The 71,879-nt window shown below is 43.3% G+C and overlaps 3 protein-coding genes across 7 annotated transcripts in view; 1 reads left to right on the top strand and 2 right to left on the bottom strand.

Annotated features, from left to right (window-relative positions):
- Nucleotides 1–4,223, top strand: part of nsrp1 (nuclear speckle splicing regulatory protein 1) — a 16,405-nt gene extending 12,182 nt beyond the window's left edge. The window contains exons 1-8 of one of the 4 annotated variants that reach the window (XM_071364836.1): nt 467–704; nt 946–1,033; nt 1,467–1,554; nt 1,882–1,938; nt 2,039–2,167; nt 2,431–2,638; nt 2,761–2,863; nt 2,958–4,223. In XM_071364836.1, the coding sequence (XP_071220937.1) occupies nt 1,014–1,033; nt 1,467–1,554; nt 1,882–1,938; nt 2,039–2,167; nt 2,431–2,638; nt 2,761–2,863; nt 2,958–3,858 (1,506 nt within the window). In that variant the 5' untranslated portion in view covers nt 467–704; nt 946–1,013 and the 3' untranslated portion in view covers nt 3,859–4,223. Of the gene's footprint in view, nt 1–466; nt 705–778; nt 1,034–1,466; nt 1,555–1,881; nt 1,939–2,038; nt 2,168–2,430; nt 2,639–2,760; nt 2,864–2,957 lie in introns of those variants that run through there. The other 3 variants (XM_071364835.1, XM_071364834.1, XM_071364837.1) reach the window with 3 other exon arrangements.
- A 7,420-nt stretch (nt 4,224–11,643) lies between these two features.
- On the bottom strand, nt 11,644–22,084 carry LOC139552792 (uncharacterized). The gene is made up of 4 exons (XM_071364833.1): nt 21,886–22,084; nt 18,511–18,606; nt 18,234–18,338; nt 11,644–15,998 (listed from the first exon to the last, which is right to left on the bottom strand). The coding sequence occupies exons 3-4, from the start codon at nt 18,325–18,327 to the stop codon at nt 12,223–12,225; spliced, it is 3,870 nt and encodes a 1,289-aa protein (XP_071220934.1). The 5' UTR covers nt 18,328–18,338; nt 18,511–18,606; nt 21,886–22,084; the 3' UTR covers nt 11,644–12,222.
- A 22,313-nt stretch (nt 22,085–44,397) lies between these two features.
- LOC139552791 (uncharacterized) lies at nt 44,398–57,479 on the bottom strand. Of its 2 annotated transcripts, XM_071364832.1 has the most exons (4): nt 56,886–57,135; nt 54,139–54,234; nt 53,861–53,965; nt 44,398–51,093 (listed from the first exon to the last, which is right to left on the bottom strand). In XM_071364832.1, exons 3-4 carry the CDS (start codon nt 53,952–53,954, stop codon nt 47,318–47,320), a joined length of 3,870 nt encoding a protein of 1,289 aa, XP_071220933.1. In that variant the 5' UTR covers nt 53,955–53,965; nt 54,139–54,234; nt 56,886–57,135; the 3' UTR covers nt 44,398–47,317. The 2 variants fall into 2 exon arrangements, 1 of the variants encoding a protein (XP_071220933.1); XR_011670532.1 differs by lacking the exons at nt 44,398–51,093; nt 53,861–53,965; nt 54,139–54,234 and adding an exon at nt 54,708–55,904 and having other exon boundaries at nt 56,886–57,479.
- Nucleotides 57,480–71,879: the final 14,400 nt, after the last annotated feature.

The following is a 71,879-nucleotide window of genomic DNA, read 5'->3' as shown; positions in this document are numbered from 1 at the left end:
ATTTTGCGAAGAAAGAAAAAAAGTGTATGTGTGACGTCATTACGTCCAGCTGTTTTCATCGACACAAGATAGTTCAATGGAAACCCACCCTGGCCGACATTGTCGCATCTATGTTCTATGCGAACTTTCTAAATGTCGACAAAAAACAATCACTGGACAAGTTAATGGAAACAGCTAGTGACCTCCATACAAAAACGAATCGCTTGTGAGCGAAGGAAACGAAACAACGCCACCTGCTGGGGAAGACAGCTTTTAGGCCAAGTTGAACGTCTCGCTTCGTCTCTTCTCTGATTTGGCAGTGGAAGTGAAATAGCTTTATCGTCAAAATTCATGAAAAAAACATTGCTTTAAGGTTAGGCATACGGTTATCAGTGTGGTTAAGGTTAGGTTAAAAATCAGATTTTAATAAGAGAAATAGGCGGGGGTTATGACTTTGCTTGTGGTAACTAGTGACGACCGAAGTGGTGGTGTACTGTGTCCAAGCAACCATCTTTGTTGATTCACTCTAGACCTGCTAGGTACATTTACAGACAGGCCTTTGCTGATAAACTATTAATAGAGATTGTTTTACTCGGTCCAATAAACGGAGCCTACTAAAACGTAGACCCTGAAATGTCCATCTGAACGACTCTTCTCCACATCCGGCCATGACTGGGAGTCCCATACATAGGGCGCCCCAGCGTTGTCCGGGTTTGGCCGTCATTGTAAATAAGAATTTGTTCTTAACTTACTTGACTAGTTAAATAAAAAAATACAATTATCCAATTCGCTGCAACGTTGAGCGTCTGATCTTAATCTGATTATTGGTATTTGGCACTTTCGCTATATACAGCGACGAGGACAAGGCTCCAGATGAATTGAGAAAATATAACCCTATTATATTTATGTATATAAACCTGTCTATATTGCACATGTTTTTTTGTAACCATCAAATTATTTTTGAAGGCTTAATACTTTATATTCGCTTGCCAACGAATCTGCCGCAGCGGTTCAGAGATATTTCAAGGAGTAAGATGGCGGCACCTAGTAAACAGTAAGTAGAAATTGACACTACAAAAATGTTATTCTATCGCAACTAGCTAGGTATTTATAATACAAACATGTTCATTTCGTCGTTGTTTCTTATGGTCGCCGTGTGCAATGACTGGACACACTACAAGCAGCAATGTGTGCACGACCATGCAATCCACTACCAACAACAGTGTTAGCTACTTGCTAACGTTAGCTATCAAGTTAACAAACGGGAGCAGCCAGTCGACTGGTCCCGCATTGCCACCTTCATGCAATCAATGAAGTTTGTAGTTTAGAGAAGAGAACACAAACCTGATTTGGCCTAGATTTTAGATCACGGAAATTCTGTTCATTTTCGCAACGAAGAGCTTGTAACTAGCCAACGTTAGTTAGTTTCCCACTTTATTTCTTTCAAATGTTGGTGCTTGCTGTCCATTCATGTCACCTGTTCCCAGGTACGGCCTGATCATACCCCAGAAGAGAGCGTCTAAGACAGCCACCTTGCCCAGACCCTCAGTATTTGGGGATGACTCTGATGAAGAGGTAGGAAAAGGGTCTGAATGTCCATCTATATCTCTTATTGTATCCTATTGAGATATGCTGATAGTTAGTCTCATCCTTCCAAATCTAGTTTTGTTTACTTGTGAGAAGCCTGGGTTTTCCAAGGCAAATTGGTAGTAAACTCTTTTGCAAGGAAGCCTAAGAAGATTACATTGTGTGTGGGTCACAGATCATTTAGAGAAGTCTAAAGTTTCTCCACTCCTTTGCTCATGCCCTTTGTTGCAGCCAGTGAGATGAGTGGTGAGTTGCAAGCTTTGCCAAATGATTGAAGCTCTATCAGAAGTGATGTTGTGTGATCCTGTCTTCCAGACCTCGGTTGGGGAGAGTTTGCAGAAGGAGGCTCTGAAGAAGAGGATGATGAAACAGGTGAGTGAATGAGAAACCTCCGGTGGTAACAACAAATTCTCCAGAAGTTGCTTCTTGTTTTTTGTGACCGAGACCCATCTTTCTCTCGTGTGTGTGGCAGACACGTCTGGAGATGCAGAAGGCTCTAGAGCAGGACAGCAGTGTGTATGACTACGATGGTGTCTATGATGACATGCAGAAACAGAGGCTGGAGAGCAGCAAGAAAATGCTGGGAGGAACCGACAGGAAGGTACAGCAGATCCAGAACAACCCCCAGCCTCCTCCCACCTTTTCAAATCTTCTCTAATTTGCTATTCTTTCCATTTCAATCCCCCCTTTCCTTCACCTTTTCACTTGCTACCCCCGCCCCCCTCTTTTCCTCTCCTCACAATTTCACTGTGTTTTTCTCCATTTTGCCTTTCTTTTGTCACTTATGTCCACCCACTCTACTCATCCTTCCTCTCCTCTCTGCTCATACTGCTCTCTCTCCTTTATCTCTCTCTCTCTCCATAGCCAAAATACATCAACCAGCTGCTGCAAGCAGTGGAGGAGAGGAAGAAGGAGCAGGAACGGAGAGATGAGAGGAAGATCCAGAAGGAGAGAGAGGCGGAGGGAGAGCAGTTTGCAGACAAGGAGGCTTATGTCACCTCAGCCTACAGACAGAAACTCAAGGAGAGACAGGAGGAGCTGGAAAAAGAAAAGCGAGAGGCAGCGATGGAGGGTGAGAGACACTGCTGTGTGCGCATGTGTGTTTATGAACATAGATGTGTGTGGGAGAAACTGTCTTATGAATCCAGTAGTTTATAGAATAAACAAAGCCATGCTGTGTGTTTGTGTGTCTAGCTGCTCTGGATGTGAAGAAGCAGAAAGACCTGAGTGGTTTCTACAGACACCTGCTGAACCAGACCGTAGGAGAGGAGGCCATACCAGACCGCTCTGTACCGAGGTCAGAGTTCAAACACAGCTAAAATATCTCCCTTTATTACCAGTATGTGTACATGAATATTAGATTGAACTCTCCTCTCTCTCTCTCAATGCAGGGATCAGAGTTCAAAGGAAGTCAAGACAGAAGCGCCATCCCCACCGCCTTCACCTCCCTCACAAGACCACGTCCCCAGTTCCCATAGCGACAGCGAGGAGGGGCAGGATCAGAAGGCAGGGTTCAGTAAGCCGGCCCCTGGTGCCAAACGCCACTACAGACAGAGGTCCCCTTCCTCTGGGAGTGGAGAAGAGGAGCGAGAGAAGGATAGAGAGAGAGAAAAGAAGAGACACAAAGAGAGAGACAGAGACCAAGGAAGGGATAGAGAGAGGGTCAGAGAGAGAGACAGGGAGGACAGGCATGGTGGACGGAGAGATGAGAAGGATGGAAGAAAGGAGAGGGATAGAGACAGGGAGGAGGACAGGAGCAGGGGGAGGCGGGATAAAGAGAGAGAGGAGAGACACGGGAAGAGAGAAAGGAGCCCGAAAGACAGAGAGAAGGAGAACGGGGAGAAAGAGAAACAGAGGGATCTAGACAAAGACAAGGGGAGAGAAAGGGACAAGGGCAGGGAGAAAGAGAGGAGTAGGGATGGAGAAAAGGAAAAGACTATGAAAACCGACGGAAAGGATGAAAAGGAGGGAGAGGGGTCAGAGAAGGGGAAGGAGGGGTCAGAGAAGGGGAAGGAAGGGTCAGAGAAGGGGAAGGAGGGGTCAGAGAAGGGGAAGGAGGGGTCAGAGAAGGGGAAGGAAGGGTCAGAGAAGGGGAAGGAGGGGTCAGAGAAGGGGAAGGAGGGGTCAGAGGAGGGGTCAGAGGAGGGGAAGGAGGGAGAAGAGGAGAGTCAAGTGAGTAAGTTTGTCAAACGCAGCAGTGAGCAGACCGTGACCTCAGCCAGAGACAGATACCTGGCCAGACAGATGGCACGCTCAGCCACCAAGACGTACATAGAGAAGGAGGAGGACTGAACACACATAAACGGTGACAGCTGTGACTGTGGATGAACTGAGACACGTCAACAGATGTGTGAGTGTGAACTTCTTTCTCTAATACACTGCACTTGACGGACCCACCAAATAAGAGTGTGGTCTCATGGTTCTGTCTGGGGAGAAAGATGGAATGGTAGAGAGTGATTTAAATGAGTGAATGCAGGACTTGAGTTAAGTGAGAGGGTGAATAAGTGATGAAAAATGTAGTGTGTGTGAGGTGCCCCACACCAGGGAACTATGTGTTTTTGTTGAATATTTCTGTTCTATTCCAGTTTTTTTTTTTTTTTCCTGATGGACAGAACCGTACTTCCTGTTTATGTTGTGTTAATAAATGTCTGAACATATGGCTGGTGTATTGGCAGTCATTGGCGCTCATATATTCACTATTTATCTGTCATACCTTAAGTTAATATGGGCTATTCCTGGGGCAGCTGTAATGACCGTTTAACATAGTTTACTGTACCCAATTGCTTTACATACTCATTCATAATTTAATATACTCCCAGTCACTATCTTTATATACCATTATCTATAGATAGAAATGTTTCTGCGATTGAATGGGACTGATGTAGTCTCAGTCCAACAGAGCAGAACAAGTATATAGTTGTTGACATGTTTGGGAGCATCGATAATAACATGTTTTCACAACAAAACATAATTCAACTGTTGCCAGCCCCTCTCTCTGCACGCTGGAGAAAGGAGAGCGAGGATGAGCTGGAAACTCAGTGGTGACTATTCTGTAGCTAAAGGTAATATGGCAGCCTATTAATTATGAAAATATAAAGAAATGCCATATTAGATTATTCAAAATCAAACACAAATTCACTGTAATTGTAGGCCAACTGTAAGCTGCCCTGCACAATCAATGAACCAACAGCCCCGCCTAGACCTGCCTATATGCTCTCTCCCAGACTCATGAATATAATACTAATATTAATAATATGCATGTCAATCTCTCCTGGCTGAAAGTGGAGAGATTGACTTCCTCACTACTTGTATTTATGAGTGGTATTGACATGCTGAGTGCATCGAGCTGTCTGTCTAAGCTACTGGCACACAGCTCGGACACCCATGCATACCCCACAAGACATGCCACCAGAGGTCTCTTCACAGTCCCCAAGTCCAGAACAGACTATGGGAGGCGCACAGTACTACATAGCACCATGACTACATGGAACTCTATTCCACATCAAGTAACTGATGGAAGAAGTAAAATTAGATTTAAAAAAACACCTTATGGAACAGCGGGGACTGTGAAGCAACACAAACAGTGGCACACACACACACAATAACATAAACACTATACATACACACTGATTTAGTACTGTAGATATGTGGTGTGGGGGGGGGGGAGTAGGGGCATGAGGGCACACAGTGTGTTGTGAAATCTGTGAATGTAATGTTTTTAAAATTGTATAAAGTGCCTTAATTTTGCTGGACCCTAGTAAAAGTAGCTTTGGCAGCATCCATAATATATACAAATGAATAGAACGTTTGGAGCGTACAATAAGGTGACCAGTCCATCCATTATAATAATGATACAGGCCACACTCAAAGAGATTACTAGAATTAGTTTAATTTTGGAGTATGGGCTAGACCAATTATGTACCAAAGATATGTGTTTAATATGCGGTAGGGTATGTATTGTATAACGGCCTAATTTTAATTATAACTTTTTTGGGCTCATACAGTGGGGAGAACAAGTATTTGATACACTGCCGATTTTGCAGGTTTTCCTACTTACAAAGCATGTAGAGGTCTGTAATTTTTATCATAGGTACACTTCAACTGTGAGAGACGGAATCTAAAACAAAAATCCAGAAAATCACATTGTATGATTTTTAAATAATTAATTTGCATTTTATTGCATGACATAAGTATTTGATCACCTACCAACCAGTAAGAATTCCGGCTCTCACAGACCTGTTAGTTTTTCTTTAAGAAGCCCTCCTGTTCTCCACTCATTACCTGTATTAACTGCACCTGTTTGAACTCGTTACCTGTATAAAAGACACCTGTCCACACACTCAATCAAACAGATTCCAACCTCTCCACAATGGCCAAGACCAGAGAGCTGTGTAAGGACATCAGGGATAAAATTGTAGACCTGCACAAGGCTGGGATGGGCTACAGGACAATAGGCAAGCAGCTTGGTGAGAAGGAAACATCTGTTGGCGCAATTATTAGAAAATGGAAGAAGTTCAAGATGACGGTCAATCACCCTCGGTCTGGGGCTCCATGCAAGATTTCACCTCGTGGGGCATCAATGATCATGAGGAAGGTGAGGGATCAGCCCAGAACTACACGGCAGGACCTGGTCAATGACCTGAAGAGAGCTGGGACCACAGTCTCAAAGAAAACCATTAGTAACACACTACGCCGTCATGGATTAAAATCCTGCAGCGCACGCAAGGTCCCCCTGCTTAAGCCAGTGCATGTCCAGGCCTGTCTGAAGTTTGCCAATGACCATCTGGATGATCCAGAGGAGGAATGGGAGAAGGTAATGTGGTCTGATGAGACAAAAATAGAGCTTTTTGGTCTAACTCCACTCGCCGTGTTTGGAGGAAGAAGAAGTATGAGTACAACCCCAAGAACACCATCCCAACCGTGAAGCATGGAGGTGGAAACATCATTCTTTGGGGATGCTTTTCTGCAAAGGGGACAGGACGACTGCACCGTATTGAGGGGAGGATGGATGGGGCCATGTATCGCGAGATCTTGGCCAACAACCTCCTTCCCTCAGTAAGAGCATTGAAGATGGGTCGTGGCTGGGTCTTCCAGCATGACAACGACACGAAGCACACAGCCATGGCAACTAAGGAGTGGCTCCGTAAGAAGCATCTCAAGGTCCTGGAGTGGCCTAGCCAGTCTCCAGACCTGAACCCAATAGAAAATCTTTGGAGGGAGCTGAAAGTCCGTATTGCCCAGCGACAGCCCCGAAACCTGAAGGATCTGGAGAAGATCTGTAGGGAGGAGTGGGCCAAAATCCCTGCTGCAGTGTGTGCAAACCTAGTCAAGAACTACAGGAAACGTATGATCTCTGTAATTGCAAACAAAGGTTTCTGTACCAAATATTAAGTTCTGCTTTTCTGATGTATCAAATACTTATGTCATGCAATAAAATGCAAATTAATTACTTAAAAATCATACAATGTGATTTTCTGGATTTTTGTTTTAGATTCCGTCTCTCATAGTTGAAGTGTACCTATGATAAAAATTACAGACCTCTACATGCTTTGTAAGTAGGAAAACCTGCAAAATCGGCAGTGTATCAAATACTTGTTCTCCCCACTGTATATAGGCCTATATGTATGCATAAGCTCTACTAGGCATATGGGTGTTTTGAATCACCACCTTAGAAAGCGCTGTCCATTTCATTGTTGAAACAACATCCACAATGACCATGTTTTCCACTCAATTTCAACCTGTTGAACTTTATTCTAGACCATGGGACAAAATAGACAGGGTAACTTTATTTTTCCCACAAGTGAACTTCTGCACTGGAATGAAAGGTTTTTCAACAGCTTTTCCCTGACCAGCTCGTTCCAAATGTGTAGAGTCCCATCCTAGTGTAACGGATGCGAAATGGCTAGCTAGTTAGCGGTGGTCCGCGCTAATAGCGTTTCAATCGGTTACGTCACTCGCTTTGAGACCTTGAAGTAGTGGTTCCCCTTGCTCTGCAAGGGCCGCGGCATTTGTCGAGCGATGGGTAACGATGCTTCGTCGGTGACTGTTGTTGATGTGTGCAGAGGGTCCCTGGTTCGCGCCCGTGTCGGGGCGAGGGGACGGACTAAAGTTAAACTGTTACACTAAGACTTTGGAACTACAGTTGAACCCCCCGACTCCAATTTAATCCCTGTTCATTATCCTTCTTAACAGTGCTATAAACATTTCTTTTTTTTTTCCTACATCATTTTGATAATGTATACATTTAGCATTTTAGACATCTAGCAGACATTATTATTCAGAGTGAATATGGTAGGTAAAACAACCACATATCACAATCATTGCAAGTCAAATGTTTCTGCAAAATCAATGCTAGAAAGAGAGAGTAGTATGAAGGATGTATTCCAAACAGCACCCTATTCCCTATGTAGTGCACTAGTTTTGACCAGTGCCCATAAGGCTTTGGTCAAAGTAATGCACTATATAGGGAATAGGGTGCCATTTGAGGCGGAGGGCGAGAGTCTTGAAGCTTTCCAGAGTGATGTTCTTATGGGTGCCGTGTCATTCATAATAATGTGTCTGAGAGTGGGATAGTATAAGAGAGAGAAGGAGACTATTCACTATTTGCACATCGTTACAACACTATATATACATAATATGACATTTGAAATGTCTTTATTCTTTTGTAACTTCTTTGAGTGTAATGTTAATGTTTGTTTATTTCTTTAAAATTCACTTGAAATATGTTTTGCCCCCCAAAAAATATAACTATATAATCTTGTTCACCTACCTTGAATCTGGTTCCACAATCCTAGACTAAGAAGCTCTGGGTAACTGAAGAAGCCGTTGACCAGTTGATGTTGGACTGGGGATAATCATTTTAAGGACGTCTCCTTAACAAGCTCTGTGACCCCTTTCTAATTGAGACTTGGCCACCTACTCTGTAAGGGTTCAAATTCATGTGATTTCCTACTTAAACTTTTCAAATAAAGCCTGAACTCCAACATATTCAATCATTTACATTTATTTATTAAAGCTCATAGTAAATTGTATGTGTGTGTGTGTCTTCCAGAACATCTTCTATGGTACTGATGTCTCCGCTACTGACACCCTTCAATGAGCTGTGCAGTGTAGTCCGTGTTGCATGTACCTGATCTTCTCTGTCTTCTGATCTCTCTCTCTGTCTGTTTCTCCCACACCCTCTCTGTTCTTATTCCCATCTCTCTCTGTGTCTCTCTGTTTCTCTCCCTCTCTCTCTCTCTCTCTCTCTCTCTGTATGTCTGTCTCTTGCCTAGTAAATAAAGGTAATTTATTTTTTTAAATATAGACTTTTAGGATAATTATGAACGTGGTTTAATTTGAAAATTACAAATTTTACTTGTGCATGCTCAGGTAATTTTTTTACATGGAATCGGCCAAAATGACAATGACAGATTGTAGTGCTAGGTTCTGTACAAACGTAGTATAAACTCAAACGGACGACTAGAAAAACCTCACACCCAGTTTATTCCCCTACTAAGTCATACAGCTGCAAAGACATTTTGCACATGATCAAACAGGCATTTATACGTCAAGATGAGATTAGTGGTGTAACTTTTTCACAACTGCTATCATCTGCCTGACACTGCCTAGATGTTGCTCTGTTGTCTTCGCAGTCAAACCGTCTGCTAGCAGTTCCTCTTTATCTGGTCACTTCTCCATGATGTTTATCAGTGACTTCGTGTTCACTTTACTCAACAGACCTGGGTCATCTACTGTATTCCCCTTTTCTCTCACAGTAACTTTCACTCACATCTAGTTCCTCTTTAACCTTCCTTGACCCCTAACATGTACACTACCGGTCAAAAGTTGTAGAACACCTACTCATTCAAGGGTTTTTCTTTATTTTTTACTATTTTCTACATTGTAGAATAATAGTAAAGACATCAAAACTATGAAATAACACATTTGGAATCATGTAGTAACCAAAAAAAGTGTTAAACAAATCAAAACATATTTTATATTTGAGATTCTTCAAAGTAGCCACCCTTTGCCTTGATGACAGCTTTGCACACTCTTGGCATTCTCTTTTAACCAGCTTCATGAGGTAGCAAAGCACCCCCACACCATAATACCTCCTCCTCCATGCTTTACGGTGGGAAATACACATGCAGAGATCATCCGTTCACCCACATCGCGTCTCACAAAGACGCGGCAGTTGGAACCAAAAATATAAAATTTGGACTCCAGACCAAAGGACAAATTTCCAATAATGTCCATTGCTTGTTTTCTTGGCCCAAGCAAGTCTCTTCTTCTTACTGGTGTCTTTTAGTAGTGGTTTCTTTGCAGCATTTTGACCATCAAGGCCTGATTCACACAGTCTCCTCTGAACAGTTGATGTTCAGATGTGACTGTTGCTTGAACTCTGTGAAGCATTTGTTTGAGCTGCAATTTCTGAGGCTGGTAACACTAATGAACGTCTCCTCTGCAGCAGAGGTAACTCTGGGTCTTCCATTCCTGTGGTCCTCATGAGAACCAGTTTCATCATAGCGCTTGATGGTTTTTGCGACTGCACTTGAAAAAACTTTGATCTTGACATTTTCTGGATAGACTGACCATCATGTCTTAAAGTAATGATGGACTGTTGTTTCTCTTTGCTTATTTGAGCTGTTATTGCCATAGTATGGACTTGGTATTTTGCCAAATAGGGCTATCTTCTGTATACCCTCCTACCTTGTCACAACACAACTGATTGGCTCAAACGCATTAGTGTAACAGTATAACTTTAAACCGTCCCCTCGCCCCGACACGGGCGCGAACCAGGGACCCTCTGCACACATCAACAACTGACACCCACGAAGCGTCGTTACCCATCGCTCCACAAAAGCCGCGGCCCTTGCAGAACCCTACTTAAGTCTCAGAGCAAGTGACGTAACTGATTGAAATGCTAGTAGCGCGTACCCGCTAACTAGCTAGCCATTTCACATCCGTTACACTCACCCCCCTTTCAACCTCCTCCTTTTCCGCAGCAACCAGTGATCCGGGTCAACAGCATCAATGTAACAGTATAACTTTAAACCGTCCCCTCGCCCCGACGCGAACCAGGGACCCTCTGCACACATCAACAACGGTCACCCACGAAGCATCGTTACCCATCGCTCCACAAAAGCCGCGGCCCTTGCAGAACCCTACTTAAGTCTCAGAGCAAGTGACGTAACCGATTGAAATACTATTAGCGCGTACCGGCTAACTAGCTAGCCATTTCACATCCGTTACATTAGGAAGGAACGAAATTCCACAAATTAACTTTTAAGAAGGCACATCTGCCTATTGAAATGCAAGCTGTTTATTAAAAGAGAATTCCAAAAGTGTGCAAAGCTGTGATCAAGGTAAAGGGTGGCTATTTGAAGAATCTCAAATATAAAATATGTTTTGATTTGTTTAACACATTTTTGGTTACTACATGATTCCATATGTGTTATTTCATAGTTATATCTTCACTATTATTCTACAATGTAGAAAATAGTAAAAATTTAAATTAAAACTTGAATGAGTAGGTGTTCTAAAACTTGACCGGTAGTGTATATTCCTTCTACATGTAAAGTGATCAATCATTTCTAGTATGGTAACATAAATACGTACATTTGAAGCTAGAATCCAACATAATTGCTTTATTTTATGCAATTATTGAGGATGTCGCATGCCCAAAAACAACACTGTCATGCTGAGAATAAAGAGAATGAATAGTATCTTATGAATTTCATACCTTAAATGTCAAGAATGGTGCCACTTACACAGACCAGTGTTTCTCAACCTCTTGTCCCTGAACCTGTGCTGGTCCCTTGGATGTTGCTGGCTGGTCCCTGAGCTATTTAACTGACTCCAATTTAGTCCGTTCTAAGTGCTAGCTTTAATGTAAGCTGTTCCCCCAAGGAGGAAAAACTAAAGCTTGCCGGTCCTTGACACAAAGTGACCATAGTTTGCCGGTCCCTGGAATAAAGAAACAGTGCCCTAGACACACACCTTTGTAATTCCCCCCTACCAAACATGCTATTTCCAATGTGATGACTAACATATTACTTACAATTTGTGCCCAATAGAAAATGAATAGTGAACTTCTTGAATTACAAAGGACTTTAATAAAATAAAAAAATTAGGATAAACAATCAACATGAAAGTAGGCAAACGTTAAACAGTTCTTGATAGATGGATACTTTATTACATCCCGAGGGGAAAGTAGGTCTCTATATTTATATGAATCAATGTCTGCTTTATTTCTACATGAATTTCTCTTACGATAATCAGTCATTATCAGAGGCAAGATCAGCTGCTTCATTTAGATTCACTAATGTAGAACATGTGATAGACTAGCTGTCCAGGGGGTGTTTGTACATCAAGCTGCCTCACGCTACAGAAACAGGAGGCAGGAACCTGTTCTGTGGGCCCTTCTGGCTCGCACAAGTCTACTCACTTAATGTTGAAAATGTGTCAACTGAGAGTTTACGTGATTCTCGTTTTAATACAAAGCATTGCAATCAGCTCCAGTAAGCGGACAATTGACTGGGTCTAGAGATATATCTGATTTAATACTACAAATTGAACTGAGTTATGACCCATTCACTTGATTAGTGCACGCCACCGACCGTGCCACTTGGTCGGAAGCAGGGTGAGATCATGGACCTTGACTTTGAGTTAGGCCTACTTCTTCCCTGGCCAATCTCTGACTACTTTCTGTATTTGGTTGACTCTTTTAGTGATCTTCTGCAGTCTGTCTTGTTTCTCCTTAAGCTTGCGTCGCTCATCGGGGAGTAGTTCCTCTCCTCTTGCCATCTTCTCCAGAAGCTCAGACTCGTATTTCATTTTCTTCAACCCTACGATGCGATCTTCGAAGCCTGGCTTGCATTCGTCCTCTTCGGTGCGAATGAGTATCTCGATGTACTCCACAGTGGAGAGAGAGCTTGGCTTCAGTGCAATCTCATTTAGTCTCTTAAGACAATTGGAGGACAGCTTGATCAAGTACTTCAGCTTGTCCTCGATGACAACATACTCATCTTCAATCTTCTCCAGCATCTGCTTGTTGTTCATAAACTTGCCCTGTGCCTTCATGAAGTTGTCCTTCAACTCTTTAATGGTCTTTTTCTCTTTCTTAGTTTCATATGTCCATAAGGCTTTTTCCTTGTCGTGGTTAAGGTAAGAGCAGTTTCCTGGACACATGACACAGTTACCATTATCATCCATCACGGCACATTCTTTGGTGTCATCCTCGTTAGGCAGAAAGCAGTTGGTGTGGCATGTGAACTGGCATATGATGCAGTTTGTAGCAAAACAACTTGATTTGGTTCTCGTAGCAACTAGAACCTCTACCTCTGTCTCAAAGTCTTGGTTCTGTTTCAAGTTCATGTCATCGTTCTCCAGGCACTTTTTGACTGTTTTGATCTCATTCAGCTTTGACAGACCTGCTGTGATCTGAGGGGCCAGTCGTGTCATGACCTGCTCCAAACGCTCACGTTCTTCCAGCACTTTCTTGGTCATCGTTAGATCTTTGCTCTCAATGCTTTCCAAGTCTTTGAAGAAAGCTTTCATCTGTTTAAAAGTTAACTTCCAGACAATTTTCTTTAGCTCTTCATCATTATCATCCTCTGAACCATCTCCTTCAGAGCTGTTGTCTTCTTCTACTTTCTGAGAGAGCAGAGCTGAATTGTTGAATTTGAAATGGGTTGGGAGTCCCTTATTGTTTTTCCTACAGGGAAGGTCTGCAGCTTGGATGGCCTCCAGCACAGGTATGTCCTTCCCATCAGCAAATGTCACGAGCATCAGGATGTTATCAGCAACGTCTTTTCCAAAAATGGACAGGATGGAGTCAAATATGTATTTCTGATTAGCACTGAGACGGACGAGGGATGCCTGCACTACAAAGCAGACTGCATCAATGTGATCAATCCCTAAAGGGTTACACAATAAGTCCTTCACTTGCTCTGTGATCAGTTTATCATGTGCAATTCCTCGAGTGTCTCCGAACCCTGGTGTGTCAATAATGGTCAGCGAATAAGAAATCTGAAAGCCTGGCTGGTTGTAGACCTCATATGATGTTACGATTGACGTCTGGCTCTCAGCCTGTGACCTGTTGGTCACCTCATGGATGAGCTTAAAGCGGTAGCGATCTTCCCACTTTACCCCGAGAATGTAGTTGATCATGACATTTACCAGAGTGGTTTTTCCTGAACCTGTGCACCCCAGAAGCAGTATTACCTTGTTATTCCCTTTCTCAACTTTCCCTCCAAATGTGTACTGTTCAAAACTTTCCTTTACACCCAACTTCTGTTCCAGATTCAGCCTATAGATTGACGGGTTGCCTTTCTTAACCTTCACTGATTTCTTCAGAAATTCCTCACTTTTTGTTGCTGTCGATTGGCTCCTCTTCGGTTGGGCGTCAGAAGCCCTGATGGTAGTCAGCACTGCCTCCGGACCGGGTAGACTCTTCCCTGCTTCACCACAGTTAGCAGAGACTCTGACACTGTATGCAGTTTCAGGCTTTAGACCTTCCAGTGTGCACTCTCTGGTGGTGGTTTTGATGGTGTGCCACATCTTATTGTCAACAGCCTTCGCACACTCTCTGTAGTCAACCTCATAGCCTATGACTTCTACATCGTCTCCCACCATGGTAGGAATGTCCCAGTTCACTCTGATACTTTCAGATTCCAGGTTTTTCTCTGTGGGTGGTCCAGGGGGGCTACATGGGCGGGTCCTGGAGTATTCTGTCCAGTCACTGGAGAGGCTCACACCAGGTCTACACACCGCCCTACAGCTGAAGCGGTAGTCTTTATAGGTGTTCAAACGTCTGATGGTGACCTGGTTAGTGGTAGTATCAGCTTTGATCTCTGTCCACTTAGATTCAGCCTGCACAGCCTGGTACAAAACCTGGTACGACTCCACAGACTTGACGCCAAGGTTGGGAGGGTTGATTTGCACGTGGACACAGTCATGCTCCAGACTCTTGATGGTGGGGACACCTGGCTTTGATGGCAGCTCAAACTGGGGACTCAACAGTGTCCCTTTCTCATAGACATGGATGGAGGATGCAGTGATGAGTTTGTCTGGAATCGATGCAATGCAGAATGCAATATTTTCTCGGTCTTTGTTTGACTCTTTGAAGTCTAGGAACAGTTGTATGGTTTGCCTGGTTAGGGTGGTTACCTCCCCCGAGCGAAACCACTTTTCTGCTGCTGATTTCCCAGCTGCATTGGGATCATAAGGAATCAGTGAAGAATCACTCTTTGATTCTTCCAGCAAGTAGTTCTCCAAGTCTACCACGTACTCGTCTTTGTCTTTCAAAGAGGAGAATGCAAAGCACACTACGTGATTTTTAGCTTGATCAAGCACTATTCCATCCAATTCACTGCTTGAGTAAACAACTTGTACCTCTTTCATTATGTCAAGGTAAGAGCTGACAACATTCATCTCTCTCTCTCTGTCATCCAGGTACGTGATCATAAGGTCATTCTGGAATGGAGAGCGCTCCTTACTGTTGAGCAATTTTATCAGTTCTTCTTCCTCCATTCCTCCTCCTCTTATGTTGGGAAGAACCTTGCAAAGACCTTTCTGGAAAACCAGCTTGTACTCTGAGCACAAGTCCCTGAACTTGCTGAGCTTGGCATTGATTTCAGAGAACTTGATAGCCATGTCTTCCTTCATCATATCCTGGAATGTTACGTCAGTGTTGTCCAGCCTGTCCAAGAGTCGCTGTGCACGACGCACCAGGCTAACACTGATCTGCCTGACTAGCTGGGCAGCTGCAGAGTCCAGGTTCTTGAGAGGATAGAGCCAGACAGTCATTGGCACAGCATGTTCTCCCTTCTCCCCTAGCAGACGTGGCAGGCCGGCATACAGCCTGGTGGCATCTTCAAATGTGACAGGGTTGTTTTCTAGTGCAAAATCACCATGGAAAGTGCAGCTGAATGTATTGGCCTGTTGCTTCTCTTCCTCGCTCATCTTCAGTGATGCCTGCCCTTCTGTTGATATGAGGGGGATGTTCTTTATTGTGGCCTGCAGGTTTCCTTGAATATCCTGGTGGTTTTCTCCTGAGGAAACCTCACGGTCAAAAACAAAGAAGGCTTGTGCACCGTAGAGAATGGCAGTCACCACATGTGTGGCAGAACCCTCTCGGAAGACATTATGGTGTTTCACATTTCCTGCCCCCAGGTGGTCCATGGTCAGCTGCTCAAAGCGAGTGGTGGTACGGTACTGCAGAGAAACCCTAGACTGATGCTTTGAGGTCTTTTTATCATGTAGGAATTCAGCAGAACCCTTCACACTGACTAAGCCACCAAGAAAACTGGCCTCCAGAGATGCAGACACATTCAAAGCTTCTGACTTGTCTTCACTTGAGTCAGAGGCAATGATTTTGAAATCAGTGTTAGGTTGTGGAGAGACATTTATGTCTTTCTGTAGCATTTCAGAATCCCAGAGTGTGATACCTGCAGTTTAGAACGAGAGAATGACAAATAACTTTTGTGAAAAATGATATAATCTCCAACATGTGTAATTGCAGAATTGTTTATACATGTAAACATGGTTTCATTCAAAGAACTCATTGAAGTATTACTCAAAGTATATATTCTAGGTGACATGACAACCGTAGTTAGAGAAGCTTCACCTATCTTTGCCATTAATCACTTCTGTAACAGCATGACTATATATACACTGCTCAAAAAAATAAAGGGAACACTAAAATAACACATCCTAGATCTGAATGAATGAAATATTCTTATTAAATAGTTTTTTCTTTACATAGTTGAATGTGCTGACAACGAAATCACACAAAAATGATCAATGGAAATCAAATTTATCAACCCATGGAGGTCTGGATTTGGAGTCACACTCAAAATTAAAGTGGAAAACCACACTACAGGCTGATCAAACTTTGATGTAATGTCCTTAAAACAAGTCAAAATGAGGCTCAGTAGTGTGTGTGGCCTCCACGTGCCTGTATGACCTCCCTACAACGCCTGGGCATGCTCCTGATGAGGTGGCGGATGGTCTCCTGAGGGATCTCCTCCCAGACCTGGACTAAAGCATCCGCCAACTCCTGGACAGTCTGTGGTGCAACGTGGCGTTGGTGGATGGAGCGAGACATGATGTCCCAGATGTGCTCAATTGGATTCAGGTCTGGGGAACGGGCGGGCCAGTCCATAGCATCAATGCCTTCCTCTTGCAGGAACTGCTGACACACTCCAGCCACATGAGGTCTAGCATTGTCTTGCATTAGGAGGAACCCAGGGCCAACCGCACCAGCATATGGTCTCACAAGAGGTCTGAGGATCTCATCTCGGTACCTAATGGCAGTCAGGCTACCTCTGGCGAGCACATGGAGGGCTGTGCGGCCCCCCAAAGAAATGCCACCCCACACCATGACTGACCCACCGCCAAACCGGTCATGCTGGAGGATGTTGCAGGCAGGAGGATGTTGCAGGCAGGTCTGTGGTCATCACCTCCAGAACCACTCCTTTATTGGGGGTGTCTTGCTAATTGCCTATAATTTCCACCTGTTGTCTATTCCATTTGCACAACAGCATGTGAAATTTATTGTCAATCAGTGTTGCTTCCTAAGCGAACAGTTTGATTTCACAGAAGTGTGATTGACTTGGAGTTACATTGTGTTGTTTAAGTGTTCCCTTTATTTTTTGAGCAGTGTATATATGACTACTTCAAAATGTTGTGGGTCCTCTAGCTTTTCCAACTCTGTGATGACCATAGAGATGTACAAGACAGCTCATCTTTGCAATGGATGCTTTTGTGACAGTTTCTGTAGCACCATTGAGGCTTATCTATTTGAAAGTTGTCAATTACTTCTTAGTATACCTTTGTAAGTGTATTGGCAGTTCGTAAAAACGAAAAAGGTGCATACCACCACCTACTGTGCTACAGTTTGTATAGTCTGAACAGGTATAAAGCCAAGGTTGGTGATTAACTGCCACATGCAGTTATGAAATGTTTGGTCAGAAGTATAATTCATTGGCTGCCCCCTCCTGCTGACCTGAAAGGAAATATGTTATCCTTCCTTTGAAAAAAATTTACATTTTTAATTTAAGAAAAGTTACCATGAATAACAACATGAAATTAGTGTTTCACAAAAAAAAATTCTAACGAATTGTTTCGGCTCACAAAATTGCATTTTCTGCCTGTCCGTCTTTTGTTGTCAAATAGGAAGGCTGCACCCTACCTCTCTTTCGTTAGCATCTTTAGAGGTGTGGTCATCTCACAAGCACAGCCAACAACGGCAAACTGGGGCAAGCATATAGAAATCGCTCTGCCTTTACCTGGTTGCTAAAATTCTACATTTCAGATTTTGACAAAACAAGCCATCTTTAGTGTAGAAAATCATTGTACCATCTAAATCGCTGTGAAATATGTTTTAAATAAGGACATATTGTTTTTTCAGCTGTTTAAAGCTGGTGTATAAAACCGAAAGTAAAACTTAAGGAAGTGGCGGGGAGTTTGAATTCAGCCTGTGTTGTTGCAATTCACCTAGTTTCCACAAGGGGGCATTGTTTCACTTGCTCCTGTAACCCATGCAAGTCCCACCAACTTGACTACTTAAAAAAAGGGTGAAGGCCTTCAAATGATGCTGCCCATGCTAGAACAGGCTTTGGGACAAGTCTATCCAACTCTATGGTGCAAACACAGTCAATGAAATTAATAGTTTACTGTACCTGGAATGAGGACATCCCTGCGACAGTCATACAGCATACCCAGCTGGAATGGTCGGCCCAGAGCGGCTGTCTCAATGGTCTCAGAGTCAGACATGACTCCGTGTTCTGAAAACACATCAGAGCAGGGGTTTATGCACAGCTATATATGCCTCAGAACTATTGTATAGTAGAAACATTTAGATGAATGCAGGGCTTTACATATAGGGGAGTCACATTTAGGTTGAAATAACAAAGGTACAAAAGACAGACATAAGATGCAGACATCTGAATCACTCACATTTCTGTCTCTTCCGCAGTCTCGTGTTGTTCTCCTGGGATGGGAGGCGAGCCCTAGAGCCTTGATGCTCAGCGTTCGATTTTCCAGGTTGCGCCTCTGTAACGGGAAACATCAGAAAAACACTTAAAAATTAATACCATCTACTTTTGGATAAAGATAATGAAGTATAAATTCTGTTATTTTGTCATAAACATTATCCCAAGTGAGCATGAGCTAGTGATGCCGCTTGCTCTGCAAGGGCCGCGGCCTTTGTGGAGCGATAGGTAACGATGCTTCGTCGGCGACCGTTGTTGTGTGCAGAAGGTCCCTGGTTCGCGCCCGTGTCGGGGCGAGGGGACGGTTTGAAGTTATACTGTTACACTATGTGGTCTCAGAGTCCACAATGGCTTGGGAACCTTGTTCTAAGTGCATTTCAAGAACTGCACACTTGTAAGGAATACACTGGTTCGGGAAGCAAGTACAGGGAGTGAGCCTTTAATAAATAAACGGAACACAATTAATGCACTGACATGGGACAGAGTCAATAACTCCTGAGGAAGAACCAAGGGGAGTGACAGATATAGGGAAGGTAATCAAGGAGGTGATGGAGTCCAGGTGAGTGTCATGAAGCGCTGGTGCGTGTGACGATGGTCACAGGTGTGCGTAATAATCAGCAGCCCGGTGACATAGAAGCCGGAGAGGGAGTATATGTGACAACACAGTTTTTCTGCTGGTGTAATTATAATTGAGTAAGGGAGGAGTGACAGATAGTCAAACATGGATAACAGAATCTTTGGAACGGTCAGGAGACCTACATTATCTTTATAAGACCCCATAAAGTACACCTGAATAATTGATTTAATCATAATCTATACTGTAGCCAAAGCCAGAGGGGGAAAAAAACATGTTTTAAAGGTATCAATATAATGAAATTAAAAAAAATTGCACTTTATATAAATCAAAAATATTTAAATTTCTAAATGAGGTTAACATATGACATGAACAAATATTAAGAATTCAAGAAATAATAACAGATGCAGAAATATGAACGATAGTTTATTCAGATGTAACAAAAATATATGACCGTGTATGGTGAGACCAGGCTCCTCTTATTGGACAATACAGTTTGAAACAAATGGTGAAAAAAACAAAGTCAATCAAATGTAAGTTATACGCTTGTAAAAAAATGTTACGACCAATCTTACCTAAGTTTGTCTTAAATTGTATCTGTAAAAAATTATGTCTGCATTAATTCCCACAAGATGTAGGTAATTATGCCAAAAGATCTAGACTGTATTAGATGACTTGAAGCTACATCTGACTACATTTACACATTTGCTTGGATAATCATACCACGGGCCTTACTGCTATTGCCAGACAAGAGAATAACATTACAAGAAAGGTAAGGCCAATGCAAAAGCACACAGAAACTTGCTATTATTGCCCAAGAGATCAAATAATTTTTGGTTAATAGACTTTTGTTTGCCACATATGCATTTCATCCTGCTTTCTTTGGGATTCAATAGATTTCTTCTTCTCTTGCCTTGGTCCTGCTTCTGTTGTTCTGCCATCTTACTTTCTCCATCTGGACTCATTCCAATTCGTCCTGAATCCTGCCATCTTACTTTCTCCATCTGGACTCATTCGAATTCGTCCTGAATGAGGTTTCTTTCTGACTCTGCTTTGTTCTCCTGGAATTGTTCTATGCAATTAAAATTTCTTTTTTCAGCCTTTGCCTCATCCACTGGCTGTGGTAATTCGGTTGTCACATTTCCTCGTTTTTTTTTTCCATGTATACTTTGAAGGGAGATATCACAAAACAAACAAAAAAATAGATTGCTTTTACTTTAAAATATGTTAGAATATAGAAAGACTACTCCTTATAGCTACAGTAATTTAAAGTGACTTTTAGCTGCTGCCATGTTCAGAGTAATGTTTTCATCGATTAACAATATTCTCTAGTAGTCTACTCATCAATGTATTTTCTACAGTTTAATCATCTACTTTTCTGCCTCAGTTTCATCTCTTTATTTTGATGCTTTCAGTTCTGCATGTATCCTGGTCCTTTCATCTTCTTCTTGCTTTCTTTGGGATTGAAGTTGTATTTTTCTCTGCCTCTCCAGCTCCTCTCGTTGTTCTTTGTCCATCCGTTGTTCGGTTTCCATTCGTGCTTTCTCCCCCTTGAGCCGAAGGCATTCCTGCTCAAATCTTCTCTTTTCTGCTTCTGCCACGTCTGCCCGTTGTCGCGATTTATGGTCCACTTGAACTGTATGACTTTGACCCATTTTCTAAGTCTTTTCTTGCAGGTTTTGTAGGTTAGACTTAACTGCACTGATTCTTTGAGAAGACATGTCAAAGCAAACAAAAACAGACAAGGAATGTTTTACTTAAAAAGGAGAGCATTTGACACTCTATTCAATACTTTTCTGAGCATCAATTGGCTTTTTCTCATAGTTAGATTTTTAATTTTGTTAGTGTTGTGGATATGTGGTCAGAAACACACAAGGGAGCTATGGGAGCTGTACATGTAGCTTATACAGAGGTTTAAGACCGTGGGCTCCACGCATACCCATTATCTTTAGGTAGGTAGTAAGACAAAAATGACAAAACTGTTACTTTTCAATTTAGTGATATTCTGGTCAATTGTCAATTGTCACTTTTCATTTTAAAATATCAGTGGCAAGTGGACAAAACAGGGAAATGTTAGGTTTACTTATCTAAATTATTAAATGCAAGAGCCCCGAACTATGACTAGAAATCTCAGTCACTTTACTTAAGAATCTAACTGCCAATGTTTTCAGAATTTCCATCAATTTTTTTTTAAGACCTATTCTGAAATTGTCTGACATTGCACGTTCCTCAGCATTCAAGGTAGGTTTTTACTGCTTTAAAAAAATACATGGGTGCAATAAAATGTCAATAGAATCTAACCAAATATAGTACAATATGTTTTAAAACAATCTGTGTATACATAAAAAGTCATCCAAAAGTTTTAACAATCAATTATAATTTCCCTAGACCTGTAAAATAATGGTTTCTTAATTTGAGCCAGTTTGCTACAGCAGGAAAATAATCCTTCAGCAACAGGAAATGTGAATTATTATGTGGATTACAATTAATGGACATTTTTGTAGGGTTGACACATTTTTCGTTAGGGCAAATCAAGCCTGAAATTTCTAAGTGCAAATTAAAATCTTTAGAAGCCTTTTTAAAACTAAAATACATTACAAGTTAGCATTTCCTGCCGTGCAGGAAAATTCTCAGCAACAAAAGTGATCAAATTAAGACCCTACATCTGTACCTTAAGGATATGAAGCTTGTAGATGGATGGAAATCACGAAATATAACTAAGTTTAAACTTCAAAATACATATTAAAGAGTAAGTATAAAACATACGTCAAGGTCTTCAGATGAAAAGATGCGTCTGTGCCATAAGGTTTATTGATGGATGTAGACTGAGGCTTGACAGACCATTTTATAGCCCTAACCTGGGTCGTGGAAATTACCACCAGTGAAACTTAAATGAATCATTCTTTATTATCAGAAAGCTGGAGGGGTTCCAACAAACTTAATCCACAAAGTACAGGTCTGTACAGGTCTGTCAGGAGCTCTGCCCGGGGCAGTCCCTGCAGTTCTCCTTTATACGGCTACACAAAAAACGACATAGGCATGATTCATGGGATTGGTTACTGCAGGAGACTAGCGTTTATCGGGCGGGCTCAGTATCCCAAGAAAATGAGCACTGTCTCCTATTGTCACGCCCTGACCTTAGTTCCTTGTTTATGTCTCTATTTTGGTTTGGTCAGGGCATGAGTTGGGGTGGGCATTCTATGTTTTGTTCTATGTTTTGTATTTCTATGTGTTTGGCCTGGTATGGTTCCCAATCAGAGGCAGCTGTCAATCGTTGTCTCTGATTGAGAACCATACTTAGGTAGCCTGTTTCCCACCTGTGTTTGTGGGTAGTTGTTTTCTGTTTAGTGTATGTCACCTTGCAGAACTGTTCGTTTGTTGTTTTGTTGTTTTTGTTCAAGTGTTAGTATTTATTAAAAGTTAATATGGACACTTACCACGCTGCACCTTGGTCCTCTTCTCCTTCTCCCGACGACAATCGTTACACCTATCTTAACTCTTAACTTCCAGAACATATTATGGGCGTTCTGTCAATTGGTCTGAGGAGGAGGAGGAGGTCATGATACCCAGTTACCTGCACACACCATGAGAGTGAGAGAGAATGGCACAAGATGTACAATTCAAGGCTATCACTTCAGACAACAACATTTCCTTAACACCTGTTTCTAATTTCTTATTTTTTTGTCAAACAAATCTCACATCCCCATATGTGGTCTTCTTGTAAATCACATGACACATTCCTTCTGTTTCAGAGTGCTTGATACAGTAGGTCTAAAATAGTTTATTGTTCTAACACTCTTTGTGCGTTCCAAATGGCACCCTATTCCCTATATGATGTTCGACCAGGGCCCTATAATGTTCGACCAGGGCCCTATAATGCACTATATAGGGATTAGTGTGACATTCAGGACGTAAACGCTATTTATGCTCTTATTACTGTGTAACTTCTAATGTATTTACAGTGTAAGTATTGTCATCATTACTCATTATTAAGCTGAACTTGGTCTGAGTGTTGGAGCGTGCCGTTGGCTATCCGTGAATGAAAATAATTTACAAATTTGGTCATCAGGTTCACTTTTCATTTAAGTAAATTTAAAACCAGATACTTTTATACTTTTGCTCAATTATTATTTTAATGTGGGACTTCACTTTTTCTATTTTCTATTAAGGTATCTTTACTTTTACTCAAGTATGACATTGTGTACTTTTTCCACCTCTACAGTTATTTTACATTCAGAAAGTCTTTGTAACGTGGGAATCATATGCATAGTCCTGTATATATACTGTATATAGTATATATATATACACACAGGTCCTGTATATATACTGTATATAGTATATATATATATACACACAGGTCCTGTATATATACTGTATATAGTATATATATATATACACACAGGTCCTGTATATATACTGTATATAGTATATATATATATACACACAGGTCTTGTATATATACTGTATATAGTATATATATACACTGCTCCAAAAAATAAAGGGAACACTTAAACAACACAATGTAACTCCAAGTCAATCACACTTCTGTGAAATCAAACTGTCCACTTAGGAAGCAACACTGATTGACAATAAATTTCACATGCTGTTGTACAAATGGAATAGACAACAGGTGGAAATTATAGGCAATTAGCAAGACACCCCCAATAAAGGAGTGGTTCTGCAGGTGGTGAGGTTCCTATGCTTCCTGGCTGATGTTTTGGTCACTTTTGAATGCTGGCGGTGCTTTCACTCTAGTGGTAGCATGAGACGGAGTCTACAACCCACACAAGTGGCTCAGGTAGTGCAGCTCATCCAGGATGGCACATCAATGCGAGCTGTGGCAAGAAGGTTTGCTGTGTCTGTCAGCGTAGTGTCCAGAGCATGGAGGCGCTACCAGGAGACAGGCCAGTACATCAGGAGACGTGGAGGAGGCCGTAGGAGGGCAACAACCCAGCAGCAGGACCGCTACCTCCGCCTTTGTGCAAGGAGGAGCAGGAGGAGCACTGCCAGAGCCCTGCAAAATGACCTCCAGCAGGCCACAAATGTGCATGTGTCTGCTCAAACGGTCAGAAACAGACTCCATGAGGGTGGTATGAGGGCCCGACGTCCACAGGTGGGGGTTGTACTTACAGCCCAACACCGTGCAGGACGTTTGCAGTTTCATCTCTTTATTTTGATGCTTTCAGTTCTGCATGTATCCTGGTCCTTTCATCTTCTTCTTGCTTTCTTTGGGATTGAAGTTGTATTTTTCTCTGCCTCTCCAACTCCTCTCGTTGTTCTTTGTCCATCCGTTGTTCGGTTTCCATTCGTGCTTTCTCCCCCCGGAGCCGAAGGCATTCCTGCTCAAATCTTCTCTTTTCTGCTTCTGCCACGACTGCCCGTTGTCGCGATTTATGGTCCACTTCAACTGTATGACTTTGACCCATTTTCTAAGTCTTTTCTTGCAGGTTTTGTAGGTTAGACTTAACTGCACTGATTCTTTGAGAAGACATGTCAAAGCAAACAAAAACAGACAAGGAATGTTTTACTTAAAAAGGAGAGCATTTGACACTCTATTCAATACTTTTCTGAGCATCAATTGGCTTTTTCTCATAGTTAGATTTTTAATTGTGTTAGTGTTGTGGATATGTGGTCAGAAACACACATGGGAGCTGTGGGAGCTGTACATGTAGCTTATACAGAGGTTTAAGACCGTGGGCTCCACGCATACCCATTATCTTTAGGTAGGTAGTAAGACAAAAATGACAAAACTGTTACTTTTCAATTCAGTGATATTCTGGTCAATTGTCACTTTTCATTTTAAAATATCAGTGGCAAGTGGACAAAACAGGGAAATGTTAGGTTTACTTATCTAAATTATTAAATGCAAGAGCCCCGAACTATGACTAGAAATCTCAGTCACTTTACTTAAGAATCTAACTGCCAATGTTTTCAGAATTTCCATCAATTTTTTTTTAAGACCTATTCTGAAATTGTCTGACATTGCACGTTCCTCAGCATTCAAGGTAGGTTTTTACTGCTTTAAAAAAATACATGGGTGCAATAAAATGTCAATAGAATCTAACCAAATATAGTACAATATGTTTTAAAACAATCTGTGTATACATAAAAAGTCATCCAAAAGTTTTAACAATCAATTATAATTTCCCTAGACCTGTAAAATAATGGTTTCTTAATTTGAGCCAGTTTGCTACAGCAGGAAAATAATCCTTCAGCAACAGGAAATGTGAATTATTATGTGGATTACAATTAATGGACATTTTTGTAGGGTTGACACATTTTTCGTTAGGGCAAATCAAGCCTGAAATTTCTAAGTGCAAATTAAAATCTTTAGAAGCCTTTTTAAAACTAAAATACATTACAAGTTAGCATTTCCTGCCGTGCAGGAAAATTCTCAGCAACAAAAGTGATCAAATTAAGACCCTACATCTGTACCTTAAGGATATGAAGCTTGTAGATGGATGGAAATCACAAAATATAACTAAGTTTAAACTTCAAAATACATATTAAAGAGTAAGTATAAAACATACGTCAAGGTCTTCAGATGAAAAGATGCGTCTGTGCCATAAGGTTTATTGATGGATGTAGACTGAGGCTTGACAGACCATTTTATAGCCCTAACCTGGGTCGTGGAAATTACCACCAGTGAAACTTAAATGAATCATTCTTTATTATCAGAAAGCTGGAGGGGTTCCAACAAACTTAATCCACAAAGTACAGGTCTGTACAGGTCTGTCAGGAGCTCTGCCCGGGGCAGTCCCTGCAGTTCTCCTTTATACGGCTACACAAAAAACGACATAGGCATGATTTATGGGATTGGTTACTGCAGGAGACTAGCGTTTATAGGGCAGGCTCAGTATCAAAGGACGCTTTGATGCTAAAAGTTCGACCAGGGCCATATAATGCACTATATAAGGAATAGTGTGACATTCAGGACGTAGCCTCTATATATGCCCTTATTACAGTGTAACTGTTCATGTATTTACAGTGTAAGTATTGTCATCATTACTCATTAAGCTGTACTTAAACTGTACTTAGGGTTAGTTATTGTTAGAGTTAGAGTTACTGCTCTAAGTACATAATACTTGCTACACTGTAATTGCAGTTACAAAGTAACTAGAGAACGAGCGGTCATCCCTTCTGCTCCTGCTCTGGCAGACTCCCTGGCAGACTCACACATACTGCTATATAAATGGTGTTGGACTGTGCCGTTGGCTATCCGTGTATGAAAAAAAAAGAAATTGCGTGTGGTTTGCTTAATATATGCCCTCCCAGGCCCACCCATGGCTGTGCCTCTGCCCAGTTATGTGAAATCCATAGATCAGGGCCTAATGAATTTATTTCAGGCGATTGATTTCCTTATATGAGACAATCAGAGTACGTTTTTCCCCATTAATGGGCTTTACTACAGACAGAAATACTCCTCAGTTTCATCAGCTGGCCGGGTGTCTGGTCTCAGATGATCCGCAGATGAAGAAGCTGAATTTTGAGGTCCTGGGCTGGGATGGTCTGCTGTTGTAAGGCCGTTTGGACATACTGACAAATTCTATAAAATGACGTTGGAGGCGGCTTATGGTAGAGAAATCCATTTTGAATTCTCGGGCAACAAATCTGGTGGACATTCATGCAGTCAGCATGCCAATTGCATGCTCCCTCAAAATGTGAGACATCTGTGGCATTGTGTTTTGTGACAAAACTACATTTTAGAGCTGACTTTTATTGTCCCCAGCACAAGTTGCACCTGTGTATTGATCGTACTGTTTAATCAGCTTCTTAATATGCCACGTATGGATTATCTTTGCAAAGGAGAAATGCTCACTAACAGGGATGTAAACAAATTTGTGCACAAAATGTGAGAGGAAGAAGCTTTTTGTGCGTATGGAACATTTCTGGGATCTTTATTGCAGCTCATGAAACGTGAGACCAACATTTTACATGTAGCGTTTTATATTTCTGTTCTGTATATATATATATACACACAGTACCAGTCAACATAGAAATACGTTTAAAAAAAGAAAAATCCTTGAATGAGTAAGTGTGCCCAAACTTTTGACTGGTACTGTATATACAGTGCATTCGGAAAGTATTCAGACCCCTCGATTTTTCCACATTATGTTACGTTACAGCCTCATTCTAAAATGGATTAAATCGTTTTTTCCCCTCATCAATCAACACACAATACCCCAGAATGACAAAGCAAAAACTGGTTAAAAAAGTAAGTATTTACACCCTTTACTCAGTACTTTGAGGAAGCACCTTTGGCAGCGATTACTCCTTGAGTCTTCTTGGGTATGACGCTACAAAATTGGCCTACCTGTATTTGGGGAGTTTCTCCCATTCTTATTTGCAGATCTTCTCAAGCTCTGTCAGGTTGGATGAGGAGCGTTGCTGCACAGCTATTTTCAGGTCTCTCCAGAGATGTTCGATCAGGTTCAAGTCCGGGCTCTGGCTGGGACACCCAAGGACATTCAGAAACTTGTCCCGAAGCCACTCCTGCATTGTCTTGACTGTGTGTAAGGGTCGTTGTCCTGTTGGAAGGTGAACCTTTGCCCCAATCTGAGGTCCTGAGCGCTCTGTAGCAGGTTTTCATCAAGGAACTCTCTGTACTTTGCTACGTTCATTTTTCCATCAATCCTGACTAGACTGCCTGTCCTTGCCACTGAAAAACATCCCCACAGCATGATGCTGCCACCACCATGCTTCACCGTAGGGATGGTGCCAGGTTTCCTCCAGACCTGACGCTTGGCATTCAGGCCAAAGAGTTCAATCTTGGTTTCATCAGACCAGATAATCTTGTTTCTCATGGTCTGAGAGTCTTTAGGTGGCTTTTGGAAAACTCCAAGCAGGCTGTCATGTGGCTTTTACTGAGGAGTGTCTTCTGTCTGGCCACGCTACCATAAAGGCCTGATTGGGGGAGTGCTGCAGAGATGGTTGTCTTTCTGGAAGGTTCTCCCATCTCCCCAGAGGAGCTCTAGAGCTCTGTTTGACTGACCATCGGGTTCTTGGTCACCTCCCTGACCAAGGCCCTTCTCCCCCGATTGCTCAGTTTAAGAATGATGGAGGCCACTGTGTTCTTGGGGACCTTCAATGCTGCAGACATTTTTTAGTACCCTTCCCCAGATCTGTGCCTCAATTTCTTCAACCTCAAGGCTTTGGTTTTTGCTCTGACATGCACTGTCAGCTGTGGGACCATATATAGACAGATGTGTGCCTTTCCAAACCATGTTTAACCAATTGAATGTACCATAGCTGGACTCCAATCAAGTTGTAGGAACATCTCAAGGATGATCAATGGACACAGGATGCAACTGAGCTCAATTTCGAGTATCATCGAAAAGGGTCAGAATACTCAAATCTAAAAATCTAAAAACCTTTTTTCACTTTGTCATTATGGGGTATTGTGTGTGTATAATGCTGAGGATTAAAAAAATACATTTTAGAATAAGGCTGTAATGTAACAAAATGTGGAAAAAGTCAAGGGGTCTAAACACTTTCCGAATGCACTATATGTGTTTGTCCACACAAAATAGGCTAGTTCCTCTTTCTCTCTGCCTCTCTTATTTATCATGGCCTGAGACAGCTTTTCACACCAGAGACAGCCCTTCAGCCCAGAGACAGTCCTTCACACCAGAGACAGCCCTTCACACCAGAGACAGCCCTGCACACCAGAGACAGCCCTTCACACCAGAGACAGCCCTGCACACCAGAGACAGCCCTGCACACCAGAGACAGCCCTGCACACCAGAGACAGCCCTTCACACCAGAGACAGCCCTTCACACCAGAGACAGCCCTGCACACCAGAGACAGCCCTGCACACCAGAGACAGCTCTGCACAGCAGAGACAGCCCTGCACACCAGAGACAGCCCTGCACACCAGAGACAGCTCTGCACACCAGAGACAGCCCTTCACACCAGAGACAGCCCTTCACACCAGAGACAGCCCTTCACACCAGAGACAGCCCTTCACACCAGAGACAACCCTGCACACCAGAGACAGCCCTGCACACCAGAGACAGGCCCTGCACAGCAGAGACAGCCCTTCACACCAGAGACAGCCCTGCACACCAGAGACAGCCCTGCACACTAGAGACAGCCCTGCACACCAGAGACAGCCCTGCACACCAGAGACAGCCCTGCACACCAGAGACAGCCCTGCACACTAGAGACAGCCCTGCACACCAGAGACAGCCCTACACACTAGAGACAGCCCTTCACACTAGAGACAGCCCTGCACACCGGAGACAGCCCTGCACACCGGAGACAGCCCTGCACACTAGAGACAGCCCTGCACACCAGAGACAGCCCTGCACACCAGAGACAGCCCTTCACACCAGAGACAGCCCTTCACACCAGAGACAGCCCTGCACACCAGAGACAGCCCTGCACACCAGAGACAGCTCTGCACAGCAGAGACAGCCCTGCACACCAGAGACAGCCCTGCACACCAGAGACAGCCCTGCACACCAGAGACAGCCCTTCACACCAGAGACAGCCCTTCACACCAGAGACAGCCCTTCACACCAGAGACAGCCCTTCACACCAGAGACAACCCTGCACACCAGAGACAGCCCTGCACACCAGAGACAGGCCCTGCACAGCAGAGACAGCCCTTCACACCAGAGACAGCCCTGCACACCAGAGACAGCCCTGCACACTAGAGACAGCCCTGCACACCAGAGACAGCCCTGCACACCAGAGACAGCCCTGCACACCAGAGACAGCCCTGCACACTAGAGACAGCCCTGCACACCAGAGACAGCCCTACACACTAGAGACAGCCCTTCACACTAGAGACAGCCCTGCACAGCCCTGCACACCGGAGACAGCCCTGCACACTAGAGACAGCCCTGCACACCAGAGACAGCCCTGCACACTAGAGACAGCCCTTCACACCGGAGACAGCCCTGCACACCAGAGACAGCCCTTCACACCAGAGACAGGCACGCAAACCGGAGACAGCCTTTCACACCGGAGACAGCCCTTCACACCGGAGACAGCCCTGCACACCGGAGACAGCCCTGCACACCAGAGACAGCCCTGCACACCAGAGACAGCCCTGCACACCAGAGACAGGCACGCAAACCGGAGACAGCCCTGCACACCGGAGACAGCCCTGCACACCAGAGACAGCTCTGCACACCAGAGACAGCCCTTCACACTAGAGACAGCTCTGCACACCAGGGACAGCCCTTCACACCGGAGACAGCCCTGCACACCAGAGACAGCCCTTCACACCAGAGACAGCTCTTCACACCAGAGACAGCCCTTCACACCAGAGACAGCCCTGCACACCAGAGACAGCCCTGCACACCAGAGACAGCTCTGCACACCAGAGACAGCCCTGCACACCAGAGACAGCCCTGCACACCAGAGACAGCCCTGCACACCAGAGACAGCCCTGCAAACTGGAGACAGCCCTGCACACCAGAGACAGCCCTGCACACCAGAGACAGGCACGCAAACCGGAGACAGCCCTTCACACCGGAGACAGCCCTGCACACCGGAGACAGCCCTGCACACCGGAGACAGCCCTGCACACCGGAGACAGCCCTTCACACCAGAGACAGCCCTGCACACTAGAGACAGCCCTGCACACCGGAGACAGCCCTGCACATTAGAGACAGCCCTGCACATTAGAGACAACCCTTCATATCAGAGACAACCCTTCATATCAGAGACAGCCCTGCAAACCGGAGACAGGCCTGCAAACCGGAGACAGCCCTGCACACCACACCAGAGCCCTGCACACCAGAGACATCCCTAAACATCAGAGACAGTCCTGCACACCAGAGACAACCCTTCATATCAGAGACAGCCCTGCACGCCAGAGACAGCCCTGCACGCCAGAGACAGCCCTGCACGCCAGAGACAGCCCTGCACGCCAGAGACAGCCCTGCACGCCAGAGACAGCCCTGCACGCCAGAGACAGCCCTGCACGCCAGAGACAACCCCTCATATCAGAGACAGCCCTGCACACCAGAGACAGCCCTGCACACCAGACAGCCCTTAACACCAGACAGCCCTTCACATCAGAGACAGACCCTTTTGGATGAATTGGAATGCTGACTGCAAGGCAGGCCTAATCGTCCAACATTAGTGCCCGACCTCACTAATGCTGTTGGGGCTGAATGGAAGCAAGTCCCTGCAGCAATGTTATGACATTTAGTGGAATGCCTTCCTAGAAGAGCAGAGGCTGTTATAGCAACAAAGGGCGGACCAACTCCATATTAATGGCCCTGATTTTGGAATGAGATGTTCGACAAGCAGGTGTCCACATACTTTTGGTTATGTAGTGTAGTATTACATACAGTAACATCACACAAACAGTAACATACAATAACATCACCCAAACATTATCTGAATGGAATACACTGAGAAGTTGGCCTCTGGTGCTTATTCTTCAGGTTTTACAGAAGCAACAAAAAGGAAAGGCAACAAAGTTATATTCATCCTTTATTTAACCAGGGAATTCTAGTAGATATTTCAAATAAAACAAAATGAAATTGTATTTGTCACATGCGCCAAATACACCTTAAAAACACCTTCCAGTTGAAATGCTTACTTACAAGAACGTTAACCAACAAAGCAGTTTTAAGAAATATAAGTGTTAAGAAAGTATTTACTAACATAAACTGAAGTAAAGAAAATTTAAAAATAACAAATAATTAAAGAGCAACAATAAAATAACGGTAACTAGGCTATATACAAGGTGTACCAGTACAGAGTCAATGTGCAGGAGTGCAGGTTAGGATGTAATGGGGAAAGTTATGTTGACTTTGTTTTCATTGCTTACTCCTGTACTTGTGGAATGTTTGGTGATTTTGGCTACTGTTTGTATTTGTAAGAAAATGACTGAAACTGCTCTTGAACATGCTGGAGTGATGGTGTTGGTGGAAGCTGATACAAATTGTGTTGAAGGTGAGACTGGTACATTTCTGGTTTCTCTTAATCCCATTGTCTATCCAACTCGTGAGGTTCTTCCCAGGACTCAGGAGGGATGGGAATATAGACAGACTCACCCCAGCAGCAGGAACCTCAGGAGTTGTTTCTCTCTTTAGCAGCCCCTCCCTGGGATCAAATGGATCCCGGGGATTTCCAGATCTGTTTGACTACAGAGGAGAATATTATGATTGAAACTGTGAGACTAATTAGTCTCGAAGGGGGGAATGAAGGGATTGGGATCCCAGAGACCCTCCCCATTATTGATTAAGGGGAGCTTAAGATCCATATGTTCTGCTGCAGGCCTTATAATAGATATTGTTGCCATGTGTCTAAAAACTTCGCCACTATATGTTGCATAAGTCATCTATATTAGTCTTTGTGGTTAAGCCCTGGCTGTTGCGAAAGTGTGCTTGCAGGCTAGGTATGAGTCACACCGAAACTAGATAAAGAGAAGTAACCACTGTCTGGTTTTGACATTTTGATCTTGTGTAACAGTGGATAATGGTAATAAATTCAGAGAAGCTACTGTACTAGGTTTATTTACCTTATAAGGTAACCTCAGCATATTGCTGTATATATACATTAACGTAGGTGATCATACCACTAGGGAGTGATCACATGTATAAAATCAGCTGCACCCTTAGGTGGGGTGCAGAACTTACTCTGAAACACACAAGCTGTGTTTCCATTGTCAACTTCTGTCTGCAATTGCATTAATAAAGGTTTAATTGATTTACTTAAAGAAGATATTGTCCTACTGCTGATTTCACCAATAAGCCAATGATTGACAAGGAACAAGGAACCTACCCCGACAGTCCCATAGGGAAGCACACAAATGGCCCAGCGTCGTCCGGGTTAGGGGAGGGTTTGGCCGGGTTAGGCTGTCATTGTAAATAAGAATTTGTTCTTAACTGACTTGCCTAGATAAATAAAGGTTAAATAAATAAATAGTGCTCTCCAGTAGCGTTGAGTGTGTAAAATCACTAAGGAAGCCAAGCCAGGGAAAAAAAACATATTACAACCTATGTGTTGTGATAATTGCGTTGTTTAATCTATATCATATGCCTTGCGACTTGATATATAGGCCTAAGGCCAAGACAATAATAAGGAAGACACAGTGGCAGAATAAATTCAATCACATCTTTGTTTCATCACAAAAATATATATTGCATGTAACAAACATTCCCCTAACCTTTCCCATTTTAGCTAATTGAAAAATAGGGGTAGGGTTGTAGAGAATCATAGGACCATGAATATAATAAGACACCTTAGGAGCTGGCTTAAGGCCGGTAGCAACCACTACAGAATCTCTGGTCAGAACAAGAATTAGGCGAATGTCCAGGTTAAGGGGAGTTTAATGGAAGATGTCCACATTCACACACACAGCAGAGTTCGTTGATGATCTCAGCACGGCAGATGACCGAGGATCGGCCGCAGGTCTCGACAAAGCACCCAGGACTATAGACCACAGGTCTGCAGCAGCAGAGCTCAATGAAGCTTTCTGGACTTCAGACTTCAGGGAACTGGGACCGGAGCTGAGATCAGCTGGATCCCCACAAAAGCAACAGGCGAATATCTCAGGACAGGAGACAGCTGCACATCTGAAAGAGAGGGAGAAAAAGACCCAAAGGCGGGAGAGAGCTGGACCCTGGGTCCAGGAAAAACTGAGTGCCCAGAGCTGTTGACTTGGGGCCTGACTGGGCTGCAGACTGTGAGCTAGGGGATGAGGACAGAAAGCTCTGGGCCTACTGGGATTGGAAACTGGGGACCCAGCTTAGCAAGAAACTGTGAAGCCACTAGGTGATCAGGGAACTGAGGGCAAGATACTCTGGAGCTACTGGGGCTATAGACTGAGGACCTAGTAGGGCAGAAGGTGAGGTGTCTCCTACGACAGGACACTGAACTTCTCAGGAACGAAGGTACCCCACAGAGACGTCAGGAGGGTCTCCCAAGGCTGGCGCTAGCGGGAAACAGTTCGGAGGGGCTAGCAAGAACCCCAGGGCTGAGACCAGCTGGTTCCACCAGGAAAGGAATGACAGTGCCTGGACAGCAGACACGGATCGAGCCACTACAGCAGAGACTTGCGGGAGCTCCCAGGGAGGAGCAGGGAGATGTCTTTGGACAGCAGCAGGCTGGAGGTCAAAGGTAGGACTAAGCAGATCCCACCAGACAGGGACCGGAGAGGTCTGAGTGGCAGGGCTGGACTTGGCGCCTTCAGCAGCTACAGACAGGGCTCCCACATTATGGACCAACTGACATTCAGAGGTGTCAGCTGGAGTAGGAGTAGGGTTCTCCCTCTGTGTGAACACTGGTATCTTCTCCGTCCCTGGAGAGGGCTGTAGGTCTTCCTGCTCGCAAACAGGCAGGGAGGTAATGATTAATCTTGGGTCCAGAACAGGGGTCGGCAGAACTTCTGTCACTGGAGATGGCGATGGCACAACTGTGGGAACCAGTTGAGACTCTGCGACAGGATCTGGTTGAAGCACAGCTGTGGGAGTGGTGAGCTGAAGCTCCATGGCAGGAGCCGGTATAGTAGGTCCCACTACTAACTTGAGCTCCATTGTCAGAACAGTCTGGAACTGCACGGCTGGGGTCAGCTGGGGCACAGTGATAGGGTGCTCTGCCAGGGTGAGCTGGTAGCTGGTAGCTCCTCTGGCCGTGGAGAAAGCTGTAGCACCTCTGTGAGGGACTTCACAGCAGGGGTCGGATCCAAGACTGGGGCTGATAATGAGGCTGATGGGGAACAGCACTGCGTCTCAGGCATCTTCTGACGTCTTGCGTTAATGAGCTAGTCACACTGGCAGCGCAGAACCTCATTCTGGCCGCTTCTGGTGTAGGATCTGTTGCATGAAAATCTCTGAGAGGATGTCATCAACTTCTTGGGCAGCTTGGTCCCTGTTCTCCCCCTCTAAGACGTCTTTCAGTTGTAAGAGGAGAGAACTGCTTATGCACTGGCTGACAACTGGCAGTGTCCATCAGGTAAGTCCGGTGGTCGGGTGGACTGTAGGACCTTTCCATCTTCACGACTGCTTCAATGAGCTCATCAATCTCGTCACACTGGCTGCGTAAATGCAGTGAGACCTCTACGGTTGTCGCTGGTGGTCCACGCTCAGGTTGACGCTGATCCCAGTAATCTCTGGTCGAGGTTAGCCTGAGGTGGGAACCTGGTGAATTAAGAACCAATGAAAAGGCTGAGGCTCTGTCTTCTATTCTGTTGATCAACTTGGGTGGTGACTTGGACCAGTGAGGAGTTGTTGAAGGGGAAGAAGGCCACATTTACGGCATTATATACCCTCTCAAGTGCTCAAGAAAACCTTCTAGCAATAAGACACTAACAAAGTGTGGGTCCTCTGAATGGGAGACTAAGCTGCTCGACTAGAACTAACCAGAAGGGATAGCTAGAATCAGCTGAGTTAAACTGGACGTTTTAACACTAACCATTCACCTAACCCTAACCGTAAACCTATTAGCTAACCTTTTCCCTAATCCTAACCTTAACTCCTGAACTTAACCTTAACCCTAACCCCTAGCATAGCTAACATTAGCCACCTAGCTAGAATTCGTAACATATATTACGTTTTCGCAAATTCGTAACATACAATACAAATAGTAATTCTTAACATATCATATGAAATGGGTGATGGGCAATGTTCCCTCTAAGCTGTGGGCGTGCGTGACTGCACACCTCCTTCAGGACTGCCTCTCCGAAGAAATGCCAGGACGTGTAGAGACACAAGAGATTGGACTTCAATGAGTTTGCGCCATTAGTTTGCACGATATAGATCAAAGTATTTTCTGTGATCGAATCAACATTATTTGTTGAATGCAACAAACCAAAACAAATCTAACTTTGCAAGATTGATTGTGATTTTGTTGTAGGCAGAGCCAGAGCCAACAAAGTATAATTATATTGGCCAGGGTAACCCACGAGCAGCCCTTCAATCACCCAAGAGTGAATGCGCTATACAGATATTCTTTGCTAGTTTTAGCATAGTTATAGATAAGTATAGGTCAGCAATGGGGAGTTAATGCTTCCTAACTTTTTTACTTTTCAGTCATTTAGCAGTTGCGGAGTTACTTATTGAGCGGATATGTTTTTAAAAACTCTTTCCGTACTGGTCCCGCGTGGGATTCGAACCCACAACTCTGGTATTGCTGTAGGCTGTAAAAACGTTTTAAAAGTCTCATTAGGCGCCTTCCACCCGGTTACATAACCCTGCACCTTAGAGGCTGCTGCCCTGTATACAGTACATAGACTTGAAATCACTGGCCACTAATAATGTAACACTAGTCACTTTAATAATGTTTAAAAAATGTTGCTTTACTCATCTCATCGTATATACTTTATTCTATTCTACTGTTTTAGTCAATGCCACTCTGACATTGCTCACCCTAATATTTATACATTCCTTAATTCCATTCTTTTACTTTTAGGTTTGTGTGTATTGTATGTATTATTGTATAAATTGTTAGATATTACTTTGCATTTTGCTACACCCGCAATAACATCTGTTAAACATGTGTATGTGACCAATAAAAAAATTATTTTTATTTTATCTGACGCAATGTAGGCCTGCATTGAACACCACATATGGACTACTGTAGGCTATATCATAGAAATCAAAAGCTATTTCCATGTGTAAATGTTATGTGATTTGCTCCATTGGTTTTGTTGGTTGGCCTACATTATGCTCCAATATCCACAATAACCTATTGGCTACTGTCTAAAACTGAAAGGGTACAGCCTCAGTGCTCATTGTAAACGTGCGCCGGAAGTTGCACAAAATTCTCACATTGTTAAGTTTCCACTCACAAGACCTAAAATTTTGTCAGTACTCCAATTGGTGGGAACTTTGGTGATGGGCAAATTCGTAACATATAATTTGAATTGTAATTCCTAACATATCAAATGAAATGCGTGATGGACATCCACAAATGTATATATACCATACAAACGTAACATATCCAACTAAATGGAGTGTCTTGGATTTACATGCAGAATAATACAAAATGCTCACATTGTGACTAAACGTTGTATTGCTATCCGGGATCCTTGGAAAGTCCTACCCAACCCTTACCTTAACTTTTACCCTAACCATAACTCAAACCTTAACCCTTACATGCTGACTAGACCGGGCCCGCCCGCATGTTGATTTTGTCCATCCACCCCAGACGCCATCAGGACAAGCAGGTTGAAATATCAAAACGAACTCTGAATCAAGTACATTCATTTGGGGACAGGTCTCAAAGCATTTAACATTCATGGCAATTTAGCTAGCTAGCTTGCTGTTGCTAGCTAATTTGTCCTGGGATATAAACATTAGGTTGTTATTTTACCTGAAATGCACAAGGTCCGAAAATTAATCCACAGATAAAAGCGGCAATTTAGTAATCTCTCCTCCTTCAGGCCTCTTTTTCTTCTTCTTCTTCTTTGGACTTTATATGGCAGTTGGCAAACCACTTTAAGGTACATTACCACCACCAACTGGACTGGAGTGTGGACCTCAGTTCATCTCGTAACACGAGTGGTGTGGTCAGCATAATTTATTTTGTAGTTCGCGCACGTGACGCGGGCAGTGTGGTCAGCACGTTACTGTAACCATTTAAAATGTTAACTTCAATGGGGTAGGGCCGTCCCAAGGATACCGGATAGCAAGGACATTCACTAAGGGCAAGAGGCAGTGCTGTGCCAGCGGAAACTTTTGTGATTGATGCTTTTTCTTGCAAGTGACAACTACCAGAATTGAATGGCTACAGCCCTACAATCGATGAAAACATAGCTAAATACTGATACATTGAAAATGTGTCCTATGTTGTTATTGTCCAGCTGGCTTGATGCTGCAGCTCAGTCTTCAGATCCTAGGCAATTTTTTTATTGCAGCTATAATAATACAAATATGGCCGATGTATTTTATCAGTGAATATTTCCACTCTAAAATTGGAATCAGTATCGGATCCAAAAATCCCATATTGGTCGGGCTCTACTAAAGACACAAATAAGAAAGCCTTGTTAGTACACTTAAGCAACGTTTATGGTTTTTATAGACAGAAAGTAACCATTGTGATTCATCTCTGGACAAGTTTAAAGCAGAATTGACAGCTATGGAACTAAAAGCTAAAAAGATTGACTAAGATTGACTAACAACATTATTTTTTAAAACAATGCTTCAATATTGCAGATACAGTGCCTTTGGAAATTGTGTTAAGTACAGTCTTGTTCGAAAAATTATATATTAAAAAAATCCTCAGCAATCTACACAAAATACCCCCTAATGACAATGTGAAAACAGGTTTTTAGAAATGTTTGCAAATGTATAACACCTTCAAAACAGAAAATACCTTATTTACATAAGTATTCAGACCCTTTTCTATGAGACTCAATATTGAGCTGAGGTGCATCCTGTTTCCATTGATCATCCTTGAGATATTTCTACAACTTGATTGGAGTTCACCTGTGGTAAATTCAATTGATTGCGCATGATTTGGAAAGGCACACAGCATGTCAGAGCAAAAACCAAGCCGTGAGGTCGAAGGAATTGTCCGTAGAGCTCCGAGACAAGATTGTGTCGAGGCACAGATCTGGGGAAGGGGACCAAAACATTTCTGCAGCATTGAAGGTCGCCAAGAACACAGTGTCTCTATCATTCTTAAATGGAAGAAGTTTGGAACCACCAAGACTCTTCCTAGAGCTGGCCACCCGGCCAAACTGAGCAATCGGAGGGGAAAGGCCTTGGTTATGCAGGGTTAAATTAATCTGTGGCCACCAGACAGATTTTGACAGCAATGCTAAAAAAATGACAGATACATTCAAAATAAGAGGCTTCAAGGACAAAACTCTTGATGCTGCAATGATGAAAATATCTCAAAAACCAAGAGAGGAATTACTAAAAACTCAACCAAAGAAGAAAAACAACGCAACCGTCTTTTGCACTAAGTACACCAAGGGTTCGGAGAAAATGAAAGCAATCCTGAAAAAGCACTGGCATATTCTGCAATCAGACAAAACAAATCGCAAACCTCTTCAAGAAACCCCCAATGGTTGTCTATAAGCGTGGTCACAATATTGGAGATAGTTTGGTGAGATCTGACCTGCCCCCTGAGCCCCCTGAGCCCCCTGAGCCCCCTGAGCCACTCAGACACTCTTGACACACATTCCGAATGGGAACTACAAATGTGGCTCATGCGTACAGTGCAAATAGCACTATAAAAACATCCTTCTTCAGACACCCACATACAGGTCAACATCCCTGTGAGGGGTATCATCTCATGCAAGACCAAGGGAATAATCTATCTCATCACCTGTTCATGTGGAAAAGACTATGTAGGACAAACAAAAATACAATTAAAACAACACATAGCTGAACACCGCAGCTCAATCAGGTGTAAGAACATTGACTATCCAGTAGCAGCTCACTTTGTTGAAGCTAACCATCCAATCTCCTCCCTCAAATACACAGGCATTGAGCATGTTGCTCTACAAAGGAGAGGATGAAACATTGAGATCCTACTACTACAAAGGGAGGCTTACTGGATATCCTATCTGAAAACATTGACCCCCAGTGGTCTGAAATATTGACTTTGATCTCAAGCTCTTCTTTCTTTTATGAACAAGTCTTATAAATGTATATTCTTTCTACAGCTTATTAGCGTACACCTAATATGTTCCCCCTGTTGATGATGCTTATTATTCAAAAGACACTCGCACATCTGAGCAATCTTTTTTGCAGGTGCATGGCAACAATTGAACAAGATGAAGGAAAAAGGAAACCGCACACTGCTCTTGATAGTATCACTGACATTTAATAAGCTTTACGTATCGGCCTCACGACCTTCGTCAGAGCTTTTGTGGCCGTGAGGGCGATACGTAAGCTTATTAAATATCAGTGATTGTCACGCCCTGACCTGAGATATCTCTGTTTTCTTTATATTTTGGTTAGGTCAGGGTGTGACTAGGGTGGATTACGCTAGTTTTTCTAGTTTTTTGTATTGTCTAGGGGTTTTGTATATAATGTTTTTTGTACGTCTAGGTTTTTGTATGTTTATGGTGGCCTGATATGGTTCCCAATCAGAGGCAGCTGTTTATCGTTGTCTCTGATTGGGGATCATATTTAGGTAGCCATTTCCCCTTTGGTGTTTGTGGGTTCTTGTCTATGTGTAGTTGCCTGTCAGCACTCATTTGTATAGCTTCACATTTCATTTTGGTTAGTTTGTTCAGTGTTCATTCTTTTAATAAATTAGAATGTACGCATACCACGCTGCGCCTTGGTCCGATTCACACGTCGAACCTGACAGTGATACTATCAAGAGCAGTGTGCGGTTTCCTTTTTCCATCTTCTTGATGATGCTTATTATGCATTAAGGTTGAACCAATACGAAACAATTAAATATGTGAAATTGAATTAAACAATAATGTATGTTGATGCTAATATTATGTACAATATTCAATTATGTTTCTATATGATAACAATAACCTAATATATTTAATATGCCATAAACTATTGTTTTTTAACAGTTTCACTAATTCATCCTAATTAACTTAACACACCCCTCATTATTGTCATTGGTTGCACTAATTGCACTGTTTCTCTACATAACCTGGTTCAAGTATTTATGACATTACCCTTAAGAAGGCACAGTGATGCTGAGACGTTGGTAAATACCCAATAAATTACTGGGAGTTTATATATGGAGTGTGCGACTCTCTTTTATATACTTTATAAGCTCAAAATAACATCCAATTAATAAGTGTGAAGCAGAAAGTGAATATCCAATGGGAATTGGTCATAAATATGGAGTAACATTGTTAAGGTAGACTAAAATGTTAACAATGCCTTCCAATAAGGAGAAAGTTAAAGTGGACAATGGTATCCTGGTGAACAGATGTTATCATGTATGTTTTGTTTGTTTTTAAACCTTACAATAAGGGTAAAAACAGCATTTTTTTGAGTGATACGTGTGTATTAGCAGTAGTGGTTGAGAGGGTTTTCTTATTGGGAAGAAAGTAAAGGGTCCTAGTGGAAGGAAACAGATATGGAGACTAGTGAAAGTAATAAAGACAGCGATAACGAAAGTAAAATGGAGAGATTCATGGTACTCATGTTTTATCAGTTGATGTCAAATTTGTAAGCTTGTTTCAATAGGGGAGGATGGTACATATAGGCATAGTAATACTGAATGTTGCATTTTTAGGACCGATTAAGATTGAGACTGGCGAGGACTGATTAAGATTTAGCATAGTGAAAACTATGTACACGTGTCACAGCCGTTGCTGGATGAAGACCAAGGTGCAGCGTGGTGAGCGTACATTTTCCTTTTTATTTAAAATGTCGCCAACAAAACAACAAACGAAAGAAACAACCGTGAAGCTTACAGGGCATTAGTGCCACAAACAAAGTTCACTACCCACACTGAAAGGAGGGAAAAAGGGCTACCTTAGTATGGTTCCCAATTAGAGACAACGATAGACAGCTGTCCCTGATTGAGAACCATACCCGGCCAAAACATAGAAATAAAGAAACATAGAAAACAAAACATAGAACGCCCACCCCAAATCACACCCTGACCAAACCAAATAGAGACATAAAAAGGCTCTCTAAGGTCAGGGCGTGACAACATGTTTATTTTCTCTTCCAGGACTGATGGAATGTCCACTACCACGTTTTCTAATAAGTTTAACAATGATTCTGTATCTCTCCCTTTGAAAAGCTTCCTGAGGCAGGTGCCTTGGGAGAGCAGTTAGTGAGACTCTGCAGTACTATAAAGTAATAAGGTACCCGGATCCGGCTGTTAAGGGAGCATCCAAATGATGTAAAGGCCTGGCCATTTGTTGTTTTTGTTCTACGTTTTACCACACAGACACCTGCATACACCCATCAATACTTATGAATATTTGTTAGTGGTGTTAATACCATGCCTGATTTATAATTGTTATTTTATTTGGGTTTAGTAGGTTTTTCACGGTTAGAAAGAATGACCTTAAAGGGCACAAAAAGAAAAATACTGAAGTGTCAATTGTCTGAATTTCGGTTGAACACTTGTAAGTTCTCCTGATGAGAAATATACTGACAATGTGAACCTGTTATAAAGAATGTTTGACATGTTTTACAACAATGAGTCTGAAGTACAGGGAAAGAGAAGGGAAAGAACAGACTCACTCACTTACACCCAGCCTCTTTCAGAACTCACTAAAACTCTCTGACACTTGCCACCACCCTGTGTTTCATCATCCGCTGTCTAAGCAGGAGACAAGATAACTGCAGAAAATGTACAGGTGGCCCTTGTATAAACCTGCAAAGTTGTACTTTGGCAGAGCGAAAGTTAATTCAGGTTCAGGAGTAAATGGATGAGAGAGCAGTCATCTATATCCAGTCCATGTCCCTGACTGAGTCATAAGCAGCAACAAGTTGTGTATATAAAGTATTTTAAAGTTTATTTTCAGTTAACTTCTTATGGCTGCAGAGGCAATATTGAGTAGCTTGGATGAAAGGTGCACAGAGGTGCCCATAGTAAACTGCCTGCTCTTCAGTCCCAGTTACTAATATATGCATAGTATTATTCGTATTGGATAGAAAACACTCTGAAGTTTCTAAAACTGTTTGAATGATGTCTGTGAGTATAACAAAACTCATATGGCAGGCAGAAACCTGAGAAAAAATCCAAACAGGAAGTGGGAATTCTGAGGTTGGTAGATTTTCAACACAGCCCCTATTGAACAAACAGTGGGATATGGATGAGTTTGCACTTCCTACGTCTTCCACTAGATGTCAACAGTCTGTAGAACCTTGTCTGATGCCTCTACTGTGAAGTGGGGCCGAAGGAGACAGGAAATAGTCAGGTCTACCATGATCTGACCATGCTCTGACCATGCGAGTTCACATGAGAGGGAGCTCTGTTCCATCGCATATCTGAAGTCAATGTAATTCTCCGGTTGGAACGTTACTGAAGATTTATGTTAAAAACATTCTGAAGATTGATTCAATACATCGTTTGACATGTTTCTACTGACTGTTACGGAACTTTTTGACATTTCGTCAGCTTTTAGTGAACACGCTTTCTGACTTTGGATTTGTTTACCAAACGCGCTAACAAAAGTAGCTATTTGGACAAAAATTATGGACATTACCGAACAAAACAAACATTTCTTGTGGAAGTGGGAGTCCTGGGAGTGCATTCCAACGAAGATCAGTAAAGGTAAGTGAAGATTTATAATGCTATTTATGACTTTTGTTGACTGCACAATTTGGCGGGTAACTGTATGGCTTCCTTTTGTGGCTGAACGCTGTTCTCAGATTATTTAATATTTTGCTTTTGCCGTAAAGCTTTTTGAAATCTGACACAGCGGTTGCATTAAGAACAAGTGTATCTTTAATTCTATGTAAAACATGTATCTTTCATCAAAGTTTATGATGAGTATTTCTGTTATTTGACATCACTGCAATTTCTCTGGATATTTTGGAGGCATTTCTGAACATGGCGCCAATGTAAACTGAGGTTTTTGGATATAAATATGAGCTTTATCGAACAAAACATATATGTATTGTGTAACATGAAGTCCTATGAGTGTCATCTGATGAAAATCATCAAAGGTTAGTGATTCATCTTATCTCTATTTCTGCTTTTTGTGACTCCTGTCTTTGGCTGGAAAAATGACTGTGTATTTCTGTGATTTTGCGGTGACCTAACATAATCGTTTGTGGTGCTTTCGCTGTAAAGCCTATTTGAAATCGGACACTTTGGTGGGATTAACAACAAGATTACCATTCAAATGGTAAATTACATGTATGTTTGAGGAATTTTAATTATGAGATTTCTGTTGTTTGAATTTTGCGCCCTGCACTTTCACTGGCTGTTGTCATATCATCCCGTTAACGGGATTGCAGCCATAAGAAGTTTTAAGCATGTTCTGTATGTATTAACTGACCGCATATATACTATACTTCCACCCTCAGAGACTCTAGAGTTTACTTCTCCTATTCTCACCCATAGCCATGACCCAAAAGACAGAAATTAGGAGGAAATGAAATCAGCATCTCTGCTGAAAGAAAGCCATTGATTGCATTATACTTTGGTAAAGTAAACCTTGCTGTCTCCCTGTATTACCTCCCACAATTCCTCCAGGGATTTTACAGGACAGAATTGACAGGGCTGTAGAACGGTGTAGTGGGGTTGTATCTGTGTATATTATATATACACCTCACATGCTACCTATAATAAGACTATGCAATTAATATTACAAAGTATATCTGACTCTATTTAACATTATAGTAAAACCATGTGTAATCAAATATTATGTTTTTAGCTGACTAAGATCAAGAAAGGGTCATGAGAGGCGAATATCAAAGCAAGTGTTATTTAATAACTTTGTCAAATGAATGGATTCGCAAATTAGGCATGAAGCTTAATATCAAGGCAATACTGACATGAACAAAACATATTTTTAGGCATATATCCCAAGGTTAACTTGAAAGACAAAGCATGAGTCATACAGCTGCAAAGACATTTTGCACATGATCAAACAGGCATTTATACGTCAAGATGAGATTAGTGGTGTAACTTTTTCACAACTGCTATCAGTTGCCTGACACTGCCTAGATGTTGCTCTGTTGTCTTCGCAGTCAAACCGTCTGCTAGCAGTTCCTCTTTATCTGGTCACTTCTCCATGATGTTTATCAGTGACCTCGTGTTCACTTTACTCAACAGACCTGGGTCATCTACTGTATTCCCCTTTTCTCTCACAGTAACTTTCACTCACATCTAGTTCCTCTTTAACCTTCCTTGACCCCTAACATGTACACTGCCGGTCAAAAGTTTTAGAACACCTACTCATTCAAGGGTTTTTCTTTATTTTTACTCTTTTCTACATTGTAGAAAAATAGTGAAGACATAAAAACTATGAAATAACACATATGGATTCATGTTGTAACCAAATAAGTGTTAAACAAATCAAAACATATTTGATATTCTTCTGATAGCCACCCTTTGCCTTGATGACAGCTTTGCACACTCTTGGCATTCTCTCAACCAGCTTCACCTGGAATGCTTTTCCAACAGTCTTGAAGGAGTTCCCACATATGCTGAGCACTTGTTGGCTGCTTTTCCTTCACTCTGCAGTCCGACTCATACCAAACCATCTCAATTTGGTTGAGATCAGGGGATTTTGGAGGCCAGGTCATCTGCTGCCGCACTCCATCACTCTCCTTCTTGGTCAAATAGCCATTACACAGCCTGGAGGTGTATGAAAACAAATGATAGTCCCGTTAAGCGCAAACCAGATGTGATGGCGTATCGAAGAAGAATGCTGTGGTAGCTATGCTGGTTAAGTGTGCATTGAATACTAAATAAATCACTGACAGTGTCACCAGCAAAGCACCCCCACACCATAACACCTCCTCCTCCATGCTTTATGGTGGGAAATAGACATGCGGAGATCATCAGTTCACCCACACTGCGTCTCACAAAGACACGGTAGTTGGAACCAAAAATATCAAATTTGGACTCCAGACCAAAGGACAAATTTCCACCAGTCTAATGTTCATTGCTTGTTTTCTTGGCCCAAGCAAGTCTCTCCTTCTTACTCGTGTCTTTTAGTAGTGGTTTCTTTGCAGCTAATCGACCATGAAGGCCTGATTCACACAGTCTCCTCTGAACAGTTGATGTTCAAATGTGTCTGTTGCTTGAACTCTGTGAAGCATTTGTTTGAGCTGCAATTTCTAAGGCTAGTAACTCTAATGAACTTCTCCTCTGTTGCAGAGGTAACTCTGGGTCTTCCATTCCTGTGGTGGTCCTCACGAGAACCAGTTTCATCATAGTGCTTGATGGTTTTTGCGACTGCACTTGAAAAAACTTTCAAAGGTCTTGACATTTTCTGGATAGACTGACCATCATGTCTGAAAGTAATGATGGACTGTTGTTTCTCTTTGCTTATTTAAGCTGTTCTTGCCATAGTATGGACTTGGTATTTTACCAAATAGGGCTATCTTCTGTATACCCCCACTTCTGTATACCCCCACCCCACTGTATACCCCCACTTCACAACACAACTGATTGGCTCAAATGCATTAGGATGGAAAGAAATTCCACAAAATGAAATGCAAGCTGTTTATTAAAAGAGAATTCCAAAAGTGTGCAAAGATGTGATCAAGGTAAAGGGTGGCTATTTGAAGAATCTCAAATATAAAATATGTTTTGATTTGTTTAACACATTTTTGGTTACTACATGATTCCATATGTGTTATTTCATAGTTATATCTTCACTATTATTTTACAATGTAGAAAATAGTAAAAATTCAAATTAAAACTTGAATGAGTAGGTGTTCTAAAACCTTTGACCGGTAGTGTATATTCCTTCTACATGTAAAGTGATCAATCATTTCTAGTATGGTAACATAAATACGTACATTTGAAGCTAGAATCCAACATAATTGCTTTATTTTATGCAATTATTGAGGATGTCGCATGCCCAAAAACAACACTGTCATGCTGAGAATAATGAGAATGAATAGTGTCTTATGAATTTAATACCTTAAATGTCAAGAACGGTGCCACTTACACAGACCAGTGTTTCTCAACCTCTGGTCCCTGAACCTGTGCTGGTCCCTTGGATGTTGCTGGCTGGTCCCTGAACCTGTGCTGGTCCCTGGGATGTTGCTGGCTGGTCCCTGAACCTGTGCTGGTCCCTTGGATGTTGCTGGCTGGTCCCTGAGCTATTTAACTGACTCCAATTTAGTCAGTTCTAAGTGCTAGCTTTAATGTAAGCTGTCCCCCAAGGAGGAAAAATTAAAGCTTGCCGATCCTTGACACAAAGTGACCATAGTTTGCCGGTCCCTGGAATAAAGAAACAGTGCCCTAGACACACACCTTTGTAATCCCCCCCCTACCAAACATGCTATTTCCAATGTCATGGCTAACATATTACTTACAATTTGTGCCCAATAGAAAATGAATAGTGAACTTCTTGAATTACAAAGGACTTTTTTTTTTTTTTTAATTAGGATAAACAATCAACATGAAAGTAGGCAAACGTTAAACAGTTCTTGATAGATGGATAGATACTTCATTGTATCGAGCGGAAAGTATGTCGCATTGCATTGCAATCAGCCCCAGTAAGCGGACAATTGACTGGGTCTCGAGATATATCTGATTTAATACTACAAATTGAACTGAGTTATGACCCATTCACTTGATTAGCGCAAGCCACTGACCATGCCACTTGGTCGGAAGCAGGGTGAGATCATGGACTTTGACTTTGAGTTAGGCCTACTTCTTCCCTGGCCAATCTCTGACTACTTTCTGTATTTGGTTGACTCTTTTAGTGATCTTCTGCAGTCTGTCTTGTTTCTCCTTAAGCTTGCGTCGCTCATCGGTGAGTAGTTCCTCTCCTCTTGCCATCTTCTCCAGAAGCTCAGACTCGTATTTCATTTTCTTCAACCCTACGATGCGATCTTCGAAGCCTGGCTTGCATTCGTCCTCTTCGGTGCGAATGAGTATCTCGATGTACTCCACAGTGGAGAGAGAGCTTGGCTTCAGTGCAATCTCATTTAGTCTCTTAAGACAATTGGAGGACAGCTTGATCAAGTACTTCAGCTTGTCCTCGATAACAATGTACTCATCTTCAATCTTCTCCAGCATCTGCTTGTTGTTCATAAACTTGCCCTGTGCCTTCATGAAGTTGTCCTTCAACTCTTTAATGGTCTTTTTCTCTGTCTTAGTTTCATATGTCCATAAGGCTTTTTCCCTGTCGTGGTTAAGGTAAGAGCAGTTTTCTGGACACATGACACAGTTACCATAACCATCCATCACGGCACATTTTTTGACTTCATCCTCGTCAGGGAGACAGCAGCTGGTGTGGCATGTGAACTTGCAAACAATGCAGTTTGTAGCAAAACAACTTAATTTGGTCCTCTTAGCAACTAGAACCTCTACCTCTGTCTCAAAGTCTTGGTTCTGTTTCATGTTCTCGTCCTCGTTCTGCAGGCACTGTTCGAACGTTTTGATCTCATTCAGCTTTGACAGACCTGCTGTGATCTGAGGGGTCAGTCGTGTCATGGCCTTCTCCAAACGCTCACGTTCTTCCAACACTTTCTTGGTCATCGTTAGATCTTTGCTCTCATTGCTTTCCAAGGCTTTGAAGAAAGCTTTCATCTGTTTAAAAGTTGACCTCCAGACAATCTTCTCTAGTCCTTCCTCATTATCATCCTCTGAACTATCTCCTTCAGAGCTTTTGTCTTCTTCTACTTTCTGAGAGAGCAGAGCTGAATTGTTGAATTTGAAATGGGTTGGGAGTCCCTTATTGTTTTTTTTACAGGGAAGGTCTGCAGCTTGGATGGCCTCCAGCACAGGTATGTCCTTCCCATCAGCAAATGTCACGAGCATCAGGATGTTATCAGCAATGTCCTTTCCAAAAATGGACAGGATGGAGTCAAATATGTATTTCTGATTGGCACTGAGACGAGCGAGGGATGCCTGCACTACAAAGCATACTGCATCAATGTGATCAATCCCTAAAGGGTTACACAAAAATTCCTTCACTTGCTCTGTGATTAGTTTATCATGTGCCATTCCTCTAGTGTCTCCGAACCCTGGTGTGTCAATAATGGTCAGAGAATAAGGAATCTGAAAGCCTGGCTGGTTGTAGAGCTCGTATGATGTCACGATTGAAGTCTGGCTCTCAGCCTGTGACCTGTTGGTCACCTCATGGATGAGCTTAAAGCGGTAGTGATCTTCCCACTTTACCCCGAGAATGTAGTTGATCATGACATTTACCAGAGTGGTTTTTCCTGCACCTGTGGACCCCAGAAGCAAGATTGCCTTGTTATTCCCTTTCTCAACTTTCCTTCCAAATGTGTACTGTTCAAAACGTTCCTTTACATCCAACTTCTGTTCCAGATTCAGCTTATAGATTGACGGGTTGCCTTTCTTAACCTTCTCTGATTTCTTCAGAAATTCCTCACTTCTTGTTGCTGTCAATTGGCTCCTCTTCGGTTGGGTGTCAGAAGCCCTGATGGTAGTCAGCACTGCCTCCGGACCGGGTAGACTCTTCCCTGCTTCGCCACAGTTAGCAGAGACTCTGACACTGTATGCAGTTTCAGGCTTTAGACCTTCCAGTGTGCACTCTCTGGTGGTGGTTTTGATGGTGTGCCACATCTTATTGTCAACAGCCTTCGCACACTCTCTGTAGTCAACCTCATAGCCTATGACTTCTACATCGTCTCCCACCATGGTAGGAATGTCCCAGTTCACTCTGATACTTTCAGATTCCAGATTTTTTTCTGTGGGTGATCCAGGGGGGCTACATGGGCGGGTCCTGAAGTACTCTGTCCAGTCACTGGAGAGGCTCACACCAGGTCTACACACCGCCCTACAGCTGAAGCGGTAGTCTTTATAGGGGTTCAAACGTCTGATGGTGACCCGGTTAGTGCTAACATCAGCTTTGATCTCTGTCCACTCAGATTCAGCCTGCACAGCCTGGTACAAAACCTGGTACGACTCCACAGACTTGACGCCAAGGTTGGGAGGGTTGATTTGCACGTGGACACAGTCATGCTCCAGACTCTTGATGGTGGGGACACCTGGCTTTGATGGCAGTTCAAACTGGGGACTCAACAGTGTCCCTTTCTCATAGACATGGATGGAGGACGCAGTGATGAGTTTGTCTGGAATTGATGCAATGCAGAATGCAATATTTTCTCTGTCTTTGTTTGACTCTTTGAAGTCTAGGAACAGTTGTATGTTTTGCCTGGTTAGGGTGGTTACCTCCCCCGAGCGAAACCACTTTTCTGCTGCTGATTTCCCAGCTGCATTGGGATCATAAGGAATCAGTGAAGAATCACTCTTTGATTCTTCCAGCAAGTAGTTCTCCAAGTCTACCACGTACTCGTCTTTGTCTTTCAAAGAGGAGAATGCAAAGCACACTACGTGATCTTTAGCTTGATCAAGCACTATTCCATCCAATTCACTGCTTGAGTACACAACTTGTACCTCTTTCATTATGTCAAGGTAAGAGCTGACAACATTCATCTCTCTCTCTCTGTCATCCAGGTACGTGATCATAAGGTCATTCTGGAAAGGAGAGCGTTCCTTACTGTTGAGCATTTTTATCAGCTCTTCTTCCTCCATTCCTCCTCCTCTTATGTTGGGAAGAACCTTGCAAAGACCTTTCTGGAAAACCAGCTTGTACTCTGAGCACAAGTCCCTAAACTTGCTGAGCTTGGCTTTGATTTCAGGGAACTTGATAGCCATGTCTTCCTTCATCATGTCCCGGAATGTTACATCAGTGTTGTCCAGCCTGTCCAAGAGTCGCTGTGCGCGACACACCAGGCTAACACTGATCTGCCTGACTAGCTGGGCAGCTGCAGAGTCCAGGTTCTTGAGAGGATAGAGCCAGACAGTCATGGGCACAGCATGTTCTCCCTTTTCCCCTAACAGACGTGGCAGGCCGGCATACAGCCTGGTGGCATCTTCAAATGTGACAGGGTTGTTTTCTAGTGCAAAATCACCATGGAAAGTGCAGCTGAATGTATTGGCCTGTTGCTTCTCTTCCTCGCTCATCTTCAGTGATGCCTGCCCTTCTATTGTTATGAGGGGGATCTTCTTTATTGTGGCCTGCAGGTTTCCTTGAATATCCTGGTGGTTTTCTCCTGAGGAAACCTCACGGTCAAAAACAAAGAAGGCTTGTGCACCGTAGAGAATGGCAGTCACCACATGTGTGGCAGAACCCTCTTGGAAGACATTACAGTGTTTCACATTTCCTGCCCCCAGGTGGTCCATGGTCAGCTGCTCGAAGCGAGTGGTGGTACGGTACTGCAGAGAAACCCTAGACTGATGCTTTGAGGTCTTTTTATCATGTAGGAATTCAGCAGAACCCTTCACACTGACTAAGCCACCAAGAAAACTGGCCTCCAGAGATGCAGACACATTCAAAGCTTCTGACTTGTCTTCACTTGAGTCGGAAGCAATGATTTTGAAATCAGTGTTAGGTTGTGGAGAGACATTTATGTCTTTCTGTAGCATTTCAGAATCCCAGAGTGTGATACCTGCAGTTTAAAAAGAGAGAATGACAAATAACTTTCATTATGAAAAAAATAACGATCTCCAACGTGTACAGTCGTGGCCAAAAGTTTTGAGAATGTCACAAATATTAATTTTCAAGAAGTCTGCTGCCTCAGTTTGTATGATGGTAATTTGCATATACTCCAGAATGTTATGAAGAGTGATCAGATGAATTGCAATTAATTGAAAAGTCCCTCTTTGCCATGCAAATGAACTGAATCCCCCAAAAACATTTCCACTGCATTTCAGCCCTGCCACAAAAGGACCAGCTGACATCATGTCAGTGATTCTCTTGTTAACACAGGTGTGAGTGTTGACAAGGACAAGGCTGGAGATCACTCTGTCATGCTGATTGAGTTTGAATAACAGACTGGAAGCTTCAAAAGGAGGGTGGTGCTTGGAATCATTGTTCTTCTCTGTCAATCATGGTTAACTGCAAGGAAACACGTGCCGTCATCATTGCTTTGCACAAAAAGGGCTTCACAGGCAAGGATATTGCTGCCAGTAAGATTGTACCTAAATCAACCATTTATCGGATCATCAAGAACTTCAAGGAGAACGATTCCATTGTTGTGAAGAAGGCTTCAGGGTGCCCAAGAAAGTCCAGCAAGCGAAAGGACCGTCTCCTAAAGTTGATTCAGCTGCGGATCGGGGCACCACCGGTACAGAGCTTGCGCAGCAGGCAGGTGTGAGTACATCTGCACACACAGTGAGGCGAAGACTTTTGGAGGATGGCCTGGTGTCAAGAAGGTCAGCAAAGAAGCCACTTCTCTCCAGGAAAAACATCAGGGACAGACTGATATTCTGCAAAAGGTACAGGGATTGAACTGCTGAGGACTGGGGTAAAGTAATTTTCTCTGATGAATCCCCTTTCCGATTGTTTGGGGCATCCGGAAAAAAGCTTGTCCGGAGAAGACAAGGTGAGCAATACCATCAGTCCTGTGTCATGCCAACAGTAAAGCATCCTGAGTGCATTCATGTGTGGGGTTCTTTCTCAGCCAAGGGAGTGGGCTCACTCACAATTTTGCCTAAGAACACAGCCATGAATAAAGAATGGTAGCAACACATCCTCCGAGAGCAACTTCTCCCAACCATCCAGGAACAGTTTGGTGACGAACAATGCCTTTTCCAGCATGATGGAGCACCTTGCCATAAGGCAAAAGTGATAACTAAGTGGCTCGGGGAACAAAACATAGATATTTTAGGTCCATGGCCAGGAAACTCCCCAGACCTTAATCCCATTGAGAACATGTGGTCAATCCTCAAGAGGCGGGTGGACAAACAAAAGCCCACAAATTCTGACAAACTCCATGCATTGATTATGCAAGAATGGGCTGCCATCAGTCAGGATGTGGCCCAGAAATGAATTGACAGCATGCCAGGGCGGATTGCAGAGGTCTTGAAAACGAAGGGTTGACACTGCAAATATTGACTCTTTGCATCAACTTCATGTAATTGTCAATAAAAGCCTTTGACACTTATGAAATGCTTGTAATTATACTTCAGTATTCCATAGTAACATCTGACAAAAATATCTAAAAACGCTGAAGCAGCAGACTTTGTGAAAATTAATATTTGTGTCATTCTCAAAACTTTTGGACAGGACCGGTACATGCAGAATTGTTTATACATGTAAACATGGTTTCATTCAAAGAACTCATTGAAGTATTAGTCAAAGTATATATTCTAGGTGACATGACAACCGTAGTTAGAAAAGCTACACCTATCTTTGCCATTGATCACTTCTGTAACAGCATGACTATATATGACTACTTCAACATGTTGTGGGTCCTCTAGCTTTTCTAACTCTGAAGACCATAGAGATGTAGAAGACAGCTCATCTTTGCAATGGATGCTTTTGTGACAGTTTCTGTAGTGCCATTAAGGGCTATCTATTTGAAAGCAGTCCATTTCTTCTTACTATACTTTTATAAGTGTATTGGCAGTTCGTAAAAAAAACTGAAGTGCTACAGTCTGACAAGGTATAAAGCCAAGGTTGGTGATTTACTGCCACCTGGAGTTATGGAATGTTTGTCAGAAGTATAATTCATTGGCTGACCCCTCCTGCTGACCTGAAAGGAATTCTGTTATCCTTCCTTAAAGGAGCTAAATATAAAAATGTTGAATTGTGATTTAAGAAAATGTCCATAAAATGTCTACATTAAAAATAACATAAAATTATAGTGTTTCACAAAAAAAATTCACAAACAAATTATTTAGGCTCACACATCAGCATAATTTAGAGGTGTGGTCATCTCCTCATAAGCACAACCAACAACGGAAAACTGGAGCAAGCATGTAGAAATCGTGCTGTCTTTACCTGGTTGCTAAAATTCTACATTTCAGTTTGTGACAAAACAAGCCATCTTTAGTGTAGAAAATCATTGTACCATCTAAATCGCTGTGAAATATGTTAAGAACATATTGAACTAAATAAGAACATATTGTTTTTTCAGCTGTTTAAAGCTGGTGTACAAAACCGGAAGTAAATGCAAAACTTAAGGAAGTGGCGGGGGGACGGAAGGGCGAGAGGTGTTTGAATTCAGGCTGTGTTGATGCAATTCACCTAGTTTCCACAAGGGGGCTTTGTTTTATCTGTAGCTTCTGTAACCCATGCAAGTCAAACCAACTTGACTACTTCAAAATGGTGAAAGCCCTCAATGACGCTGCCCATGTTAGATCAGGCTTTGGGACAAGTCTATCCAACTCTATGGTGGAAACAAAGACAATGAATTGAATAGTTTACTGTACCTGGAATGAGGACATCCCTGCGACAGTCATACAGCATCCCCAGCTGGAATGGTCGGCCCAGAGCGGCTGTCTCAATGGTCTCAGAGTCAGACATGACTCCGTGTTCTGAAAACACATCAGAGCAGGGGTTTATCCACAGCTATATATACTTCAGAACTATTGTATAGTAGAAACATTTAGATGAATGCAGGGCTTTACATATAGGGGAGTCAATATTTAGATTGAAATAACAAAGGTACAAAAGACAGACATAAGATGCAGACATCTGAATCACTCACATTTCTGTCTCTTCCGCAGTCTCGTGTTGTTCTCCTGGGATGGGAGGCGAGCCCTAGAGCCTTGATGCTCAGCGTTCGATTATCCAGGCTGCGCCTCTGTAACGGGAAACATCAGAAAAAATAAAGATCATGTAGTATAAATGCTGTTCTTCAGTCATAAACATTATCCCAAGTGAGCATGAGCTCTGTGGTCTCAGAGTCCACTATAGCATGGGAACCTGTGTTAAGTTAATTTCAAGAACTGCACACTGTTTTTCTGCTGGTGTAATTATAATTGAATTAAGGGAGAAGTCACAGATCGTCATATATGTATAACAGAATCTTTGGAACGGCCATCAGACCTACATTATCTGTATAAGACCCCATAAAGTACACCTGAATAATTGATTTAATCATAATCTATACTGTAGCCAAAGCCAGAGGGGGAAAAAACATGTTTTAAAGGTATCAATATAATGAAATGTAAAATTATTTGCACTTTAATTAGATCAATAATGTAAATAAAAAATCTTTACACAAAAAATGACACAAAAAATATGAAGAATTCAAGATAATAACAGATGCAGAAATATGAACGATAGTTTATTCAGATGTAACAAAAATATTTGACTGTGTATGGTGAGACCAGGTTCCTCTTATTGGACAATTTGAACCAAATAAAAAACAAAGTCAATCAAATGTGAGTTATAAGCTTTAAAAAAAAAGTTACGACCAATCTTACCAAAGTTTGTCTTAAATTGTATCTGTAAAAAAGTATGTCTGCATTAATTCCCACAAGATGTAGGTCATTATGCCAAAAGATCTAGACTGTATTAGATGACTTGAAGCTACATCTGACTACATTTACACATTTGCTTGGATAATCATACCACAGGCCTTACTGCTATTGCCAGACAAGAGAATAACATTACATGAAAGGTAAGGCCAATACAAAAGCACACAGAAACTTGCTTTTATTGCTCAAGAGATCCAATCATTTGAGTTAATAGTCTCTTTTGTTTGCCACATATGCATTTCATCCTGCTTTCTTTGGGATTCAATAGATTTCTTCTTCTCTTGCCTTGGTCCTGCTTCTGTTGTTCTGCCATCTGGACTCATTCCAATTCGTCCTGAATCCTGCCATTTTACTTTCTCTACATGGACTCATTCGAATTCGTCCTGAATGAGCTTTCTTTCTGGCTCTGATTTGTTCTCCTGGAATTGTTCTATCGCCATTTAATTATTCTCTGTTCAGCCATTTAATTATTCTCTGTTAAAGGAATAGATAGCTTTTCCATTAAAATATGTTAGAATATAGAAAGACTACTCCTTATAGTTACAGTAATTTAAAATGACTTTTAGCTGCTGCCATGTTCAGAGTAATGTTTTCATCGATTAACAATATTCTTTAGTAGTCTACTCATCAATGTATTTTCTAAAGTTTAATCATCTACTTTTCTCCCTCATTTTCATCTCTTTATTTTGATGCTTTCAGTTCTGCATGTATCCTGGTCCTTTCATCTTCTTCTTGCTTTCTTTGGGATTGAAGTTGTATTTTTCTCTGCCTCTCCAGCTCCTCTCGTTGTTCTTTGTCCATCCGTTGTTCGGTTTCCATTCGTGCTTTCTCCCCTTTGAGCCGAAGGCATTCCTGCTCAAATCTTCTCTTTTCTGCTTCTGCCACGTCTGCCCGTTGTCGCGATTCATGGTCCACTTCAACTGTATGGCTGCCACCCATTTTCTAAGTCTTTTCTTGCAGGTTTTGTAGGTTAGACTTAACTGCACTGATTCTTTGAGATGACATATCAAAGCAAACAAAAACAGACAAGGAATGTTTTACTTAAAAAGGAGAGCATTTGACACTATTCAATACTTTTCTGAGCATCAATTGCCTTAATTTTCAATTTGTCATATTTAGATTTTTAATTGCGTTAGTGTTGTGGATATGTGCATGCATACACATGATCGTCAGGCAGGAAGTAAGACCAAATTGATAACACTGTTACTTTTCAACTTTGTCATATTCTGGTAAATTCTGTCACTTGTAATTTTAAAATATCAGGAGGAAGTGGACTAAACAGGGAACAGTTGGGTTTACTTATCTAAGTTATGAAAAGCAAGAGCCCCAAACTATGACTAGAAATCTCAGTTACCTAGAATTTACTTCAAACACTAACTGTCAATGTTTTCAGAATGTCCCATATTGTTTTTGAAGTTCTATTCTGAAATTGTCTGACATTGCAAATTCCTCATCAGTCAGGGTAGGTTTGTACTTCTTTAAAAAAAATACATGGGTGCAATAAAGTGTCAATAGAATCTAAACCAATATAGTACAATATTTTTTTTAACAATTTGTGTATCCAAAAAATGTAATCGAAAAGTTTGATTGTTAAATGATAATTTCTCTACACCATTAAAATCACGGTTTCTTAATTTGAGCCAGTTTGCTACAGCAGGAAAGTACTCCTGTTGCAACAGGAAATGTAAAATAATATGTGGATTATAAGTAAGGGATATTTTTGTAGGGGTTGATACATTTTTTGTTAGGGCAAATCAAAAGTGGAAATGAAAAACTGTAGAAGCCTGTTCAAAACTAAAATACATTACAAGTTTCCTAAATTCTCAGCAACAAAAGAGTGATCAAATTAAGATTCTACATCTGAACCTTAAGAAAATTAAGGTTGTAGATGGATGTCAATCAGACAGAAATCACGAAATTTAACAAAGTTCAAACTTAAATATACATATTAAAGAGTGAGTATAAAACATACGTCAAGGTCTTCAGATGAAAAGATGCGTCTGTGCCAGAGAGGTTTGTTGATGGATGTAGCCCGGGGCTTGATGTCCCATTTTATAAGCTCAAACAATGGTTCCCTACCCATTACTTTGTGACTGTCAGCAGTTTTTAATTTCTTATTTATTTTGTAAAACACATCTCCATATGTGGTCTTCTTGTAAATCACATGACACCTTCCTTCTGTTTCAGAGTGCTTGATACAGTCGGACTAAAATAGTTTATTGCTCAAACCCTTTCTGTGTGAGAGAGAGAGGCAGAGAGAGAGAGAGAGACGCAGAGAGAGAGAGAGATGCAGAGAGAGAGAGAGATGCAGAGAGAGAGAGAGACGCAGAGAGAGAGAGAGACGCAGAGAGAGACAGAGACGCAGAGAGAGACAGAGACGCAGAGAGAGACAGAGACGCAGAGAGAGACAGAGACGCAGAGAGAGACAGAGACGCAGAGAGAGACAGAGACGCAGAGAGAGAGAGATCAGAAGACAGAGAAGATCAGGTACCTGCAACACGGACTACACTGCACAGCTCATTGAAGGACAGGGTCCCAGTACCGGAGACATCAGTACCATAGAAGATGTTCTGGAAGACACATACAGTTGATGTCAGAAGTTTACATACACTTAGGTTGGAGTCATTAAAACTGGTTTTTCAACCACTCCACAAATTTCTTGTTAACAAACTATAGTTTTGGCAAGTCGGTTAGGACATCTACTTTGTGCATGACACAAGTAGTTTTGCTAACCATTGTTTACAGACAGATTATTTCACTTATAATTCACTGTATCACAACTCCAGTGGGTTAGAAGTATACATACACTAAGTTGACTGTGCCTTTAAACAGCTTGGAAAATTCCAGAAAATTATGTCATGGATTTAGAAGCTTCTGATAAATGATGTCAATTAGCCTGAGTCAATTGGAGGTGTACCTGTGGATGTATTTCAAGGCCTAACTTCAAACTCAGTGCCTCTTTGCTTGACATGATGGGAAAATCAAAAGAAATCAGCCAAGACCTCAGAGAAAAAAATTGTAGACCTCCACAAGTCTAGTTCATCCTTGGGAGCAATTTCCAAACGCCTGAAGCTACCACGTTCATCTGTACAAACAATAGTACGCAAGTATAAACACCATGGGACCACGCAGCCGTCATACCGCTCAGGAAGAAGTTGCGTTCCGTCTCCCAGAGATGAACGTACTTTGGTGCGAAAAGGGCAAATTATTCCCAGAACACCAGCAAAGGACCTTGTGAAGATTCTGGAGGAAACAGGTACAAAATTATCTATATCCACAGTAAAAACGAGTCCTATATCAACATAACCTGAATGAAACGTTCGTCGTCTGGAGGAGAAGAAGAGGACCAAGATGCAGCGTGGTATGTGTCCATAATGTTTTAATAATAAAACTGAACAAAACAATAAACCGACAAACGAACAGTCCTGAAAGGCGAACCACAAAAACACTAAACAGGAAATAACCACCCACAAAACAGGCTACCTAAATATGGTTCCCAATCAGAGACAATGACTAACACCTGCCTCTGATTGAGAACCATATCAGGCCAAACGAGAAAACCAACATAGAAACACAAAACATAGATAACCCACCCAACTCACATCCTGACCAACTAAAACAAAGAAATAACACAAGAACTAGGGTCAGAACGTGACATTGAAAGGCCGCTCAGCAAGGAAGAAGCCACTGCTCCAAAACCGCCATGAAAAAGCCAGACAACTCTTTGCAACTGCACATGAGGACAAATATTGTACTTTTTGGAGAAATGTCCTCTGGTCTGATGAAACAAAAATAGAACTGTTTGGCCATAATGACCATTGTTATGTTTGGAGGAAAAATGTGGAGGCTTGCAACCCGAAGAACACCATCCCAACCGTGAAGCACGGGGGTGGCAGCATCATATTGTGGGGGTGCTTTGCTGCAGGCGGGACTGGTGCACTTCACAAAATAGATGGCATCATGAGGTAGGAAAATTATGTGGATGTATTGAAGCAACATCTCAAGACATCAGTCAGGAAGTTTATAGCTTGGTTGCAAATGGGTCTTCCAAATGGACAATGACCCCAGGCATACTTCCACAGTTGTGGCAAAATGGCTTAAGGACAACAAAGTCAAGGTATTGGAGTGGCCATCACAAAGCCCTGACCTCAATCCTGTAGAAAATGTGTGGACAGAACTGAAAAAGCATGTGCGCGCAAGGAGGCATACAAACCTGACTCAGTTACACCAGCTCTGTCAGGAGGAATGGGCAAAAATTCAACCAACTTATTGTGGGAAGATTGTGGAAGGCTACCCAAAACGTTGGACCCAAGATAAACCATTTAAAGGCAATGCTACAAAATACTAATTGAGTGTATGTAAACTTCTGACCCACTGGGAATGTGATGAAAGAAATAAAAGCTGAAATAAATCATTCTCTCTACTACTATTCTGACATTTCACATTATTCAAATAAAGTGGTGATCCTAATTGACCTAAAACAGGGAATTTTTACTAGGATTAAATGTCAGGAATTGTGAAAAACGGAGTATAAATGTACTTGGCTAAGGTGTATGTAAACTTCCGACTTCAACTGTAGCTTATACAGAGGTTTAATAACATGGGCTGCACGCATACTCATGATCGTCAGGCAGGAAGTAAGACCAAATTGATAACACTGTTACTTTTCAACTTTGTCATATTCTGGTAAATTCTGTCACTTGTAATTTTAAAATATCAGGAGGAAGTGGACTAAACAGGGAACAGTTGGGTTTACTTATCTAAGTTATGAAAAGCAAGAGCCCCAAACTATGACTAGAAATCTCAGTTACCTAGACTTTATTTCAAACACTAACTGTCAATGTTTTTAGAATTTCCCCCCACATTTCTTTTGAATACCTATTCTGAAATTGTCTGACATTACAAATTCCTCATCTGTCAGAGTAGGTTTTTACTTCTTAAAAAAAAATAAAAAAATAATAGGTGCAATAAAATATCAATACTAACAAATATAGTGCAATATATTTTAAAACAATCTGTGTATACATAAAACGGAATCTAAAAGTTTTAACAATCAATTATAATTTCCCTAGACAGGTATAATTATGGTTTCTTAATTTGAGCCAGTTTGCTACAACAGGAAAATAATCCTGCAGCAACAGGAAATGTAAATTATTATGTGGATTATAAATATGAAAAGAAATGTAGGGGTTGATTAATTTTTTGTTAGGGCAAATCAAAAGTGGAAATGAAAAACTGTAGAAGCCTGTTCAAAACTCAAATACATTACAAGTCTCCTAAATTCTCAGCAACAAAAGAGTGATGAAATTAAGATCCTACATCGGAACCTTAAGCTTGTAGATGGATGTCAATCAGACAGAAATCACGAAATGTAACAAAGTTCAAAGTACATATTAAAGAGTACGTATTAAACATATGTCAAGGTTTTCAGATTAAAAGATGTGTCTGTGCCAAAGAGGTTTGTTGATTGATGTAGCCCGGGGCTTGATGTTCCATTTTATAGCCCTCAAACAATTGTTTCCCCCCTATCTTACATCTGCAGTTTTAATTTCATATTTTTTTGTAAAACACATCTCACATCCCCATATGTGGTCTTCTTGTAAATCACATGACACCTTTCTTCTATTTTCAGAGTGCTTGATACAGTAGGACTAAAATAGTTTATTGCTCTAACATTCTCTGTGTGTTCCAAATGGCACCCTATTCCCTATTCTGATGCTAAAAGTTTAACCAGGGCCCTGGTTAAACTTTTAGCATCATATAGGGAATAGGGTGCCATTTGGAACGCATGGGAGGGCTTGAGCAATACACTATTGAGCAATAGGTGTCATGTGATTTACAAGAAGACCCCATATGGGGATGTGATTTACAAAAAAAGAAGACATTAAAAACAGTTTGCAACACAGTCTCATAATCAACTCCTGCAATAAACTTCAAAAAGTATTGCATTAGATTTGGTTAACTTCGGAACAATCTTCTGAAAGTTATTGGAGCAATGCATGATGGGCAATGGGATTCGGCACTGCTTTTTTTTGTGTCCCCCATTCATTTGTATCAAAAAACAAACGTGTTAAGCCAATATTGTTAGGCAACCAGATTGTCACTGAAATAATTACAATATACTAGTAGCCTTACGTTGTTTTATTTAATGCCAATAATGTTTTCTATGCTTGATTTCAATTCATATTTTGGGATACTGATGCACTTGAGGTCAGAAAGACCCTTTTTTTGTGTAGGCAACAGTACACAATTTTCTTCATAATGCATTATATATTTCGTGGAGCCTACATTACGCCATTTTCATCATGATGCATTTAATACAAGGCTCCACTTTTTCATGTGCATTATACAATTTATTGTTTAGTCCACTGCATTTTATTCAAGGCTATGTCGGATTTTATGAGGGTTGCCAGATTGGAGAAAAATGTTGTCTTTTTTTTGGGATGTTATGATGAAGGTATCTGATATATTTTCATGATGAGAAGGAAATTAATCAATACATGTGGGAAAACAAAAGACCTGCAAAAAAATATATATTTGGTTAAAATGCCCATGGTGCAAATCTGCATGGTATTTGCTGCTCAGAAGGGTGTATTTCCAACTACACTGAGCATACATAGAGGCTACATCCCAAATGTCACACTGTTCCCTGTATAGTGCATTATAATGCACTATATAGGGAATAGTGTGACATTCAGGACGTAAACGCAATTTATGCCCTTATTACAGTGTAACTGCTAATTTATTTACAGTGTAAGTATTGTCATTATTACTCATTATTAAGCTGTACTTAAACTGTACTCAGGGTTAGTTATTGTTAGAGTTAGAGTTACTGCTCTAAGTACATTGTAGCTAATTGTAACAATGAGTCATTACAATACTTCTTACATTGTAATTACCGTTACAAAATAACCAGAGAACGAGCGATGGGCCAGTAATCGAAAGATTGCTGGGTCGAATCTCTGAGCCGACCAGTGGTGTAAAGTACCTAAGTAAAAATACTTTTGAGTACTACTTAAGTCATTTTTGGGGTTATCTGTACTTTACTATTTATATTTTTTACAACTTTTACTTTTACTTCACTACATTCCTAAAGAAAATAATATACTTTTTACTCCATACATTTTCCCTGACACCAAAAAGAACGCATTACATTTTGAATGTTTAGCAGGACAGAAAATGGTCCAATTCACACACTTATCAACAGAACCTCGCTGGTAATCCCTACTGCCTCTGATCTGGCAGACTCACTCAACAAAAATTCTTCATTTGTAAATTATGTCTGACTGTTGGAGTGTGCCCCTGGCTATCTGAAAATTAAAAAACAAGAAAATTGTTCAGTCTGGTTTGCTTAATATAAGGAATTTTAAATGATTCATACTTTTACTTTTACCTTTGATACTTAATTAAGTACATTTTTGCAATTACATTTACTTTTGACACTTAAGAATATTTAAAACCAAATACTTTAAAACCAAATACTACAAGTAGTATTTTACTGGGTGACTTTCACTTTTACTTGAGTCATTTTCTATTAAGGTATCTTTACTTTTACTCAAGTATGACGATTGGGTACTTTTTCCACCACTAGAGCCGACTAGGTGAAAAATCTGTCTATGTGCCCTTGAGCAAGGACCTTAACCCTAACTGCTCCTGTATGTTGCTCTGGATAAGAGCATCTAAAATGTCAATGTAAGGCTACGATGGAGCCAGTACAATGAGTGGAGCTTACTCAGGTGTTCAAAAGCTCATATCAGATCGAGAGCCTGATGGTTCTTAGGTAGTTCTTTATGAGTTTTAGTTTAGAAAACAATCTCTACGCAGAAGTGACAGTTACAGGGATGGTATAAAACACTTTATTGCCATAGCAACATAAGGGAAACAGAAGGGAGTGGTGCTTCAAATAAAGTAGTTCTGCAACATCTTTAATTGAGCATCTCATTCTCCTTAATTGCCGGCCTCAACACGTTACGGAAAGATGAACTGTATAGGAAGCTCTGGGGACAGGTTGTCTGGATACTGGACAGCAAATAAATTGGCTGATGAAAACAGAATATAATCTTTAGCGGACAACAGTTCTTGAGGGCTTCAACCAAAAATTGGTTTGCAATTTCGTTCCTAGGCTGCTGGTGAACCAGCATTTGAGTTGTGTGGTTGCAATATCAACAGTCTCTATCAACAGTCTCTGACGTATAATGCCAGTCTCAGGAAAGACTGTCTGTGTTGGCAATATTCAGTATAGAAAGTCGGGCAGGCAACCTTTACCTACAGGCCATTGTGAAAACATATGCACACAAAAAAAGACTTCAGGAGACCAGGGGTGTAAAAAAGGACTTCAGGAGACCAGGGGTGTAAAAAAGGACTTCAGGAGACCAGGGGTGTAAAAAAGGAATCCAGGAGACCAGGGGTGTAAAAAAGGAATCCAGGAGACCAGGGGTGTAAAAAAGGAATCCAGGAGACCAGGGGTGTAAAAAAGGACTTCAGGAGACCAGGGGTGTAAAAAAGGACTTCAGGAGACCAGGGGTGTAAAAAAGGACTTCAGGAGACCAGGGGTGTAAAAAAAGGACTTCAGGAGACCAGGGGTGTAAAAAAGGACTTCAGGAGACCAGGGGTGTAAAAAAGGACTTCAGGAGACCAGGGGTGTAAAAAAGGACTTCAGGAGACCAGGGGTGTAAAAAAGGACTTCAGGAGACCAGGGGTGTAAAAAAGGACTTCAGGAGACCAGGGGTGTAAAAAAGGACTTCAGGAGACCAGGGGTGTAAAAAAGGACTTCAGGAGACCAGGGGTGTAAAAAAGGACTTCAGGAGACCAGGGGTGTAAAAAAGGACTTCAGGAGACCAGGGGTGTAAAAAAGGACTTCAGGAGACCAGGGGTGTAAAAAAGGACTTCAGGAGACCAGGGGTGTAAAAAAGGACTTCAGGAGACCAGGGGTGTAAAAAAGGACTTCAGGAGACCAGGGGTGTAAAAAAGGAATCCAGGAGACCAGGGGTGTAGAAAAGGAATCCAGGAGACCAGGGGTGTAAAAAAGGAATTCAGGAGACCAGGGGTGTAAAAAAGGACTTCAGGAGACCAGGGGTGTAAAAAAGGACTTCAGGAGACCAGGGGTGTAAAAAAGGACTTCAGGAGACATGGGGTGTAAAAAAGGACTTCAGGAGACCAGGGGTGTAAAAAAGGCCATGCCTGTGCACGTGACTTTCCCCACAGTCCCATTAGGGGGATTTCTCCCCTTCTCAACTGTCTGTCTCAGCCTCTTGGTTTACACCAATCAGAGTGCTCAAATGCATGGTGGTGACCAAGATGTAATAAAACTCTGAACTGAGAAGCATTCGTACTGTTCTTGCTGGACAGCCTGTAGTGAGTCAGAACCAATTATATCAGCATGAATTAAGTACTAGCGGGCGAGGGCATTCACAACCGACTGCTGAGAAAGCTCCAGCTAGCTGTTTATACATGGTCCTTCATTTCGCCAGATTTAGCGACTAACAGTTCTGACCTGGCTACAGTGAAGATGTTCCAAAAGAGGAGTTGTTTTTGCGCCCCGGGAGGCAGACGAGTTATCCTGCAATCCTAAGCCATATGGAGCTGCTGTCACCACCCACAACACACACACAAATCCATCGCTTCCCAGAGGAAGATGAGCTGTGAGGCTTTACACACCTCTCTCATCCTACAGTTGACCAGCCCAGCTCCAGGCCTCCTCAGTGTTCAGGGAGTGACCACACCCTCACCATTTGGGAGCTGCTGAGGGAATGTGAGTACCTGCGTCATGAGCAGCACCGTTACCGCCACTACTCTCCTGACCACCACCGCTCTAGGCCTCCCCAGCTAGAGCCAACGTCACCGCCTTGGGAGCCCCACTACAGCCGGCCCGTCTACTCCCCTGAGAGACACTACTCCAGGCCCTCCCGGCCTGAGCGTTCGCCACCACGGGACGTCCCGAGGTGGCCCAGCTATTTCACAGATTGTTATCACTCCAGGCCCCCCTGGCTGGCCCAGCTGCTCCCTCAACCAACTTCCTGCTAGGTCCCCCTGATCCAAGCCACCAGAGCGCCTGGTCTGCTTCTGTTCTCCAGAGCGGCCCAGCTCCCCATCATGACAAGACAACTCCAGAGTGCACAGTCCACGACACCAAGATCTGCACCTCGCCTCAGCCAGCTCCTCGACTGGCCACAGTTAAGGAGTCTCCCACTCCAGTCATGGTTCCACCGTCAGCCACTGTCATGGGGCCCGTTCTGGCTGTAGTTGTGGAGTCGTCCTCTCCTCCCAGTGAGGGCCCCCTGCTGGTTGAGTCATCCTCTCCTCCCAGTGGGGGCCCCCTGCTGGTTGAGTCATCCTCTCCTCCCAGTGGGGGCCCACTGCTGGTTGAGTCATCCTCTCCTCCCAGTGGGGGCCCCCTGCTGGTTGAGTCATCCTCTCCTCCCAGTGGGGGCCCCCTGCTGGTTGAGTCATCCTCTCCTCCCAGTGGGGGCCCACTGCTGGTTGAGTCATCCTCTCCTCCCAGTGGGGGCCCCCTGCTGGTTGAGTCATCCTCTCCTCCCAGTGGGGGCCCCCTGCTGGTGAGGCAGATGTTTGGGCGCCTGAGGTTTGACTGTCTGCTGCCCTGGAACATTCAGCCACAAAGATTCCACCTGCTCTCCCTCAGGAGCCCCTCCCTGCTCTGGGCCCAGAGTCCAAGCCCACAGTGGATTTTTTTACCTGCTCCTAAGTTGGAGCCACAGCCTGCAGCTACTGCAGATGTCAAGTGTAGCCATGAACATGGGGCCTCTCTTGCCCAACCTGCCAACACCGTGATAGTTCCAGCCCGAGGGTCCTGCTACCTCCAGACCTCGCCTCAGGGACCTGCCAGACATCACCCTGGGTGACCCATCTCTGATGTCCTGCTGACCTAGTTATCCAGTTCCCTGCCTCCACATTATGGTCAGAGTTCTCTGCCTACACGGTAGGATTAGAGTGCCCATCCTCCCCGGTAGGGTCAGAATCAGAGTTCCCTGCCCCCACAGTAGGGGTAGGGTAAGAGTCAGAGTTTCCTTCCTCCACAGTGGGGTCAGAGTTCCCCTCCCTCCTGGTGGGGTTAGTGTTTCCCTCCTTCCTGGTAGAGTCAGGCTTAACGTTCCCTGTCTCCCTCATAAGATTTAAGTTTCCTGCCTCTCAAGTAAGTTTAAAGTTCCCTAACTTCCTGGAAGGTCCAGTCTATCCTGCCCCCTTGGTAGGCTCTCAGTTTCTGTCTGTAACCCGGCCTTCAGTCTCTGGCCGTAGTTTCAGGTTCACACTGTTCTGACTTAGGTTCTCGGACTCATGCCATTGTGCTAGGTCCCCAGTCGTACACTGTTTTAGGTCCACAGTTCCCTGCCCTAGTACCCCCTAAATTTGCTGCTCTGCCAGGCCCTAGGTATCCTACCCAGCTGGTCCCCACATTCGATTCACCTTCAAGTCCGCAGTTTCTGGCCCAGCTAGGCCCCACATTCGCTTCATCTTCAGATCTGCAGTTTCCTGGCCAGCTAGGCCCCACATTCGCTTCACCTGCCCTGCTCAGATTGCAGCCCTCTGCCTTATTTGGTGGGCAGTTTCCTAGCCCGCCAGGTTTAGAGCCCCTGCCCCGCTAAGCCACACGTTACCTGTGCTGGGCTCTCAGTCCTCGTCTGCATTCAGTCCTCAGTCTCCAGCTGCACTAGGTCTGCTGTCTCCAGCATTAGTCGGCTCTCAGTCCCTAGTTCAGGTGGGTCATCAGGCTCCTGCCCAGCTAGGCTCAAAAGGTACCAGTTTCTCCAGTAGTCCCAGAACTCGACTGCTCTCCTAGCCCTCAGTCGTTGCCCCTGTCAGGCCCAGAGTCAGTTTTCCTGTCAGGTCCAGAGTCAGTTTCCCTGTCAGGTCCAGAGTCAGTTTTCCTGTCAGGTCCAGAGTCAGTTTCCCTGTCAGGCCCAGAGTCCGTTTCCCTGTCAGGTCCAGAGTCAGTTTTCCTGTCAGGCCCAGAGTCAGTTTTCCTGTCAGGCCCAGAGTCAGTTTTCCTGTCAGGTCCAGAGTCAGTTTTCCTGTCAGGTCCAGAGTCAGTTTTCCTGTCAGGTCCAGAGTCAGTTTCCCTGTCAGGCCCAGAGTCCGTTTCCCTGTCAGGTCCAGAGTCAGTTTTCCTGTCAGGCCCAGAGTCAGTTTTCCTGTCAGGCCCAGAGTCAGTTTTCCTTTCAGGTCCAGAGTCAGTTTTCCTGTCAGGTCCAGAGTCAGTTTCCCTGTCAAGTCCAGAGTCAGTTTTCCTGTCAGGCCCAGAGTCAGTTTTCCTGTCAGGTCCAGAGTCAGTTTCCCTGTCAGGTCCAGAGTCAGTTTTCCTGTCAGGTCCAGAGTCAGTTTTCCTGTCAGGTCCAGAGTCAGTTTACCTGTCAGGTCCAGAGTCAGTTTCCCTGTCAGGTCCAGAGTCAGTTTCCCTGTCAGGCCGATCATTATCAGCACTAAGCTGCCAGCCTTCAGCCGTTCTAGTTTTGCTGTATATAGCTCTAGTCAGCCCCCAGTCCACAGGCTTTTGATTCTCTGCCCCACTAGGTCTGCAGCATCTGCCCTCAGTTGGTCCACAGCCCCCTGTAACGGCCGTTGGTGGAAGAAGGTGAAGACCAAAGCCCAGCGTCGTACGTGTTCGTCATGTTTATTTGAAACTGAACACTAAAATGCAAAAACAACAAAGAGACAACCGAAACAGCTCCATCAGGTGCAACACACACTAAACAGAAATTAACTACCCACACCACACAGGTGGGAAAAGGCTACCCACCCCAACTCACGCCCTGACCAAACCAAAATAAAGACATAAAAAAGGAACTAAGGTCAGAACGTGACACCCCCAGCCTCAATCACCAAGCAGTCAGCTCCCTCAGTGCTACACACCAAACCTCCTGCCCTAGTTCTAGGCCCTGGGTCTCAAGTCCCACTAGGATCTGAGTAATCTGCTCCTGTTGGTGTGCAGTCCCTGCCTCTAGCCAGTTCGCAGCCCCCAGCCTTAGCCACGACCTGTCGCCTAAACTAGTTCTAGGCTATAAGGTCCCTGCTCAGCTAGGTGTCACGGATCCCTCACAAACTTTCATCACGCACACCTGTCCCCTATTCTCACTGATTAGTGTTTGTATATATGTGCCCTTTGGTTTCCATGGTCTGGTCGATTATTGTTTACATTTACATTACATTTAAGTCATTTAGCAGACGCTCTTATCCAGAGCGACTTCCAAGTTGGTGCATTCACCTTATGATATCCAGTGGAACAACCACTTTACAATAGTGCATCTAACTCTTTTAAGGGGGGGGGGGATTAGAAGGATTACTTTATCCTATCCTAGGTATTCCTTAAAGAGGTGGTGTTTCAGGTGTTTCCGGAAGGTGGTGATTGACTCCGCTGACCTGGCGTCGTGGGGGAGTTTGTTCCACCATTGGGTTGCCAGAGCAGCGAACAGTTTTGACTGGGCTGAGCGGGAACTGTACTTCCTCAGAGGTAGGGAGGCGAGCAGGCCAGAGGTGGATGAACGCAGTGCCCTTGTTTGGGTGTAGGGCCTGATCAGAGCCTGAAGGTACGGAGGTGCCGTTCCCCTCACAGCTCCGTAGGCAAGCACCATGGTCTTGTAGCGGATGCGAGCTTCAACTGGAAGCCAGTGGAGAGAGCGGAGGAGCGGGGTGACGTGAGAGAACTTGGGAAGGTTGAACACCAGACGGGCTGCGGCGTTCTGGATGAGTTGTAGGGGTCTGATGGCACAGGCAGGGAGCCCAGCCAACAGCGAGTTGCAGTAATCCAGACGGGAGATGACAAGTGCCTGGATTAGGACCTGCGCCGCTTCCTGTGTGAGGCAGGGTCGTGCTCTGCGAATGTTGTAGAGCATGAACCTACAGGAACGGGTCACCACCTTGATGTTAGTTGAGAACGACAGGGTGTTGTCCAGGATCACGCCAAGGTTCTTAGCACTCTGGGAGGAGGACACAATGGAGTTGTTATCCGTGATGGCGAGATCATGGAACGGGCAGTCCTTCCCCGGGAGGAAGAGCAGCTCCGTCTTGCCGAGGTTCAGCTTGAGGTGGTGATCCGTCATCCACACTGATATGTCTGCCAGACATGCAGAGATGCGATTCGCCACCTGGTTATCAGAAGGGGGAAAGGAGAAGATTAATTGTGTGTCGTCTGCATAGCAATGATAGGAGAGACCATGTGAGGATATGACAGAGCCAAGTGACTTGGTGTATAGCGAGAATAGGAGAGGGCCTAGAACAGAGCCCTGGGGGACACCAGTGGTGAGAGCACGTGGTGCGGAGACAGATTCTCGCCACGCCACCTGGTAGGAGCGACCTGTCAGGTAGGACGCAATCCAAGCGTGGGCCGCGCCGGAGATGCCCAACTCGGAGAGGGTGGAGAGGAGGATCTGATGGTTCACAGTATCAAAGGCAGCCGATAGGTCTAGAAGGATGAGAGCAGAGGAGAGAGAGTTAGCTTTAGCAGTGCGGAGCGCCTCCGTGACACAGAGAAGAGCAGTCTCAGTTGAATGACTAGTCTTGAAACCTGACTGATTTGGATCAAGAAGGTCATTCTGAGAGAGATAGCAGGAGAGCTGGCCAAGGACGGCACGTTCAAGAGTTTTGGAGAGAAAAGAAAGAAGGGATACTGGTCTGTAGTTGTTGACATCGGAGGGATCGAGTGTAGGTTTTTTCAGAAGGGGTGCAACTCTCGCTTTCTTGAAGACGGAAGGGACGTAGCCAGCGGTCAAGGATGAGTTGATGAGCGAGGTGAGGTAAGGGAGAAGGTCTCCGGAAATGGTCTGGAGAAGAGAGGAGGGGATAGGGTCAAAGCACAGGGTAGGGCAGTGTGAGCAGAACCAGCGGTGTCGTTTGACTTAGCAAACGAGGATCGGATGTCGTCGACCTTCTTTTCAAAATGGTTGACGAAGTCATCCGCAGAGAGGGAGGGGGGGGGAGGGGGAGGAGGATTCAGGAGGGAGGAGAAGGTGGCAAAGAGCTTCCTAGGGTTAGAGGCAGATGCTTGGAATTTAGAGTGGTAGAAAGTGGCTTTAGCAGCAGAGACAGAAGAGGAAAATGTAGAGAGGAGGGAGTGAAAGGATGCCAGGTCCGCAGGGAGGCGAGTTTTCCTCCATTTCCGCTCGGCTGCCCGGAGCCCTGTTCTGTGAGCTCGCAATGAGTCGTCGAGCCACGGAGCAGGAGGGGAGGACCGAGCCGGCCTGGAGGATAGGGGACATAGAGAGTCAAAGGATGCAGAAAGGGAGGAGAGGAGGGTTGAGGAGGCAGAATCAGGAGATAGGTTGGAGAAGGTTTGAGCAGAGGGAAGAGATGATAGGATGGAAGAGGAGAGAGTAGCGGGGGAGAGAGAGCGAAGGTTGGGACGGCGCGATACCATCCGAGTAGGGGCAGTGTGGGAAGTGTTGGATGAGAGCGAGAGGGAAAAGGATACAAGGTAGTGGTCAGAGACTTGGAGGGGAGTTGCAATGAGATTAGTGGAAGAACAGCAACTGTTCCCATGTCCGTTGGTGCGAGTGAGTACCTGTGCTGTGTGTTTTGGGCTTTCGTGCCCTTGTTGATTGCGCAGATCATTATGGGTCTCATCCTGTGCGTTAATCATTGTGCGCGTGTGTATTTGTTTGAGGTACTCCTCGCTCTTTTGTTTGGGATTCAACCCAGTGTTTTTCTTACGTGTTTGTTTGGTCTTCGTCCCCGTGCCCTTACACGGCATGCCGTAATTTGGGTGAAATAAATAAAACGATTACGCATTTCTGCGACTGTCTCCCGAATCATTTATACCAACATGACAAAATAATCAACCATTGAGGGAGACAGCGGGAATGACCTGTCCGACGACGGTGCGACTGGTCCGTCCGGCAACACCGCAACTTCGGCAGCTGCAACTGGGTCGTGTGACATCAACACAACGGGTCCGTCCGACGACGCAACTTCAGTAGCTACAACTGGCCCGTCTGGCGCTGCCACAACCGTGCCGTCTGACGCCACTGCTACTGGTCCGTCCGACAGCGCTTGCTGTCTCCAGTTCTGGCCTGCCTCCTGCCTTTGACGAGCCTCAGCCCTTCCCATGTGGGAGACCACCTGACCTCGTCTCTAGGGCCCAGCCGGCACCTGCCTCCAGATCCCCGATGAGCCTCGCCCAGGGTTACCCACCTGCCACACCATGGGATCCATCGTCTTCAGCAGTGGGGGAGAGAGTCAACAACTCCAGTAGTAGCCAGTGAGCTGCCAATGATAGTTGTGGCCAGAGTGCCACATTTTTCCACCGTAATAGGCGAGCCACCGCCTCCAGCTGTGGCAATTCTCAAGCATTGTACTCAGCGGCAACGGATGAGCCCCAGCGTCCCTGCACCAGCTGAGCATCCCTTCACCAGCTACACCATTTAGCAGCGTCCCTGCACCGCCACACCCGTGGCATTCCATGGTGCGGCCGACGAACTGTCCCTACATCTCTGTGCACCTCCTGCATGGGGCAGCCCCTAAACCCTTTACGTGCACCAGAGCCGACACTCTCCTGGCCCCCATGGTTCTCTAGAGTGACACTCGAAATCAGCTGCCCTTAGGTTGGAGTCATTAAACTCGTTTTTTCAACCACTCCACAAATTTCTTGTTAACAAACTATAGTTTTGGCAAGTCGGTTAGGACATCTACTTTGTGCATGACACAAGTAATTTTTCCAACAATTGTTTACAGACAGATTATTTCACTGTATCACAATTCCAGTGGGTCAGAAGTTTACATACACTAAGTTGACTGTGCCTTTAAACAGGTTGGAAAATTCCAGAAAATGATGTCATGGTTTTAGAAGCTTCTGAAAGGCTAATTGACATTATTTGAGTCAATTGGAGGTGTACCTGTGTATGTATTTCAAGGCCTACCTTCAAACTCAGTGCCTCTTTGCTTGACATCCATGGGAAAATCAAAAGAAATCATCCAAGACCTCAGAAAAAAAAACTGTAGACCTCCACAAGTCTGGTTC

This window comes from Salvelinus alpinus, chromosome 24, assembly GCF_045679555.1.
Source record: "Salvelinus alpinus chromosome 24, SLU_Salpinus.1, whole genome shotgun sequence".
NCBI classification, from domain to species: Eukaryota; Metazoa; Chordata; class Actinopteri; order Salmoniformes; family Salmonidae; genus Salvelinus; species Salvelinus alpinus.
The sequence above is the reverse complement of the archived record's forward strand: the minus strand, read 5'-3'. Positions and strand labels throughout refer to the sequence as shown.

Excerpts from the sequence above, each read along its gene's own strand:
- LOC139552792 (XM_071364833.1), bottom strand. The coding sequence starts at position 18,327 with ATGTCTGACTCTGAGACCATTGAGACAGCCGCTCTGGGCCGACCATTC. Across the intron at positions 15,999-18,233 it reads CAGGGATGTCCTCATTCCAG|GTATCACACTCTGGGATTCT; the intron begins GTACAGTAAACT and ends TCTAAACTGCAG.
- LOC139552791 (XM_071364832.1), bottom strand. The coding sequence starts at position 53,954 with ATGTCTGACTCTGAGACCATTGAGACAGCCGCTCTGGGCCGACCATTC. Across the intron at positions 51,094-53,860 it reads CAGGGATGTCCTCATTCCAG|GTATCACACTCTGGGATTCT; the intron begins GTACAGTAAACT and ends TTTAAACTGCAG.